At 50.8% G+C, this 62,422-nt stretch overlaps 1 protein-coding gene and 1 long non-coding RNA gene across 7 annotated transcripts; one reads left to right on the top strand and one right to left on the bottom strand.

The window, feature by feature from the left end:
• Positions 1-2,912: 2,912 nt before the first annotated feature.
• LOC117068565 lies at positions 2,913-13,604 on the bottom strand. Its single transcript, XR_004431168.1, has 3 exons — positions 13,466-13,604; positions 8,944-11,031; positions 2,913-8,073 (listed from the first exon to the last, which is right to left on the bottom strand). It is a non-coding gene; the product is annotated as an uncharacterized LOC117068565 (long non-coding RNA).
• On the top strand, positions 13,469-60,750 carry LOC117068563 (tyrosine-protein phosphatase non-receptor type substrate 1). Of its 6 annotated transcripts, none has more exons than XM_033185919.1 (9): positions 13,469-13,863; positions 14,836-14,923; positions 34,660-35,013; positions 41,295-41,612; positions 42,219-42,551; positions 45,198-45,311; positions 48,297-48,321; positions 55,717-55,756; positions 58,303-60,750. In XM_033185919.1, the coding sequence occupies exons 2-9, from the start codon at positions 14,845-14,847 to the stop codon at positions 58,549-58,551; spliced, it is 1,512 nt and encodes a 503-aa protein (XP_033041810.1). In that variant the 5' UTR covers positions 13,469-13,863; positions 14,836-14,844; the 3' UTR covers positions 58,552-60,750. The 6 variants fall into 6 exon arrangements, with proteins under 6 accessions (XP_033041810.1, XP_033041806.1, XP_033041812.1 ...); XM_033185915.1 differs by having other exon boundaries at positions 55,717-55,768; XM_033185918.1 differs by lacking the exon at positions 13,469-13,863 and adding an exon at positions 13,919-14,177 and having other exon boundaries at positions 55,717-55,768.
• Positions 60,751-62,422: the final 1,672 nt, after the last annotated feature.

Raw genomic sequence — 62,422 nt, 5'->3', positions numbered from 1 at the left:
GGACCAGCAGGAAACAACAGGGACTAAATCTTGTTCTGATGAAGTTTGCATTCCAGGTGGGGGAGGGTGCTCATAAATAAATAAAAGAAATACGAGAAAGTGATAAGTGCTATAAAACTTGGAAATGGGATAACGAGGGGCCAGGTGTAAGGAGGAGGGGTCTTTTAGAGAACGAAGGAAGGATACTCTGGGAGGAGGCATTTGAACTAAGACACAGGTGACATCAACAGCCTTGAAGAGCCACAGGTTGGATACATTTGAGGACACGTTGAGGGGCACATTTGAGGAGAGGATGGAGGCCAGTGTGGCTGAAGCAGAGTGGGCAGCAAAGACGGACAACCTCAGGATGGAGAAGAGTGGGGACTGGCCACGTAGAGCAGCGTGGCTGTAGGATTCAGTTTGACTGGAAGCACCATGGCAGTCTCCGGAGGTTCAGAGCAGGGGAGGGACGTGATCTGATTTTGATGGTTCAAAGGCCTCCTGGCTGCCGGTAGGGGATGGATTGCAGGGGCCAGGGTGGTGCAGGGGAGTTGAAAAGAGGCTGGTACAGCCATGGGTGTGAGAGCAGCTGTGGTCTACGAGGGCAGTGCGGGGGAACGTAGGACGAGATGGTGGATCAGGGCTGGGCTGGGTTTTAAAGATACTGTCACAGGACCTGAGGATGATGAACAGGAGAGGGAAAGGGAGGGGACAAGGATGGCACAGGTGATTGAGACTGTGTATGTTGGCAGAGGGTTTATTGAGCATGGGCCCTTGCACACAGTAAGTGCTGGTAAACACTGCCCACTGGGGAAGCATAGTGTTCTATATTAAGCACCACCTTCTAAAGGGACCAGCCCTGTTGATCAACAGAGCAGCATTTCTGGTCTCAGATTCCTGGACTGGGCCAAATGACCTCTGAGGGGATAACAGAGGACTCCACGCAGGAACGGGTCGGGCAGTCACATTGCCCAACATGTGCGATGACAGTATAAACACCAGGGTGACTTGTCCAGGTCACTGGGCTTATTAGGGGCAGAGTGAGACCCGGAAAGCAAGTCTCTTGACCCTGTAAAATGCCCTCTAGGATCCAAAGTCTGAGATTCCCAGGTGTGAGTCCTTCTCTGGACCTCGGGCTTCAGTAGCAGTGTCCAACCTCAGAGACTTTGTGCTTGCTGTTCCCCTTTCTGGAGCCTCCCATGACCTTTGGATGTCATTTGGCCTCTCTGTGCTCTCTCACCCCAGCAGTTCTGCAGAGGTCAGCCTTCAAAACTGACCCACGCCTCCCTGGGCCTGCAGCGTTTCACAGAGCTGGGCAGCAGCTTGGGTTACCCCTAGGGTCAGGTCATCACCATTGCCTTATCTCCTTCCACAGCCAACTTGGAAGGATTCCCCAGCCTTGTGCCAGGAGAGGCTGGCACGGCTGCCAGAGCCCCATTCCGTGGCACCATAAGCCCTCACAGGGACTGCTCTGGCTCCTGGTGGCCAAGCCACACAGGATAGAACCACCTTTCCTGCTGGGACACAGCCCAGGTGGAAATCCCCCCTTTCTTTCTCCTGGATCAATCAGATGTGAGTCAGGGACTCTCTCATTAAAAATTGTCCTTCCTTCCTCCTCCCCTGTTATGAGGCCAGGAGCGGGCATCGACCTACATGGCAGGGGAGGAGAGGTAGAGCCAGTTGGAGCAAATGCCCAATATGCCTCTTGCCTGGTAATGTCACCCAGGAGCCTTGAGCCAGCAGCCGTTCCTTCCTCCATCTCCAAGGGTCTGGCCTTATGCTAGCCCCCGACTCAGGACACAGACTTTACACTTAACCCCAAAGCAGTCCCTGCCTCACTTGGGGCCAAGTTCAGACAAGAGGCAATCAGGGACTTAACTGGCTGCCAGAGAAGGGCAGCCGCCTGGTTATTAAATATTAAGTGGTAAGAGCCTGAGAACATATAATTGCAAATGAGACTCTGAGGCAGATGTTGCCAACAGCTTGGACCGGTGCATGCAGTTGGGACCGACAGGGGATTTCAAGTCACCAAGCCAGGCTGCTGGCAAGGGCCCCACATTTGCTGGGCACCTGCTGGGTACCAGGCCCTGAACTGGATGCTACAGGTAAAAAGATTAATCAGACATGGCTCCAGCTTCAAGAGGTTCCCTGTCTGGTGAAGAAGTAAGCAAGGGCTCACAACCACAGGTAATCTCGGGCATGGTGTGGACCCCAGGGAAATATCTAGAAGGGGTTGGAGAATTGAGGCTTTAGAGTGGAAATGAGCTGACTTTGAACCATACGTTCAGTCAGTTAGTCATTTAACAAACATTGGTTCAACACCTAATGTGTGCAAAATGTTGTAGATTCTGGGAAATAAAGTATTAAATAAACCAAACTCTCTCATGGTGCTTACAATTGAGTGAGAGCTTGTATTCCATGGATGAACAAGGGTTTGCACCAAGAAGAAGAGATAAAAAGGAAAGAGAGCCTGTGCAAACATTCAGAAGCATGAAGTCAAGTAGATTCAAGGTGAAAAGGGGAGTTCACTGTGGCTGGACATGTGTGAAAGGGAGGGAGTGAAGGAGGAAGCGAGGGAGGGAGGGAGGGGATGGCCAGTAGCCAGAGCCTGAAAAGCTGCCACATCAAAGAGTGTAGGTGAGTCCTGGAGGGTTTCAGAGTACAGTGCAATGCCCTCCCTCAGGGACAGTCCATGGCTTCCGGGGTTCCTGAGACAGGACATAGTCGGTTTTTTTTTTTTTTTTTTTGAGACAAAGTCTCGCTCTTGTCCCCCAGGCTGGAGTGCAATGGCGTGATCTTGGCTCACTGCCTCTCTGGTTCAAGCGATTCTCCTGCCTCAGCCTCCCAAGTAGCTGCGATTACAGGATTACGGGTGCCTGCCACCAAACCTGGCTAAATTTTGTATTTTTGGTAGAGACAGAGTTTCACCATGTTGGTCAGGCTGGTCTTGAACTCCTGACCTCAGGTGATCTACCTGCTTCGGCCTCCCAAAGTGTTGGGATTACAGGCATGAGCCACCGTGCCCGACTGGACATAGTCTACTCTTTTAAGCAGTAAGAGGAAGCAATAAGAGGAACAAGACACCCCACTGAATATCCTGGGGCATGCATGTGGCTGCCTAGTTAGCCACCCACCCCCACCCCAGGCTGAGTTACTGAACCTCCACCAAGGGAGGATCTCAGGGGAACCGAGCCCCGCCCCTTTACTCTCCCCACACCTGCAGCCTGTGCCAGCTCCCGAACTGCTGAGAACATATCCCGGGAACACAGGTGCCTTTGTCTTTGCCAGGAACTCAGTCCCTGCAGAAGGTGGTGGTGGGGAGAATAATATGAGACCCCAGACCCTCAGGCAACAAGTCCTTGTCCAGCAAGGGAGCCAGGGAAGATTCCAGTGCAACACTTCCAAGAATGTCCTCACTGGCTGGACCTCAGTCTCCACTGCCCTGCCCGGAGCCAGGGTGGGGTGGACTAGATGAACTTTCAAGGTCATTTCCTGGCCATGATTCTACACAAAGAGAAGGGGGACAAGAAGAACTGCATGTGCATGTGAAGATGCTAAAATCCCAGGAGGATTAGGGTCCTTGAAGAGGTTCTAGGAGTCTAGAGTTGCATTCGGCTGAGATTCTATCTAGTATTCTATAGTTTGAAAATTCCGAGAGTTTAGAATCCTGTGATTCCAAGACTCTTACTTGATTAGGGGAAGGAAGACATTGTAGTCATCACATCCTCTTAATAAAATTCACGCCTCTGGAAAGAACCCCACACCCATAACTCCAAAGCCAAGCAGGCTTGTTTTCCCCCTTTCTGCTTTTAAATTGTCTTTTCGCTCTTTGGTGTCTGCTCATCTGCACACCCCCACTCCACAGTCCCTCCTCCAAGCCTGGCAGCCACACATTTGCCATCTGCATATAACCCAGTGATGAGCACAGCAGAGCAGGAGAGGAGGGTGTGGAACCCATGCTGCCTGCCAGTCAGACGGCCTTAAGTCGACCAGGCTGCAGCGAGTCACCCCAGCTCCCTGAAAGGGCTGAGTAGGGAAGAGAAACACACTCCTGCAGATTCAGACACACACACACCCACAGACACACAAAGGAGGGCCCCAGGCACACAGACAAAGAAACAGAGAGAGATGTGCACACATAGTGCAAACACGCCCACACGTGTGCAGCACTCACACACATGCAAACCAGAGAGAGGCACCCCACAGTGACATACACCTGGGCACACATGCAGAAACACAGAGAAAGACATGCACAGCACACGTGGATATTTGCAGTACAACACATACACACACACTCATATACAGCCACACAGCAAAACACACGATGCATGCATACATACACATATGTACAAACACATGCAAATAAATCCAAACAAATAGATACAGATTCAGAGTTACACAGATCAACACACTCCCCGGGGTACAACAGCACTGAGTTGTTAACACACCTCCAAATGACAGCTGTCAGAATCATCCTTCTCATCCCCATCTCCCACTCCCTCTCATTCATAGGACATTATTTACGACCCACTCTGCACACAACCTGGCACTGGGCCCCTGGGAGATCCCAGGGCTCTGACACAGGGGTGTAAGAGGAGGAGCAGTTCAGTCAGTTTCTGGGAACTCAGAGGCAGCTAGAATACAGATAGGCACTGGGCTCAGGAAACTTCCCAGAGCTGTACAAAATGGATTGCCTGGAAAGGTAGTGAGCTCCCCACCACTGGAGGCAATCTAGTGCAACCAAGGGTTTTGGGCATCAGATGGGAGAGTGGGTGCCAGGGGAACTGAAGGCCTTTAAAATCTATTCCAGCCCTGAGAGTCTCCATTTCTATCAATTCCACTGGGCTTCAAAACAGTGATCTTCAAAAATTTTTGTATCATATTCCCTATTAGTAAAAACGTTTTAAACATGTATTCCTCAATGTATGTACATTTGATACTCTTTACAAATTTTTATATATTTCTTTGTTGTGTACTTCATAGAACATACACAAAAATAGAAAAATTTGAAAGAATGAGATAAAGGCATATAGATCACTAATTTAAAGGACAGGTGAAACTGAAGGGAAAGTGATATAACATTTATTAAGTCCCTCCTGTGTGCCAGACTTTTGTTATATATTATTCCTTTGAATCTTCAAATAGCTCTGTAAAGAAGCTATCATGAATTTTCCATTTTGCAGATGAGAAACTAAATGATAAGACAAATAAAATCATTTCCCCACAGTCTTGCCACCTGTAGCTGCCACGGCTGGAATCTGGACCCAAGTAAGCTGGTTCCGGAGCCCACTGCCCACGCTGACCACTCCCATGTCATACAGGAAGCAGGGAGCTGGGGAAAGACCCATTTGGTTTTGGAAGCAACAGGCTGAGTGGAGGGCCTGCCCAATTTGTCAAAGCCCTGAATGACAGCCTTGAAGCCGAGCAACAGGTATGATTCTCAAACCACAGACACAGCTGGGCCAGACGTGGCCATTTCTTTCCTTTAAATCTTCACTGCTCAAAGGGCAGTCCAGGGACCAGCAGCTTCAACCTCACCGGGAAGTTTACCAGAAATGCAGAATCTTGGCCCCGCTACAAACCTACTAAGTCAGAATCTGCATTTAACAAGAATAAAGTTTGAGAAGCCCCAAATTACTTAAATTCATCTGATCTGTGAATGTATCCCATGGGGGTGACGTGAAGCAAGCCCAACCTTGGTCATTCTTGGGGCTCTCTCCTCTCCAGAGCCTGCTCAGATCCAGGGTCTTAGAGAGTCTCTGGACATTTGAGGTGGCTTCCACAAATCTGTCCACACTGCTTGCCTGCAGCTCCTCAGCTCCTAATCCCACAGTGGCTCCCATCTGGCTCTGAGTAAAAGCTGAAGGCCTCACTTTGGCCTGCATGGTCCAGCAGACTGGGCCCTGCTCCCTCTCTAACCTCATCACCTGCCTCACTCCTGACTAGTTTCCCGTTGCCTGGCTGCCCAGCTGCCCTTGAACTTGTCATCCCAGGGTCTTCACACTGGCCGTTCCTTTCACCTGGTGTTCCTGTGGCTCTCCTTCATACTTTCCTTAGGAAACCACTCCCTGAGTGAGATCTCCACTGCATAGAACAGCATCCCCTCTCCCAACTCACGTGTTTATCTTTCCATCTCCCTCATTAGAATGCGAATGCCTTGAGTGCAGGAACTGTGACTATCTCATTTCCAGCATCCAGCTGAGCCCCTGGCCATAGCAGGTGCTCAATAAATATCTGTTGACTGATGGAGGCTGTGCCCATTGTTCCACGCTGAGGGACCCCCCATCTCAGCCACGCTGTGAGGTTGTAGGGTCTTCCATGAGGGCAGAGGCCTTGAGACACAGGTATGGCTACCTGGAGCCACCATGAGGCCTGCCCTGGAGGCCTTGTCCCCTCCCCAATCCTGCTGGGGTGGGGACAGCACCCCCTGTCAGCCTGACCCCCTCCAGCTTCTCCAATGTGCTTGCCCCCAACCTCTCCCAGTCTTTCCTGGGAATCTCTTTGGTTTTAGACCTCACTAAAGACTAAGTGGCCTTCATTTTTCTGCCTAAATCCCTGCAGCACCTGTTTACTAAGCCCAACTATTTGCCTGAAGCTGAAGAGAAGAAACATAAAGAGGATAAACAGACTAATATTTTCTAACGTGGCCTGTCATGCCTACAGGCCACGAGAGCTCAGGCCACCCATTTCCCTCTCTGCACCTCAGTCTCCTCATCTATTCCCAGAGATTCATAGGGATAGTTACCACCTTTTTTGCTGAAGAGGGAACGAGACACAGTGAGAAAGAAAACTATAATGGTGGAATTTCAAGTATGAACCAGCCCAGGGTTGTAGGCATTGGGGCAGCAGGGTGTGAGTTGGGAGTAATGAGGGAGACTAAGGGATCTGCTATCAAAAGATCTGGGTTTATGGCCTTGCTGTGCCACTAACCCAGTATGTTGGTCAGGTAGAGCCTCTGTTTCCTCATTTGTACAGCTATGAGGCTCCCATCAGGTACAGACCAAAGGGCTCTGGGAGACTTCCCAATCCACTTCCCTCCTTGCTCCAGCAGCAGCGGCAGCATGAAGGCTGGTGTGGCCAACTGCTACCCAGAGGTCATCGTCCCAATCAGAATCTGTAGCAGCAGAGAAAGTGGTATGTGTCGTTTAGGCTTTCCCTGAGAGCCAAACCAGTTCCTACCCAGGGACAGACTCTTCCTCTCTTGGGTACAGAAATGAGGTCAACTAGAGTCTTGGCTTCCCTGCCCAGGAAAGCAGCCGGGAGTTCAACGAGGACACCTGTTCCTTCAGGAAACCCAGGCCACGCCAGGCCCTCAGGGTGGCAGAGCCTGAGCCCCTGGATCCAGCCACCAGTGCCCTCATGGACAGAGCTGCATCCTGCTTCCTGCTCCTTCTTTCACTCTATCAGTAGTTTTGCATGAGGCCCTGCTCTGTGTGGGCTCAGCTCCACGTGCTGGGGAACAAAGGCAAAGAACTCTTATGGAGTTCAAAGATCAGTGGGAGAGAGCCACGCAATCAGCCAAATGTATAACATTGATATGCTGTCAAGAAATGGAAATGCTATCAAAAAATAAAGTGGAGTAGGGAATAGGAAGTGATGGGACAGTTTTAGCTGAGTGGTCAGGACATGCTTCTCAGCAGAGGTGACATTTCAGCAGAGACCCTAAGGAAGAGTCAGGGGCAAACTAGGCAGCTAGCTGGGGAAGAGGGTTCTAGGCACAGGGAACAGCCCGTGCAAAGGTCCTGAGGTAGGCACCTGCTGGGCATGTTCAAGGAATACTGAGATGAATTAACTGGAGTGGAGTGAGCAAGGGAGAGAGTGTGGGGAGACCAGGTCAGTGAAGCAGGGGATCACGGGGCCTTTTGAGCTGCATTGAGAACTTCAGGTTTTACTCCAAGAGAAGGAATGGAAGGCCAATGGGGGGCTTTTATTGAAGAAGCAACAAGGCGTGGAGTCCAGGAAGTAGGGAGCCAGTGAGGAAATGACTGCACTAATCCAGGTGAGAAATGAAGGTGCTGGGACCAGAGTGTGATGCAGGTGGGAAGGAGTGGTTGGATTCTGGGTTTATTTTGAAGGTAGAGCCAAGAGGATTGGCTGGCAGGGAAGAAAGAGAAAGAGATGAGTCAAGGAGGGCACCAAGGTATTTTGCCTAAGAAACTGCATGAACAAAACGAGATGGAGTAGGCAACAAACATCATTCTCAGCTGCCATGCATTGGTACATATTTTCTGTCTCTATCTCTGTCTTTCCATCTCCTCTTTATGCATTAATCCTGCCCTTACATATTTTCAGATGAGAAAACTGAGGCTGAGACCCATTTGAGATCACACAGATAGTGAGGGGCAGAGTCTGGAATTGCATGCATATCTCTTAGCCACCGAGCTATACTGTCCCATCAGAACTGGAGTTAGGGTCATCTGTTCATTCCTTATTTCATCCACCAGATCCTTGTGTGTCTAAGACTTTTCAGCAGGCCTGGTGCTGGGCACCAGAGAAGGACCTGGAAATCATCAAGCCCAGGTATCTCAGTGATGGCTGAGGCAATCAGCTCTCTGCCCCTGCAACACCACCAGTACAGGGATGCCCACCCAGAGGTTTTGGGGAGGGCTCAGCTCAGCACAGCTGGGCTCGGCTCTGGGTGGAGCCAGATCCCCAGAGCCTGAGAACAGTGTTCAGGGTCTGACAGTGTGGTCCCACCCCTGATGGGCTCCTATGAGCTGCCTGCCTGCTGAGTTGCTCAATTGCTGACTTCCCCAGGAAAGCACTAATTACAGCAAAGCTCCCCTGGGCCCTGGCTTGGTGATCTGTCACAGCCCCTAGGCTTCGGAGCACTGGCTATAGTCTCTACAGCAAGCCAAGGGCTGTCCTGCTCTCTGCCTTCACCCTAAGGGGAAGACAGAAACCAGAGGGATGGACAGACTAACCAACAGGGAAACTGGGGCTGGGCTTACAAAGGAGTCTCACCTTGGCTTGAATGGCAGTCTATTCAGTGGTTCTCAAAGTGTGATCCCTGAATCAGCAGCATCAGTATCACTTGGGACCGTGTTAGAAATGCAAATTTTCAGACCTTACCTAAGACCTACTGAATCAGACACTCCATGGCTGGGGCCCTGGAATCAGTGTTTTAACAATCCCTCCAGGGGCTGTTGGTATCAGCTCATGTTGTAGAACCAAAGCTCTGATTCCTGTACAGCTGTGGTTGGAGGGAGGCCTGTGGAGAGGTGATTATGAAGTGGGATGGATTGAAGCACAGGCTCATAGAGACCCACCTTCAAATCCAGGTTGTGCCAATTCCTTGCCCTGAGATTGGATCGTGGGCAGAGCACTTCATTTATTTACTTATTATTTTTACTTTTTTAGATAGGGTCTCACTCTGTTGCCCAGGCTGGAGTACAGTGGAGCAATCATAGGTCACTGCAGCCTAGCATTCCTGGGCTCAAGCAATCCTCCCACCTCTGCCTCCCAAAATGCTGGGATTACAGGTATAAGCCACCATGCCCAGCCCAGTTTTAAAATTTAATACATATTTATTGACAACCTACTGTTTACTGTTGAAGGGCCTGGGGCTGCAGCTCTAGGACAAAACAATGGCACTGGCCAACGCTTAACCTATGTTAACTCATTTAACCCTCACAAGAACCCTTTCAGGCAAGGTCCTATCATTACCCCGAAGGAAGCACAGATCATCAAAACAACTTGCGCTACGGGGCTAGTCTGAGAGACCACTGAAGTGTGTAAGCCACTAGGATAAACTGACCTGGAGCTAGTTAGGGAGACAGAAAAAATGCAATGGAGACACACAATATTAGCAGGTCATGATGCATGCTATGAAGATAAAATAAAGTAGGGAAGAGGGTAGGGCATACTGGGCAGGGGTGGGGGTGACTACTTTAACAGGGTGGTCTGGCAAGACCTCTCAAGGAGGTGGCGTGTGAGCAGAGCTGCCTCATTTGTAAAATGAGGGAATGATTAGCTCACCCTCCCAGGTGTGGTATGAATGTCACAGTCTGTAAAGCATAGTGGATGCCGAACAGATGGGAATTGTTTGGAAAACTGAGTTCAAATCCTGACTGGTCTGGCAACCCAGATAAAGGGGCTGGTGTGAGCCTTGGAGATTACCCTTACTCTGCAAGGGCCAGAGGACACAGCAGGGGCTCAGTAAGGTCACTCCCATCTCCCATCCCCCCACCCCACTTGTTCTTCAGCCTGGTGAGCAGCAACTCTTGGGGCAGTTGGTTCTCTGGTCCAGGCTGCCCAGGAGTCCACGCTGTTTTTATTTTTATTGTTCTGGCTCCACAGCTGAGACCTCTAACTCCAAGTGGCTCTTCTTGCCCAGAAAAATAGGTCGTTGGCAGCTCCAGCCTCCTGGCAGGCCTGCCTGCTGACGCCAGCCCAGGGTTACGGGAAGTGGGGAGCAGAGCGCGGGCAGGGCTGGAACCAGGTGAAGTTGGGCTGTGCAGGTGCCAGCATGCCCCACAGGGTGGCCCTGGTGAAGTCGTGTTCTGTCTCTGGGCATGTTTCCTCACCTCTGGGAACCCCGTGGAGTTGCTAGGGCTTCAGATAACGTCTTTCAAAGGGCCTAGAACACACAAGGGTGTCATCCACCCCCCTGCAACAGCCAAACTCCAGATAGGCCCTGCCATGCTATCATGGCTGCTTTCACTTCTTTGTCACTATTGACCCCATCATATCAGAGTTTGTTATCCCCATTTCACAGATGAAAAGACTGAGGCTCAACATTTTGTTTTGCCCAAGTTGCATAAGTCAAATCGGCAAAATCTTGGCTTCCAAGCCCCTGATCCTCTCCTCCTCGTGCCCATTTGTCTTCTTCCCTTGACAACAGGGAAGGAATGTGATCTGACTTCTGTGCAAGGATTCCTCGGGCTGCTGAGTCAAGGAATCCACAGAAGGCACAAGGTGGAAATAGGGCGCCCAGGTGAGAGCGGTGGGGGCTCAGACGAGGGCGGAAGCAGCGGAGGTGCTGAGAAGTGGTTTGGCTCTGGTTGTGATGAGAAGGCCCAGCAGGCAGGATTTGCTGACAGATTGTGCCCTCTAGGAGTTAGAGGAAGAGTCAAGCAGCAAATGCAGGGATGCAACCACCCCTGGCTTCCCATCTCACCTCCTCGGTGAGACCTTCCTTGATCCCTTTTCAAAATTGCAATCTATCCCTCTCATCAGCGCTCCTGGGCCGCTTCCCTGGCTAACTCCCCCCACCCCGTAGCACCCATCCCATTTGACGAACTTATCAGTTCGTTTCCTCCCACTAGAATGTCAGCTCCTTGAGGGCAGGGATTTTTATCTGTTTTCCAACTGTTGCATTCCCAGTGCCTGGCACCCAGCAGATGCTTAATAAACATTGTTGAGTGCATGAATGAATATGTGTGAAGGCAGTTAGATTTTAAAGTAGGGCAGCCCAGACCTCCTGCTGTGGGGGTGTCTGATTCATGTCAATTATCTGCCATAATCTCTCTGTGTGGCCTCAGACAAGTTGCCCCTCACCTCAGTTTACCCATGGCCCGTGGGTCTCAATGGCTTCTCAGCCTTGAGATTGGCCAAGGATGATTTTTATGTGGACAGAGAACAAGGGTCAGGGCCCCCTCCTGAGGGAGAGGTGAGGGAAGCCCTGCTGAGCGCCTTTGCCAAAGGTGCTATATATAAATAGCAGGTGGTTCAATTATTATCCTTCCCTAATCCTCAGTTTCCTAATCCCCGGGCAGGTTTGTGAGTGTGTGTGTGTCTTGGGGAACTGAACAGCATAGCCTTCTAGAAGTCCAGGGCAGGAGGCTGCCTCTTCTCTGACTTCATCAGCAGCCCCCATCTCCACTCCCACCCCAGATAGAGTCTGGTGACAGATTTTCCCAGGAGCCTCCCTGGTCACCTTCATGGTCTAGACCAGATGTGGCCTGAAGAGATGGAGACCTTCCCTGCCCCTACATCAGATACCAGGATAACCCCAGAACAATTTCTCATTGGTGCCCAATCCTTTCTCATTGGTGCCCAATTCCACGCTCCTCTCTCCAGTCCACCCTACGCTTGGAGAGTGGCCTTTTAGACACATAAATCAGACATGGCCCTCCCGTGCTGAAAACCCTCTAGGGGTCTCCCAACTGCAGAATAAATGCAGGCTCTTTACCCAGGTCTTGGAGACCATCCCACCCTCCCCACTCCTGCATGCTTGCTGTGCTCTCTCTCCTCCAGCCTAGCCGCCAGGGGCCTTCCCCTCCTTGTGCTGGGCCCTCTTCCTGGAACATCTTTCTCCCCAAATCTTCCTCTTGTTGATCCTACTTGTGATTCAGCAACCCATGTTTCAGGGAGGTCCTACTGGCCCCCTTATCAAAATATGCTCATCCCTCTCCTTCTCTAAGTGCAATCTTCCGTTCTTCATTAATTATTTCTACTTGTCCACTTATCTGTCTCCCCTACTAGAATATAAATTCCTCATGGACAGGGACCTCGTGCTCTCCCACACCCAAAGAAATGAAAATTCCCTTGCACTTCAAATGCTGCCCAAAACCCTGTGGGTTCTCAAACACTTCACTTATTTATCAAATGCTTATGCTGCATTTGGTATATGCTAGGCTCTTTTTAACATGTCTTACAAATATTAACTCATCTAATCCTCACAATTGAGACTCACGCTGGCCTCATTTCAGATGAAGCTGAGGCACAGAAGAGGTAAGGTACTTTCCAGTCCACCCAGCTCATAACAGTAGCCAGGGGATTTGAACCCAGGGAGTTCAGCCCATGTTCTCAAGTGTGGCACCCTCCCTGCCCCCCTGCACAACAGCAGGACCAGGCATTTAACCAGGAGGCTTGGGGCAGGAGGGGAGGTGGTAGTGTTACTTTGCATAGGTCTTTAACCTGGGAAACAGGAATTCAAATCTTGTTGCTACCCCAAGCTTTGCTGCGTGGCTTTCAGCAAACCTATTCCCTCTCTGGGCCTCAACTTTCTGTCCATTTACAGGGCTGGGCCTTCTCTCACCTTGTGTCATTCCTATCCTCTTAACTGCCACTGTGTGAAGCAAAATTCTCTCCCATTAGCAGCGGGTCTTGAACTTGTGTTCCTCCCACAGTGCGGAGCCTTCTTCTGCCAGGTGACCAGGACACTGACACTCCCCATCACTGACCTGGCTGCTACAGGAACGGCGTTCCCTTCAGGAAAACCGAGATTCTGTCCTCTCCAACTCCAAGCCTCTGGCCCCGGCTCCCACCCCTCATCTTCTTCCGGGCCTGTCCTTCTGGGCCCCGCTCTCCGCCTCTCCACCCCCTCAATCTGCCCTCCACCACCGAGACACCTGGCCAGGAGGCCCCCACCTCCCTGGGAAGGCCCCGGCCCTTCCCCTCTGGTTCCCCGCCACAGCCCCCTTCTCGCTCCCTCTCCTCCCCGCGCCTCTTTTCCAGGCGGCACCGAAGTCCTTCCTACACACACGCTATTTTTGTACCATCACTCTCTTCTTCCTCTCCCCTTCCCCCTGCGTTCACTTACTTCCTTCTTTTCCTTCACCTCGGCCCGGCTCTGAAAGGATCGGGCCCCTCCGGCCCGCACCCATCCCCAAGAGGGGCCTTCAGCTTTGGGGCTCAGAGGCACGACCTCTTGGGGAGGGTTAAAAGGCAGACAACCCCCGACCCCTGCGCCTCCACTCCCCGACTCCTTCGCCGCCTCCAGCCTCTCGCCAGTGGGAAGCGGGGAGTAGACGCGCGGCCAGAATCCGGAGGCGAGGGGAGGTCGGCCGCAACTTCCCCAGTCCACCTTAAGAGGACGATGTAGCCAGCTCGCGGCGCTGACCTTAGAAAAACAAGTTTGCGCAAAGTGGAGCGGGGACCCGGCCTCTGGGTAGCCCCGGCGGCGCTTCTAGTGCCTTCCAGCCCTAGCGGGCGGCGCAGGTCCGAGCCTGGCAGGGACGGGGAGGGGCAGAGCGGGACGGGTCGGCGCTGGGGACGAGCCGCGCGGGCTTCTAAACTGGCACATTGTCGGAGCCGGAGGCTCGTCTAGTCCCGAGCCCGAGCGGGCTGCGGCGGCTCGCGGGGCCGCCTTCACGGGCAGCAGCCGGGGGCCCGCGCGGGGGTGCCGGGGCCCGGGCGCCGGCGCGGGGGGCGACGCTGCCCTCCCGGGCCGGGCGCGCAACTCGCAGCCCTCGCTCCCTCCCCCGGGGCGCGCTGCTGGCTGGCGCGCAGGCGGGCGCTCGCTCGCCGAGAAGGTGCCGGCGGGGCCGGAGCCCCGAAGCCTCCCCTGGCGGCGGGAAGACGGGAGGAGGGGGGAAGGGAAGGAGGGAGGGGGCCGGGCTGCCGGGAGGGCGGGGGCAGCGGTCGGGACTGCGGGCCGGGAGCGAGCCCAGCCGCCCGCGCCGTGTGGAGCCCGGGCGGGGCAGGTGGGCAGCGGCGGGGGCGGCTCCGCGCCGCCGGGCTCGGCCGTGCTGCCCCTCGCCCCTGCTCGCGCGGTCCTCTCTCCCGCGCTGTCTGTCTCGATCTGCGCGCCGCCTCGCTCGCTCCTCGCTCGCTCTCTCTCCCCCTCTTTCTCCCCCTCTCGCCTCTCTGTGTCTCTGGCTCTCTGCCTGGCTCCCTTGGGTCTGTTTCTCTCTCCTGCCGCCTCTCTCTGGCCGCCCCTGGCTTTATTTCTCGCGCGCTTGGGGTCTCTCCCCGTCTCCGTCTCTCGATTTCTCCTGGGGGGGCGGGGAGGGGGGGTCTCCAAAAACCGCGGCGGCGACGGCGGCTCCTAAGCCGCTCCAGGCGCCCGTTCGGAGTCGGGGGGAGGCCCAGCCGGGAGGGGGGAAGGGGGGGAGCCTTAGTCATTTCCCCGCTCCAGCCTGCTCCCGCCCGAGCGCGCACTCACGGCCGCTCTCCCTCCTCGCTCCGCAGCCGCGGCCCATGGAGCCCGCCGGCCCGGCCCCCGGCCGCCTCGGGCCGCTGCTCTGCCTGCTGCTCACCGCGTCCTGCGCCTGGTCAGGTAAGCACCCCCCGCTCCCCACCGCTGCCCTCCCCAAACTGCGGGCTCAGGCCTCTCAGACTAGCACTGGAACCCATTCGGCTAATGCTGAGCAGTAACAGGGAGAGAGACGCCTGTAACCAGCGTTATAGATGCGGAAACTGAGGCCCAGAGAGGGCCAGCGACATGCCCAAGGTCACACAGCCAAGGGTAGAACCCAAGTCTCTTCTCTGAGAGTTTGTCTCTGTGGACTCTGACTGTGTGCACTGTGCTGGGCACTGAGACAAAAGAGCTGAGTTGCTTCACTCAGCCCCTGCCCAGTCCAATGGGGAAGGCTGACTGACAGTGGCTTTCAGAGTAGGGCGGTCCTCCTTCCCCAGAATCTCTCCCCATGGACATATGGCTTTCCACGTTTGACTTCAGGGTGTGAGGGGAGGAGGTGAGGGCAGAGGTCCCCCCAATGCTGCCTGGAATGGAACAGAGACAAGCTGTTGCAATTAGGGAAGAGTGAGCCCTCCCTCTGGTGCGCCGAGTAAACCAGTGTTAGTGTGTGCCTGGGAGAAAGGGAACCCGGAGGCCACGGTAACCCCACAGCGAGCTGCTGCGAGCAACAGATCCTTATGTAAAAACACGGTGAATTGTCCCTGTGGTTGCCAAAGCCTCTCTCTGGTGGTCTTGCTCCTAGAGGTGCTCCCAGCTCCCACTTCCTCCTGCCTTCCCCGAGCTTCCAGGCAGCTCCCTGCAGTTCAGGTGCTCCGCGGGGATGTTACCTGTGGCTCTGAGCATGTCTTTCTGTTGGCCTACATCAAACACCTGGCTGTCGCCGGCAGGCGGGCTCTGAAGGCTACTGTGTATGTTCACCAAAGGGTGAGGTCACCATTCAGGAGTCCTTCTTAAATGGGTTTTGCAAAACCTTGGGTCTCCTGGGAGGGCACTGGGTGGGGGGCGGGGGGAGCAGAGAAATGGCGTTAAGGGAGTTGGGAGGGAGAGAAGAATGGGGATCTTGTTTTTTGTCCTCTTGAAGCTGTGTTGTAGGCAGAGGGGTCTCTCTGTACCTCCCACCCTTGAGGAGGGAGGTAAAGATGAGCTCAGTGTCCAACACCCCCTTTTGCATTTGCCTAGAGATGGTAACCATCTGATAGCAGGGAGAAAGAGAGAACTAGCAAAGAGTGGGTGGAAGGAGAAGTGGGGGGTGGACAGCTGCTTCTCCCTGCCCTGCAGTTTCCCCTGAAACCCAGGAATTCACATAGGTATCACCCCACCCCTCTCCCCCCCAACCCCACCCCCAGTTGTTTTCAGTTATAGTTGGGTCCTTGCTGGGTGGAAGGGAGCACTGATACAGTTCACGTCTCTCCGGTGAGTGGCATCTCCTATCTGCTCCTTCCTGCCTGAGCCGGCCATTTGTACCCTGCAAAAGTCTGAGTTCTTGCCCTGCCATCCTTCCTGGCCTGGAAATGCACAAGTGTCAATCACAAGTGCTTAATTTTCCTGAAGAAGGGAATTGGGTCCGAGTTAATTTCTAAATGTCTATTCCAGACCCTTCTCCGACCAGGAGCCTGTGGTTCAGTCCCTGGCAAATGAGCAGTGACACTGATTAGCAAGTGTTCAGATGGGCAGCCTGCCTTTCCTGGGGCACTGGCTGGGAACACCAACACCTTTCTTGTGAGCACATCTCCCCCTTTTGCCTATAAAAACAATCTATAAAATGGTAAAGATTGGGCCATAAAACTTCCGTTCCAATCCATTCAGCATCAATAGCCTGAAAAAGTGGGAGCAGCAGAGGGGCCAAGCTTAGCTTTGAAATAAATAAATCTTAGGAGGTAAGAATGAATTTCTTGGTCGAGGGTGGTGGGGAAGGGATGGGGTGCGACCATCATAGCTCAAGCCTCCCAGCATCCTTCAGTCTCTGTTCTTCGGGGTCCTGGTCACACCATGGGCCTGGGCAGGGAAGTCACCTGGTTTGGCTGAAGGATGGGGCCTCAGGCCCCTCCTCCTGTTGCTCCAGACATGGAATTTACAACAAAGAAGTAGACAGGATATGAGGGTAGGAAGGTACAAGGAGGCAGTTGTCCAATTTTCTAAGAAAATGGATTTGTTCGAGTGAGAAACTGAAATGTCAGGTTTAGGAAGGCGGCTTTGGATTGAATGACTACTAGTGTCTCAGGCAGAACTGTCAGCCTGGGAGGTGTCACATGATTGCTGTGTCTTCACATGATTACTGTTTTGGGGGGGTGGGGCCAATCATGTGAATTATCTTGGTTGGGGGAGGCAAGGGAAGAAGTTTCTAAAGATTGCTTTTAGCACAAATGCTGCCAAAGGGAAATTCTAAAAAGATCCCAGTGAAGTCACCAACCTATGTTTTTGGACCCAATGTGAGGCCTGTTTCCTAAAACAACTGCACTGAGGGAGATTCTGAGGCTGGGAGAAGGGCAAAGGACTGGGGCCTGGGGACACCTGGCACCTGATTTTGTGTCAGCAGGGCCTGACGCTGAACCCACAGGATGCCTGCTTGGCCCCAGCGAGGCCTTGAGACCTCTACGTCACTCCCCAGGCCGACCTCAGGTAAACTCCCATTCATTTCTTCTCTCTGGCCTGGAGGAGACCAAGCCAAGTTGCAGTTCAGGATCTGGGGAGAAGCAGAGCCCCCCAGTGAACCTCTGACCCTTTGGTAGAGGGTGACACTCTGGGGACTCCTCTGTACTTTCCTAAATGGTAAAGTTAATCTCACTTCCTCTTTCTTAAGCAGAGACAACAGGGCGGGAGTGCTTTGGCTCGACATGCTCAGGCTGTTGGAAGCTCCTTTAAAGCCATAGTTTTCTCTGAGTACTTTCTGGCCTTTACCAACCCCTCAGGAACTCACCATAATTCATGTCTGTACTTGCAGTCATGCAGCACCTATGAAGTGCTGGTGTGAACCATGTGTTGAGAGAAGGGAGGAGAACCAACGTTCATTAAATAGTTAACGGCATTCCAAGCTAGATGCTGCACCTGCATCATCTCATCCGCAAAACATGAAGTGGCTCTTATCCCCATTTTGCAGATGCGGAAAACTGAGTCCCAAACCGGGGAAGTAACTTAGAAGTGATAGAGAGGAGCCAGGATTTTGGATACTGGCCTTCCTGCTGGACGGCTTCTAAGGAATAAGTTCAGTGACTTAATCAGGATGATTTAGTCCAGGCTGGAGAGGGAGTGAGAGAGGCCCCTCTCTGGGCTTGGGTGGAGGACTGTGGAAGAGTTCTTTCTCTGGGCAGAGGTTTTGATGAAGTCACAAGCATTTCTCTGAAAGCCTGCTGAGGGTGGAAATACTGACAGTCCCTTAGTCCTCACCAGGAACAACACATGAGGGGTGATGTGGCTCCCGTAAGCGCCCCCCATCTGGGCTGCTGAGCTCTGGAGCCCCCAGAGCTGGAATATTCCTCCTTGCATCTTCCTGGTGCCCTTTGCGACAGATGGAGAGGGGGGTGTGCGAGAGGAAGGGAGTCTAAAAGTGTTGTACGGATCCCACACGCGCTCGCTTGCTGCTTCCAATGGCTCCGTGCGACAGGTTATTTTCTTATTTGTAGTCTTGGACTGACGGAAGGTTTCCCCCCTCTCTCTCTCTTTTTAAATGTGCTCAGATTTCTGGCCTGTCAACACAACTCAGATCATGTCACTCCCCAGCTCCAAACTGTTGAGTGGGTCCAAGTTTTCTTTAAAAAAACACAAAGCTGCCGTGAGGCCTGGGCTTCCTCCCTGCCAGGCCTGATTTCCAGCCACATGTTTTCCAACAAGCTGACCTGTTGAGATGCTGCAGGGTAACAAGGCTTCCTCCCTGCAGACCAGAGCTTTGCTGGCTACTCAGCCATGCGAGCACCCCAAAGACCCTGAGAAGCCCTGCATTGTAGAATCCCGAGCTGGGTCACATTTACTCCAGTGTTCCCTGAACATACGAACAAGCGGCATTTGATTTGTAGAACGCCCATTAGCATGCGGCCTCACTCCGTTTGGTAAATGCTTTTGTACGGATCCATGCCCTCAGCTGAACTCTCAGCTCTGGGCCTCGGCCCGTGCTGTTCCTGCCATCAGAAATGCCCTTCCTGTACCTCCTTGTCTTCCTATGTCCAAATCCTACTCATCCTTCAAGGTTCAACTTAATGTGCCTCCTGGGGGGAGGTCAGAGGAGCCTCTCCTCGCAGACACACAACCTAGCGTAGTGCTAAGACAGTGCTAAGACCCCTGGGTGTTGATCTGAACCCTGCTACTGACTTGGACAATTTGCAGAAATCTGTGTTTTATTTTGCTCATCTGTAAAAGAGGAATGGTATTAGCCACTCTATTGCAAGGATTAAGTTATTAATGCATGTATAATGCTGGAAGCCATGCCTTGTATGTAGTAAGCACTCAGTACATATTAACCAGTGTTGTAATTAGCATGGCTTTATTCTGTTTTGATTCCTCATTTATAACATTGGGATGGATTTTCATAAAGCATCTAGCACAGTTGCTTACACATAGGGGGTACTTAAAAAACAGCAAAGGCTGTTCTGTGAACAAATGTCCTTCAGCTTGTTATCTTCCTTGTAGCTTTTTTTTTTTTTTTTTTTGGATGGAGTTTTGCTCTTGTTGTCCAGGCTGGAGTGCAATGGTGCGATCTCGGCTCAACCACAACTTCCGCCTCCCGAGTTCAAGCGATTCTCCTGCTTCAGGCTCCCGAGTAGCTGGGATTACAGGGATGCACCACCACGCCTGGCTAATTTTGTATTTTTAGTAGAGATGAGGTTTCTCCATGTTGGTCAGGCTGGTCTCGAACTCCCGACTCCAGGTGATCTGCCTCCCAAAGTGCTGGGATTGCAGGCGTGAGCCACCGTGCCGCCCAGCTTTTATGCTGTTGGGGGATGGACAAGTTGAGTAGAAACCCAGGCTAGAGTGATTTAATTGCCTGTTACTAGGGACTGAGCGCTGTGGGCACAGCCTGCCTCTAGGTGTCTCTGTCTGGATCCACAGGTCTGCAGTTGTGGATTCCCGGACCTGCAAAGCCATAGGGGGCCTGAGAGAGCCCTCTGTGCTTTCATCCAGTGCCTTATTGTGCGGCCAAAAGAACAGAGAGAAAAAAACTGGCTGAGCCCACGCAGGAGATCCATGGCAAGGCCCGGCTGGAATGCCAAGCCTCCTGTGGTCCAGGCCAAGGCTTTTAAAAACTGGGCTGTGCTGGTACTTTCCACTGTTTCAGCCAGAAATCTGACAGGATCCCGAATTCTGTGGGAAAACACTAAAGTAATACTTATAGGAACCATCTGGGTTCTCTGCTTCCTGGGCTCAGCACTTGGTGTGTGCGACCCTGGTGGTGCTCACAGCCACCTGGTGATACGCATCGGTATCTTCGGACCCATTCGATCAGCGAGGAAACTGAGGCTCTGAACGGTGAAGCAGCTTGCCCAAGGCCACACAGTAAGCGCTGGATTTGGATAACCACTGTCAGATTAATCACAGAGCCTATGTGGTTAACTGTTGTGCCATTCCTTAGCCATCACTGAGGCTTGCTTGACAGGTAGGGAAACTGAGGCCCAGGTGTGATGGCACCCTGCTCCCTTAGTGATGCTCTCGTTTTGTTTTTGTTTTGTTTTTTTGGTTTGTTTGTTTTTTTGTTTTTTGTTTTTTGTTTTTTTCTGAGATGGAGTCTCACTTCGTCGCCCAGGCTGGAGTGCAGTGGTGCGATCTAGGCTCACTACAGCCTCTGCCTCCTGGGTCCAAGCAATTCTCCTATCTCTGCCTCCCCAGGAGCTGGGACTACAGATGCACACCACCACACCCGGCTAATTTTTGTATTTTTAGTAGAGACTGGGTTTCACCATATTGGTCAGACTGGTCTCGAACTCCTGACCTCAAGTGATCCGCCCGCCTCGGCCTCCCAAAGTGCTGAGATTACAGGCATGAGCCACCGCACCCGGCCTCCTCTCATATTTCTATCAGTGCACCTTCCTATGAGGTGGGGGCAGTGTGTGTCCCCAAGGTGCGTCCCTGTCCCCGTACTAGAGAAGGAAGCAACTATTTTCACAGCTGAATCTGCTTTCCTGTAAACTTCGGGTGTTCCTGGGGTGGTTATTCTGATGAAGCCCTCCATGAGATAGATTTTCCCTGCCAGGTGTCTTGCCAGGCCCTCGGTCCAGAGAGATGCAAAACAGCTGAGGTGGAAGTTGGAAACGCTGCAGAATTGGTTCTTTGTGTCTGTAAGATTTCCTGGCACATTCATTCGGGGGCGCAGGGTGTTAGATGGCTGCAGATTAGCGCCAAGAGCCCAAGGAGATCAGGTGCTCGGATCAGGAGGGAGATTGGAAGCCGGGAATGAGCGATGGGCCTCCTAGCCAGGAGGGACGGCTGGAGCAGGTGGGCGGTGATACCAGCGCCGTTTCTACAGTTCCATTCTTCAGGCCGACCATCGGTGTTCTCCAGAAATGGAAGCCTGTGGTGGAAGAAATACTCGGTACACGATGTGCTCGGCACAGGCTGAGCCTTGAACATGTGTTAGCTCTTCCTTATCTTTTTATTTTGGAAAATTTCAAACATATGCAGAATGAGAAGGAATGATGTAATGAGCCTCAGCTCTGACACTGACCAACTCTCTACCATGCTTGTCCCCTGCCCCTGCTTTTGCTGGGGAGAGGAGAACCGGGGAATATCATAAAGCGAGTGCTAGACATGAGGTGTCATCTCACCCACCCGTATTCTCTCCACATCCCTTCCCGTGAACTGTTGTCTGACCCTCACCACAAGCCTAACAGTATGGTCCTTCATCCCCACTTTACAGATAAGGAAACTGAGGCTTCCCAAGGCCAAGTGGGGCTCATCCTGAGGCCACACAGCCAGTGAGAGGTAAAGCCAGGCTCCACTCCTCACTTGACCCTTAACCACTTTGCAGTCATTATTAGGGTCATTTTAATTGTACATATTCATTCAACAAATATTTTTGAGCATCTACTATGTGCCAGAGAGGGCTCTAGGTGCTTGGAGGATACAAATGTGAACAAGACAGACAAAAACACCTGCTCTCATGCAGCAGACATTCTAGTGAGGAAGAAAAAAATACCCCCAGGTAAACACATGATGCCACGTAGCTGGGGAGAAAAGCAGGAGGAAGGAAAGGAGAAGGTTACGACAGAGAGAGGGCTGCTCTGAAGAGCACAGGCCTCGAGAAAATGGAGAAGTAAGGCCGGGCACGGTGGCTCACACCTGTAATCCCAGCACTTTGGGAGGCTGAGCTGGGCAGATCACCCGAGGTTAGGAGTTTGAGACCAGCCAGGCCAACATGGCGAAACCCCATCTCCACTAAAAATACAAAAATTAGCCGGGCATGATGGCGTGTGCCTGTAATCCCAGCTACTCTGGAGGCTACAGCAGGTGAATTGCTTGGCCCCAGGAGGCAGAGGTTGCAGTGAGCCGAGATTGCACTCCAGCCTGGGTGACAGAGCAAGACTCTGTCCCCCCCAAAAAAGAAAAGAAAATGGAGGAGTAGCCAGCAGCCACGGGGATAGCAGGAAAAGAGCCCTCCATGTGGGAGGAATGGCAGGTGCAAAGGCCCTGAGGCAGGAATGAGCTTGTATGTTCCAGGAATTGCAAAGAGGCCAGTGGGGCTGGAGTGAAAGGAGAAGAGGTGGGGGAGTGAGCAGGGGTCAGGGCCAGACCAGCAGGATGTGGCTCATTGAGCACCTGACATGGAGCATGTCTGGCTTGTGACAGGATCATTATGCATTCTCTCATTTAATTCTCACCACAGTTCTGTAAGATAGGAAATACCATTAACCCATTGGACAGATGAAGAAACTGAGACTCAGAGAGGTAAAGTGACTTGCCCAAGCTTTTATGTGCAGAGCTAGGATTTAGGCCCCTGAATGCTGCAGCATCCCCATTGGCTGCTTTCCACGGCCACCCTTGCACCCTTCAGGCCCTTCACCCATAGCAGCTGGAGTGAATCAAGTCATCTTTGGTTCTGCTGAAATGTTTTTCGGTGGTTCCCACCACCCTCAGTAGAAAATCAAAGTCCTTACTGCATGGCATTTCTGGACCATGTCTGTCTCTTCATCCTCACCTCTGACCACTCTCCTTTCTCTCTGGGCTTCAGCCTTGGCAGCCTCCTTTCTGGCCCTTCACCAGGTTCTTTCTCACCCCAGGACCTTTGCACCGGTTGTCTCTTCTATGGGAACATCTTCCCTGGTCTTTGCTTCCTTTGGGTCTCAGGTGCCACCTCCTTTCCTTGGATGCTTTCCCAACCATCCCATTCCAAAAGAGGTTCTCGCTTGTGATTTTCTATCACTGGGCCAAATCTGCCTGTTGCCTAGTGCTCCTAGCTATTTCTATATTAATTCGTTACATTATTTCAGCCCTGTCTCCCCCACTAGGATATAAGTTGCATGAGAGATGGGCTGTGTCTCTTACTCACCGTCGGGCCTCCCAGGACCTCAGCACCGGGCCTGACACAGAGTAGGTGGGTTAAAAGATACTGATTGAATGAAAGAACAAGGTGGGTACTAAAAGCCCCCTTTTAAAGAGCAGGCTTGGAGTTATGAGGTTGTACAAGCAAAGCTTATTTCCTAACTACCACACAGTCCCACCTCTGTGGCCAGGGCCAGGATCATACCACAATTCCCTGCCCATCAAGCTGTCATAAAGAACCCTAAGATATCAGGAAGCACAAAGATATCAATGCCAGGAGGGATAGGAGGAGGCAGGCAAGAAACCCCAGAATTCGTACTTAAAATTCTGGCTACACAAACTGCTTGCCCCACTTTAGACACCATGGTGAATGATCAGGTGCTGCAAACCATGAAACGTGACGTAATTAGTGCTGCACTCTAGGCTGGGGGTTGGCTTGGAGGCCCCACCTTGAGGTTAGCCGCCTCCAGAGGGTCACTGCATGAGGCAGTCTGGTGCGGGGTAGGGGTTAGGACAGAGGGAGGTGGAATCAGACTGCTTGGCAGCCCTGTGACCTTGGCCAAATGGTTGTACCTCCCAAAGCTTCACATCTGGTCCTCTGTGAAATGGGGGTGGTAACAGCCCTGTCTTACTGGGTTCCTGCAGAGGTTCCATGAGGCCTGTCTTGCTCTGGGCAGCATCGGCGCTTATTAGCTATTGTTACTGCTGTTATGTGATTGTCATCATTTTATGGTTTGGGAGTTTTGAAAGCTGGTGGAGTCCCCGCTCCATCTTTTGCCAGCAGGGAGACCTGAAACCCACTCCCCACTCTTCTGCCCCCTCAGCCTCAGTTTCTCCTTCTGTGACCAGGGGGCTCGGCTCGGCCCCTCTCTTGCTGGTCTCTTCCAGCCCTGATGCTCTAGCCTGCATGTCCTCCTGGCCCTTTGTACTGATGACTCCACAGACTCCTCTGGCAGGAGAGGCCATGGAGGGGCTTCTGCTTTGGGGCGCATTCCTGAATTGGAGTCCAGCATGTGCCGCTTACTGGCTGTGTACTCTGGGGCAGGTGTCTTCCCAGCTCTGAACCTCCGTTTCCCCATCTGCAAAATGGAACTGCTAACGTTATTTCCTCCCAAATGGGTGACTATTGAGGGTTAAGGAATCAAGAGCCATGGAAAGTGCTTTTGCAAGCTGCAAAATGCTCTATAAAAGGAATCAGTGAATAGTGTCAGCTTGGGGAAAAATCCCGTCAGTCCAGAGACTGACTGCTGCCGGCAGTGTGCTGAAACCCTGGCAAATGTCGTTTAATAAATGCGTGTCGCTTTTAAGGGGCCCTTTATCTCAGCTGGGAAAATGTGTGCGCATCCTTGGCAACCTGAGAATCCAGAAGCCCGAACTGGAGGGAACCTGTCACAGGGAGAAGCGATGGCATGGGGTGGCTCCAGGCTCCAGGGTTGGAATCCCACCTCTGCCACTTACCTGCCTCTCCAGGCTCTGCTTCCTCATCTGTAGGAGGGATAGTGACAATAGCACCTGCCACTCTGGGCTGGAATGTCCTGAGGGCTAAATGAAGGCGTCTGGTTATCTGGCCTAGCCCATGTATTGCTCCCATGAAAGCGCAGCTGTGCAGCAGCAGGGCCTGTCTCAGGGCAATGGTGAGGGCCTGGAGGTTGGGAGAACCTCCCAAGCTCTCAGCCTCTCCAGGTCTCGGTTTTTTCCTCTGCAAAATGGGGAGAAGGAAAGAAGGTCCTTAGGTTGTCAAGGCACCAAGCCTAGTAGATGTCAATGTCCTCTACCTGCTCTTCCAGCCTCTGCTGGTCCCCCAAAAGCCTGTTAAGTCTAAAGGATATTTACACAGATTTGCAGTTCTTTTCCTGCCACTTTGCAAACAGGGTCACACTGCAAGCATTGCTTCATCACCTCCAGGTTCCATCTGAACCCGGCAAATGCTCCATAGGGCTCCCAGCACTGCCTGTCCCCCCTGACTCCTTGCCAGCAGTGTGCTCAGCCTGCTCACCTCATGCATGCGTTGAGGCAGAGCTGCTTTTCCCTCGGAGAGGATCCTGAGCCTCTCAGGCTTAAGGACGTGGTCATCTGTCACCCCCTTCATCTTTAGACACCCATCTGCATGGTGACAGCTGCTCTGCATTGAGTACTTACTCTGTGCCAGGCACGCTAGCCCGTTTCATTCTCAGAACAACCCTAGTATCATCATCATCATCATCATCATCATCATCATCATGAGACCCATTCTGCAGATAAAGAGCCAGAGGTCCAGAGGGGGTGAGACATTTCCTAGAGTCTCATGGGTAGCAGAGTTGGAATCCAAATCAAAACATACTTTCAACCAGTGCCAGGCACTGCTCCAACCCTAGAGAAGAAAACTCAATTCCTGCTCTCAAAGGACTTATAAGAGTCTATGATAGGGAAATGAGCACTTTTAAAAAAATTAACAAGGAAATGCGTAGTTTTTTGAGTGGGGATGATATACAGAACAATTAAGCAGAGCCGGGGACATTGAAGTGGATAATATTTTAGACAGAATGGCCAAGGAAGGCCTCTCAGATAGGCCTGAGGGAGGGGAGGGAGCCAGACACGTAGATATCTAGGGATGAAAGTGCCAGGCAGAAGCAATGGTGAGTGCAAAGGCCATGTGGTAAGTGGAGAATCCGGCACAATTGGGAAGAACAAGGCTGTACGCCCCTGGGTCCACTGTAAAAATTCTGGATTTCACTCTGAGTGCAGTGGGGACTGTGGGAGGGTTTTGCACGAAGGAGGAATGTCACTTGACTTAGGTTTTAGAGGCTCCTCTGGCTGCTGGGGGAACGTGGCTGGTAGAGAGGTGAGGCAGAGGCAGGGAGGTCAGCGTGGAGGTTCAGTCAGGGTGGTAAGAAGAGGTCAGGGTCTGGCCATGTATTAGAAGTTGAGCCAGCAGGATCTACTAACAGATGGGTTGTGGGACGTGGATGAAAGGGAGTCAAGGAAATGTCTCATTTTCAGTCCAGCACTTCTAACTACAGAGCATCTGACCTGGGGAGGGAGGGAGCTGCATTTCCTGTTTACAGGTGAGGAAACAGAGGCTTAGAGAAAAGCGACTTTGCCAATCACCCTGCTAGAGACAAGACATAAAGGTCATCCGGCCCCAGAGCCTGAGCTCCGGACAGTCTTACCACCTTAGTTTATCTACTGCATGGAAGGGGCCACCAGAGTCTGCCCCTTCCTTGCAGGGATATGGCACAGCACTGAGTTCTCAGAGCTACCCAGGGCAAGGGTGAAGGAGTGGGGACCCTGAGCCCCTGGGCCAGCCCTCAGCTCATTTACCAGGCCACATGCATCCCCATTTTTGGTGGCTTCAATGCAGGTAGCAGTTTCTACCACAGCACCTGCTTTGTCCCTGCCCAACGGGTGTATCCAGTGGTGCCAGCAGAATGCTTCCAGTGCTGGCCTGTTCTTTAGATGGGCAACCGAAACCATCCTTCAGGGCGCTAGGTCAGGCCAGTCCCAGGTCCTCCCCATCTCAGCTTCCTTATAGCCAGTGAGCATGTTCCATGGACTCTACCCTGAGTCCTGTCACCTCTGCATCTTTGCTCATGTGGTTACCTCCTCTTGGAATGCCTTCCTTCACCCCAGCCTCTGTCAGCGTTTAAGACTAGCTCAGGGGCCACCAGCTTCAGGAAGTCTTCCTGGGTTTCACTCTTCCAGAACCCCATCCCCAGACCTCCTCTTGCAACACTGATCACCATGTTTGTGGTCATTGCTCATGTCCAGGATGGCCCCACATGCTAAGATATTCTCAAGGGCAAGGGCCTGTCTTATTTAGCTCTGTTTTCTATGGTATCTAGGACAGGGTCTGGCAGCAGAGTGAGGTTTGAGAGGGCATGAATGAATCATTCTGACTCCAGAGGAAATCACTGTGTAGTCATGGCTGTTGGATGCCCAAGGTCTCTTCTTGGGAACTGCGGCATCCATGCAGCCATCCACTGGTGCAGCCCCGACCATGAATGCAGCCCCAGCTACCTTTTGCCTCCCTGCATGGGGTCATGGACTCCAGCAGATGGTTCTGGGCTGGCCTGTTCACTGCTGTGCCCTGTGGCCAGCACATAGTAAGTAGGTGCTCTAGAAAGGTTAGCACCTCCTATCAAGGGCAGGACCCTAGACAGATACCACACAGGGTGTTGACCACCAGGAGCCCATGGCAGACTTGAGGGAAGTGTGTCTTCTCACATCCTCCATCACCCTTGTGCTTGTGGAAACTTACACAGCAACCTCATCTATGCCAGGCACATTCCCAGCTGGACACATTCCCAAACACGGGCGCACGGACACCTGGGGTGCACACAAATAGTGGCATGTGCATACCTCCCTGCTTGTCAGTGCGCATACCCTCACAATCACATTTACGCATTCACCACTCTGTCACACACGTGCCACCCCCACACGCACACCCTCTACACACACATACACACCACACTCACGTGCATGCCGCTCCTGTATCACCCTCCCACACACTCACACCCTCCCACACATGCCCAGGCCACCATGATTCAGACACTCTCCTGCACACAATTCACATGCCCACACCCATGATCCCTAGCCCCCCATTCAGACACTCCTGTGCTGCACTCTGATATATTCCGGCACGCAGGCACCGTCTCTTTCACACTCCTCCTTGTGCCCACCCATGTGTACATGTGTGTGCAGATGCTTATGCTCTGTACACTCATACATGTATGTACACATGTGTTCTCATGTGCATACTCTTATGCACACTCAGCACATTCATATTCACATGTTCTATTGCACAGCCCTGTACTACATCCTGTGTACATCCACTTTAATGCACACTTAATGTTCACATGTTCTCTGCATAGCCCTTTATTACATCCTGTATGCATCCACTTTAATGCACATTTATGTTCACATGTGCTATTGCAAGGTCCTGTACTACATCCTGTGAGCACCCTCTTTAATGCACACTCTTGCACTGCATACTCCTGCACACAGCATTAAGTCACACCCAGAAGATAGAGGCAGCTCCTGATGAGGAGCTGCTATAAGTGTGGGGCAGAAAATCGCAGCCTTCTGAGGATGGTGAATAACAATAATGGTGAGGGAAGAAGGGAGCCGGGTATCACTGCAGCCACTCTAGAATGCTGAGCCCTGTGCACTGCCAGAGCTCCAGCCGTAGCCTCCCAGGCCCTGGCCATCCTTGAGTACAAACAAAGAATCTACAAAGAATCCAAACAGGTGGCCTCCAGCCTGTCCCTGTGACTCCTGCTGTGGTGGCCCCCTGCTTCCAGGGGATGGGCAAGCTACCATGCAATGGCAGTGAGCACCTGGGCAAGGCTGGCTCTTGGGAAATGTGCTTGTTAGCTTCATTCTCCCTGCCCCATGAGACAGGCTTCTGGAAGACTCACACCCCAGGGCAAGGCAGCCCTCCCCACCCCCGCCTCAAGCTTCAGTTCTAAGTTGATATTTTTTCTATTAGGAAAACCATCTATGTGGGCCGGGTGCAGTGGCTCATGCCTGTAATCTCAGCACTTTGGGAGGCTGAGGTGGGCAGATCGCCTGAGGTCAGGAGTTTGAGACCAGCCTGGCCAACATGGTGAAACCCCATCTCTACTAAAAATACAAAAATTAGCTGGGCGAGGTGGCAGGTGCCTGTAACCCCAGCTACTCGGGAGGCTGAGGCAGGAGAATCACTTGAACCCGGGAGGTGGAGGTTGCAGTGAGCCGATATCGCACCATTGCACTCCAGACTGGGTGACAAGTGTGAGACTTTGTCTCAAAAAAAAAAAAAAAAGAAAAGAAAAAAAAGAAAAGTGACTATGCGTAGTTTTTTTACTCTTTATGAAAATTATTTTCATCTTTTAATCTGAAAAGCCACACACATGAACATTGTTTTTTAAGAAATCAAATATATTTTCTAAGTCGCAGTGGTCAGTTCTCAGCCCTCATCTGACTGCATCTCTCAGTGGCATTTGATGCAGGTGGTCGCACCATCCTTGACCAGTTCAAAGAAGAGAAAGGAGATGTGGCGGGAGAAGCAGGTCACAGCAAGGGGCCGGGAGATGGGATCTAAGATGCCAGCAGGAGCCTCTTGCCCAAGGGGGTTAGGTATATTCCAGATGTAATCATTTGAGTGATTTCTTTGAAATCCATCTTTGCCTCGAGGGTGGAAGCTCCATGAGTCCAGGGACACAGCCATTTCACAGCCCTTAGCTCAGGGCCTGGCACACGGAAGGATCCAGATTGCAGCACTGACCGCCCTTGCTGTGGGCACTGAGTTCCTCTTACAACAAGCATGGTGACCACCCACTGTGCTGACTTCTCCCCTTAGAAAACATGTTCATGTGTTTTGTTTCATTACTTTAACTTTTTTCCAAAACCAATAAATGTTCACTGTAAAAAAATACAATATATGATTTATTATAAAGCAATAAGAAAACATGCCAACCCCATCCTACCTCAGTCCCATTTCCCAGGTGTAACACACCACAACAGTGCCATGTTTAACCTATCGTCCTTGCAAACCTTTTTCTCTAGGCATGCGATTGACCAATCAACAAATATTTATTGAGCATCTACACTGTGCCAACCACAGTAGCAGGAGCTGGGGAAACAGCAGTGAACAAAACAGACTAAATCCCTTGAGGAGAGGTTCATTCAAACAGTACACATATGGTAACATACATCATTACATGTACAGGTTTTTTAAAAAACAAAATGAGATGCTATAAATATTCTTTTGTGTTCATCCAATTTAGAGAAGCTGAAAAATGCCCAAAGTAGGAGGGGAAAAAAAGAGAAAAACCTCATGAAGTTTAGATTCATGATCCAAAGAGAGTTACATTTTATAGCTTCATTTAATACCCTCCAGTTGTTTATATATAGTTTTGTTTTACAAAGTCATGATCATACAGAGAGTATAGATTTTCTTCATCTTTTTTTTCTTACGAAAGAAGTGCAAACAGAAAACGTAAACAAGAGCAAAATTCCATGTAAATCTACCACTCAAAATAATCATGGCTACTCTTTAATATCATTTTTTTGCCCAAAACTGGGAGTTTGGGATCACACCGGATCTACCACTTGGTAACAGACTCTGATCTTGTAACACATTTCCATTGTAATTCTGTACCATCATTTTCATGGCTATAGACTTGGCCTATATCTGTGAAAGTGGATTCACTGTAATGGGATCAGCCAATCTCCTTTCCTGGGATATTAGGATATTTTCAATTTTTTATTTTCATGCAAACACTTAAGTGAATGCAAAGCAGAATGTCTGCACATATTCTTGGTTACCTAAAGGTATGATGTTAGATTGTTTTTCTTCACTCGTATTTTCACTACATCAAAAATGTTGATTGCAGTTATCTTTGATGGTGTGATGTGAGATTATTACTTTGTTTTCATACTTATTTTCTCTAAATGCCTTGCAATGAACAGGTTTTATTTGCATAAACACAATATTATTTAAAATGATGCCATGAAAATTTCTATATGACCGCCGTTTTCATGGTAATGGCTTGTTACGGCTGCCTGTAATTCCACATAGGGGATAGGCCGTAATTCACTTAACCATCCCCTATCGTTGACTGTCTGGGCTTTTTCCAACATCTTTAAGATCGTTATACAGGAAACCTACTCCATATCTGGGGTCACGTCCTCAGGGAGCAGCCCAGCAAAGGCTGGTGAACAGATTTCACACCTTTGGTTCATCCTGCCAAGCTGCTTTCCCGAAAGGATGTTCCAATTTCCACTCCCACCGGCAGTGCGTGGGAATGCCTGCCCAGCCGCCCTCCTCTCCCTGAGACGGTTCAGGCCCCCGGACGGTTGCGTCCTCTGCCAGGCGGGCAAGAGAGAGCAGGAAATAATTTGGCCAGCAAGTGACCCCAGACCCAGAACCAGGAGTAATTTTTAACAAGCCTGATTCTCAGAACAGAACCTGCAGAGAAAAAGAAAGCAAGCAAGGAAAAAAAAAAATAAAAAACCTCTCTACTGGAAAAAAACACACACATACACAGATTAAAATAATATTTGGCACTTACGTCGCACTTTTAAAATTCTTCAAACGCTTTATAAACACTAGCTAATTAATTAAGCCGCCTAAATCTGGCTGCAGTTGGTGGAGAGAGCTTGAGAGGAGCTAAAAAAAAAAAATGGGGGAGCCAACCCTACACAACTCCAGATTTTATTGTCGCCTGCCTGGGGTGTGATTACAGGCCTCCGGCTGCACCACAAGAATAGCCCTGCTCCAACATGCTGCACGCCTGACTCCGCAGCCTCTCCTGCGCCTCCTGCTCCCTCACCAACTGCTGACTCACAGCCCCGTGTGGTGTTATTGATAAGGATAATAATAACTGCAAGCCAGGCTCAGTCCCGGGCTCCAGGCCTGCACCCTCTCCTAGATATGCCAGTATCAACTCCATTTAACACATGAAGAGAGAGGAGATTTGCCCAGGGTCATGGAGCCAACGAAATCCTTCCTTCATTCGTTACGGCATTCATTCTGCATATTTTTATCGATGACACTGTTTTAGGCAGGAGGTTGGAAACAGTCCCTTGTGGATCCTACATCCTACTATTGGGAATGTGACAATCCAGAGAAAATCAAATATATGAATAATACAGCTATGTGATGATAACGAGAATGAGAATTAAAACTTACCCAGCACCTATGCAGCAGTCTTACCACCGTGTTGGGGTCCTCATGACTGTGCTGGGGTGGATGCCAGAACCCCACTTTATGGATGATGGAATGGGGGTCCAGGGAAGGTGGGTACAGAGGTGGCTAAGGCGGGAGCCATGCTGTCGCCCAGGCCTACTGGCCCCAGCAGATGTGCTTCCTCAAGGCAGCCTTTCCAGTTGGTCCAGTCTCGAGGCTGAAATACAGACCTACTGGGAAAGTTCCTAGCTCAGTGCTGCTGGCAGCTGCTGGTGCTGCCTCTGATGTCCCCGCCTGGACGGGCCTCCCACACATCTGGCCACCAGCCTCACCCCTCTCAGGCTGTCTGATGCTGGCTAGGCCTCTGTCCACTGTGAGTTCTGTTTTTTTTGTCCTGTGCCATGAAGATCTTGCCATGTTCAACTTCAAATGGAAATGAAATGAGAAGCTGGACTTCCTGACAATAAAAGCAGTTGAGGTCTTAAGTGATTGGTCAGGAAAATAAAGTTGAAATGGTCATATTTACACCCAGAGCAGGTGAAGTGGTCTTAGGTACTCTGAGACTCCACTCACCTGCCATGAGAACTGGGCCCCAAAGGTGATCCCTTGCAGTCAAGACTGAGTGAGGCTGGGAATGGGAGAAAGAGGCAGGACAATGGGCAGATAGCCCTGGGCTTGCTGCAGTGAGGGCAGATAGGGGTCTGTGAGCCTCTTTCCCTGGCTGCTCTGCCCCTGCCAGTGGGGTGGTGCCAGGCCATGGGTTGCTGGGCAAATTCACAGGGTCTCTCTCTTGCCCAGCCAGAGCCAGAGGGGCTGCTCTGGACATCTGCCACAGCCTTGTCTGATGTACAAGGCAAAGGTGGCCCAGGTCAGGGCAGGACAAGGTCAGTGGAGAGTCCAACTGGGGCCCCAAGTCACCTGTCACCTGCATACCAGGTAGCTGCCACTCCTCTATCTACCTCATTCTCTCCTTCTCCCCCATTCTAGCTCTTAGGCATGTGTTTCTCTGAGGTCTTTATGATCATGATCTGTCTTTTTTTTTTTTGAGACGGAGTCTCGCTCTGTTACCCAGACTGGAGTGCAATGGCGCGGTCTCAGCTCGCTGCCAGCTCCGCCTCCCGGGTTCATGCCATTCTTCTGCCTTAGCCTCCCGAGTAGCTGGGACTACAGGCGCCCGCCACCATGCCTGGCTAATTTATTTTGTGTTTTTAGTAGAGACGGGGTTTCACCATGTTAGCCAGGATAGTCTCGATCTCTTGGCCTCGTGATCTGCCCGCCTCAGCCTCCCAAAGTGCTGGGATTACAGGCGTGAGCCACCGCGTCCGACCTTTCTTTTTTTTTTTTCTTGTACCTCACCTTGTTCAGAATCAAGGCCCTGGCTGTGCCTTGCTCTGAACTGTTCTCACTCAGTCCCTAAGCATCTTCAACGCATCTCATGACAACCTGATCCTGCCTTCCTCTTCCTATCTGGGCTCCCTCCCCTGCACCCCATTCTCTCCACTCAGGGTCCCTGTCTTGTGTGCCCCAGTGTCTCTGATTGGAGCTCAGGCTCCTGCAGCTGACCTCTACAACTCCTTCCAGCTACACATTTGGGAGCCCTTCAGGCCTGGACTGGGTCCAGCTCCAGTGTGTCCCCATCACATTAAGGCCTGAGTCACAGGGCATCAGCAGGTGTTGGTGAGGGTGAAGTTTGAGCTACAGCCGCCGCCTTGTTTATTCAGTGTATAGTAACAACATCTTCCTCAGTGCCCGGCTCCCAGCTAAGTGACTTCTATGTGTGATCTTGTTTTCTTTTCAGAACAAAGCAGAGGCCTCGGGGGTGTTCTACCCATCCTGTAGATAAGAAAGCTGAGACTCAAAAGCGATGGATAAACTATGGTCCCACAAGAACAAAGGGCGAGCCAGGTTTTAAACTAGGTCTGATGACTCTAAAAACCAGATGCTGCATTTGGACACTGTCCCCAGCCTTGGCTTGTTTTATCCTCCCAGAGATCCATCGAGGTTGGGTCATAGTAACTATTTTACAGATGACGAAACCAAGGCCGAGAGCAGTAAGGGCAAACTAAGGGCAGCTCTTGCATTTGTGTGGCACTTTGCTAGCCAGGCTCAGTCCTGGGCTCCAGGCGGGGAGTCAAACACACTGGCATGAGTCTACACTGGATATTCTTAGTCACCTGAGTGGTGGCCCAAGGACACAGCTGTAGGCCACTGATCCAGAACTCAAACCACATTCTCCTACTGCCCAAACCGCTGAGTACAGCCTCCCTTCTTGGGGCCTGCATCCTGGACCAGGTCGGAAACAGAATCTAACGCCTTGTAGAGCCCCACACATGCCAGGCCCCCTTCTCTGAGACTTTGCCCAGCCTGTTGCCTCTGTCTGGAACACCAGGCTCCCTTCTAGCTCATTCAGATTGGAATTAGAGAGCCCAGCTCAGATGTGACTCTTCCAGAGAGGTTCCAAGCATTCAAACCCACTCTCTGCCATGTCACTTAGCTTTCTGTGCCTCAGTGTCCCCACTTAGAATATAGGCTCATGTTGCAGGTTTGTTGTGAGAGTTAAATGAGATAATACACACAGTATACTGACCTCACAGCCTGCTCCTGGTGTGCACTCTGTCAATGAAAGTCATTGATAAACACTTGAGGCAACACAGAGGATCATGTAAGGATGAAAACATGACTCCTTTGTGCTCCTTTCCAGGAGTGTTGGGTGAGGAGGAGCTGCAGGTGATTCAGCCTAAGAAGTCCGTGTCAGTCGCAGCTGGAGATTCGGCCACTCTGAACTGCACTGTGACCTCCCTGATCCCTGTGGGGCCCATCCAGTGGTTCAGAGGAGCTGGACCAGGCCGGGAATTAATCTACCATCAGAAAGAAGGCCACTTCCCCCGGGTAACACCTGTTTCAGACTTCACAAAGAGAAACAACATGGACTTTTCCATCCGCATCAGTAACATCACCCCAGCAGATGCCGGCACCTACTACTGTGTGAAGTTCCGGAAAGGGAGCCCCGACGTGGAGGTGAAGTCTGGAGCAGGCACTGAGCTGTCTGTGCGTGGTGAGTACAGCGCGGGCCTCCTTCGTCCCCTGGTGTGTGACAACAACTCAATAATAACACCCTCCATTCTTTGAGCAACAATCAAGTGTGGTGGTGGGTGCTCCTTTTCATGAATTAATGTCTCCCCCTTTTACAGATAAGGGAAGTTGAGGCCTGGAGATGTCATGTTATTTGCTCAAGGCTCCACGGCTGGTAAAGGGTGGGAACATCTGCATCCTTCATCTGCCTGGCTCTGTAGCCCTGGCCTCTTCCAGTCGGGCCCAGCCCTTTGGTTCCACAGATGAGGGAACTGACAGATAGAGTGACTTGCCCAGGCACAGGGCCAGAGCTCACCTGCTGCCTCCAGAGAGCACTCCCCCTCAGTGTGGCCGAGTCTCCTCTATGCAACAGGCACTCCCTGAGAACCTACTGTGTGCCAGGCTCCACCAAGCTTGTGTTCTCATCCCTTCCAATAAGAATCCACCCAGGGCAGGGAGCAGCGAGGGTGTGCTTTCCTTTATTTCATCACCAAACATCAATTGAGAAGATTCCTAAAAGGCACAGATTTACTGTTTAATCTGATGGCCCTGGTGAGAGGAGAAGCCAGAGGTTTGGGCATTTTCTGTGGGTCTTTTAGAAAAACCCTTGTATGGTTTAGGGACTGATTCATGCAGTCACTGAAGGCTCTGAACAAAGCTGGGTCATTATAGAATGTCCCTCACCCCAGGGAGGAGGTCTCCCTTCTAGGTGACTTTGGGTTCCTCAGTTAAGGCAGCAAAGATGCTCATTTTGTATTTACTGCCAGAGCCCCAGAATCCTTGTTCTAACTCCTGGGACATTAGTGCAGGAAGGACCCTCAGACCATGCAGCCCAACCCCCAGTTACAGGTGGAAACTTTAAGTCAGGAGATGACAGGGCCCTTGCCCACAGTCACAGGACCAGTTGGTGACAGGTTCTGGACCAGAGCCCACATCTGATTCCAGGAAGGCTCATTCCTGCCCCAGTGTTTGACATTGTTTCCATAGAAGAGCCTGGTGCATCACAGGTGCTGACTGAAAGCTCCTTGAACAGAAGCGCTAAGCAGGGAGCCAGCACTTCTCCTTTTCATCAGTTTCCTAAAGGTTCAGAATACTCACATTCAGACCATTAGACCCATTGGTGATTGGAAAACCTCTCCCAAATGTAAGCCTTAGCATTTGATACTGAGATTTCATATCAGGATGGAGACCTGCTGCATTGTGTAAGAGCTACAGAATACTCCAGCTTATGGAAATGTCAGATTTATTTTACAGTCTTCCATTGATGGATACGTAAGTTGTCCCCAACCTTGAGCTATTAAAACAGTCCTGCAGTGGATGACCTTATACATGTGTGACCTTACTCAGGCGGGAGACGCCCACTGGAAGTGCCATTGCTAGATCAGAGGGGGTGTGTGTTTTAATGTTTGTGGATATGGCCTAATTTCCCTCCTAGACATTGTAACAATCAAGTCTCCCCACAACTGCTGGACATAGGCAGGGAGGGTGGCTTTATCCTGATTGTGTAGATATTATAGGAAGAGACATTGAAGTTCCCAGATGATGCATCCCGTGCCTAGACAGTCACAGCAAGTAAGTGGCCTAGGTGTGACCCAAATCTGCTGACTCCTAGTAGAGTGCTCACTCCTCTTTGCCATGCTGTCAGCCTAAATGATGCCCTGGATGAGAAAGGAGGGAGGTGGGAGGAGGCCAGGGAGCAGCAGCTGGGCCAGATCCTCATCCTGGCACTTTCTCCTTTTATAACAAGTACTATGAAGGAAGAGCCATTTCTTGCCCCTTTTACAGATAAGGACTCTGAGGCTCAGAGAGGAGACCTGTGTGGTGAGCAAGTAGGGGAGCCAAGGTTTGGTCCCCACCAGCCTGACTCACAGCCCCTGTCTCCGTAACACTCAGCTATGCTTGTCAAAGTGTAGAGAAATGCTCCACCCTTCTCATTCCAAACTCTTGCAGTTCTAGAGCAATAAGCATAGGCTGAGGCAGGAGAATTGCTCGAACCCAGGAGGTGGAGATTGCAGTGAGCTGAGATTGTGCCACTGCACTCCAGCCTGGATGACAGAGCAAGACTCTGTCTCAAAAAAAGAAAGAAAAAACAAAACAACAAAACCCTATGGGAGTAGGAGGGACTGGCCCCCATCAGAAAGGTCCTGCAGATGTCTCATGATATGGGAACCTGTTCCTAAAGAACAGGTCTCTGCACATCACTGAGCAGCATCCATGGAGCAGAGTTGGGCCTCCTGCAGCCCAGCAGACCACATGCTTACATACTCATGGTGCTGAGGACTAAGGATAAGGAAATGAGTCATTTCCTGATGGGTGCTTGGGGCTCATTGGAGCAAGAGTTTATATTCTCCCCTCAGGCTGTCAGGAGCCCACTGACTTCAGTTTATGGCTATAGGGTAACCAGATCTGGGTGCCATGGCAGGAGGCTTCTCCCTAGAATTGCATGAAGTCAAGGATCTCAAAGGGAAAAAGGGAAGGTGGTGGTTAGTGTCAGGGTTCATGAAGTTCAGGCACTTGCTCAACTGATAGACACGAGAGCTTGGGGAACGCTGGAAATGCCCATTGGGTACTTGGGGGATGAGGAGACAGTGCCTTTGCTTTTCTCAGCCTCGGTTTCCTCATCTGTAGAATCAGACTGGAGTGCAGTGGCACAATCTCGGCTCGCTGTAATCTCCACCTTCTGGGTTCAAGCAATTCTCCTGCCTCAGCCTATGCTTATTGCTCTAGAACTGCAAGAGTTTGGAATGAGAAGGGTGGAGCATTTCTCCACACTTTGACAAGCATAGCTGAGTGTTACGGAGACAGGGGCTGTGAGTCAGGCTGGTGGGGACCAAACCTTGGCTCCCCCACTTGCTCACCACACAGGTCTCTTCTCTGAGCCTCAGAGTCCCTATCTGTAAAAGGGGCAAGAAATGGCTCTTCCTTCATAGTACTTGTTATAAAAGGAGAAAGTGCCAGGATGAGGATGTGGCCCCGCTGCTGCTCCTTGGTGATAATCAGGGACTCCTTTGGGAGAATAGAAAGGATTTGAGTTCCTGTGTATAAATCACCCAGTGCAGAGTAGACACCCCCAAATCAAGGTGTTATTTTATTTTTTTTGAGATGAAGTTTCACTCTTGTTGCCCACGCTGGAGTGCAATGGCGCCATCTTGGCTCACTGCAACCTCCACCTCCTGGGTTCAAGTGATTCTGCTTCAGCCTCCCGAGTAGCACCCACCACCACAACCAGCATTTTTTTTTTTTTTTGTATTTTTAGTAGAGATAGTGTTTCATCATGTTGGCCAGGCTGGTCCTGAACTCCTGACCTCAGGTGATCCACCCACCTCAGCCTCCAAAAGTGCTGGGATTACAGGTGTGAGCCACCGTGCCCTGCCATCAAGGTGTTATTTTAAGATGTGTTACCTTGGGCAACCCAGTTCCCCTTGCTGAGCCTCAGTTTCCCCATGTGTAGAATGTCGATAATGGTACCAACCTTTCCAGGATGTTATGAGGATGCGGTGAGCCTGAGGAGACGATAGACCTTAGTAAGCAATGGGGTTTTCCCAAGATCATGTGATCTTGGGTGAATCCTGGCTTCCCTTGAGTCCTCAGCTTCCCTGTCTGTGAAATGGTGATGATGATTGCCAACCCTCAGGGGTTCTGTGAGGATTGGAGAGGATGTACACAGAGCCTTAAATGGTGGCGGTATTCAGGTTGTCCCTGAACTCCTGCAGAACTGTGGTTAGGAGAGCGTGGCCAGAGTCCAACTGCCTGGGCCACATCCCAGCTCTGCTACCTCCTGGCTCTGAGGACCTGGGAGAAGGCACTCCACCACCATGGGCCTCAATGTCCTCACTTGTAGGTGATAACACCAGCCTCATAGACCAGGAGTTGGGGCCGAATGAGTTAAATCCTGTAGAGTGCTTAGGGCAGCACCTGGCCTGCAGTCAATGTTCAACAGATGTGAGCTCTGTGATGCCAAAGCCATGCAACCTCAGATGGGTCAGTGCTCCTCCAGCCCTCAAGTAGAAATGGTGCTTAGGGTGTGCTCAGGTAGCTTTCAATCTTGGCTGCTCTTTAGGATCATCTGGGAAACTTTGAAATCAATCCCAGGCTCTACCACAGACATGCCTCCTCAATTGGCCTGACATGGGCCCAGGCATCTAAAGTTTTTAATTAATCCAGAAGATTCTAGTACAGAGCCAGGACTAAGAATCCCTGGGATAGACACCCGGAGGTCACAGAGGACAAGTTGGAAAAGACGGTCCTCTGTGGTGCCAGATGGGAGAACAGCTTTTCAGGCTATGGATGCTTCTGAACAACATGTACCCGGGACAGCTCTTTGGAGGCCCCAGTGGCCTGGCCAGACCCCCTCTTATAATACAGGCCTACAGGGGCCAAGGTAGGGGCCCCAGACAAAGCCCTGCTCAGATCCAGCCTCAGGACGGGGGAACCTTCTATCTTGAAAATGTGTGTGTCTAAACAACCGCCGGAATCCCAGCAAATCCTTCCAGTTCGGCCCCAGAACCCACCCTGCCTCGACACACCAAGCTGTCACGGAGGAATCTATTCCCTCCTCCTTTAAAATGCTTCCGGCTTCCGTAAATGGCTCCTCTGGAGGGAGGCGCCTGTGATCTTGTTTGTGTTTTGAAAGCCAATTCGCCAAACTTGTTTCCTGAGGGGATTGTTTAGAAAAGGGGAGAGAATCCTCACTTGGTGGTTTCTGCTCCTTTTATCATTTGGGTTTGTCATGAGCTGCAGGGAGCAGGGTTTGAGCCTTTTCTTGGTGTTTCTGCTCTGCTTTGTTCTGCTGCCTAAAGGATAAATGTGTAGATTCAGAAGCAGTAATGACCAGACCTCCTGATAACAGGCCCAGGGGTCATTTATTAAGCACCTGCTACATACCAGGTTCTGTGCTTGCATTCAACCTCCCTCATCTTACCAGGGTGGGGTTTGTATCCACTTTTGGTCCTGGGCCTCTCTGAGCTTCGTCCTAAAAGGGGCTCACACGAGGATCCCCTCACAGAGATGGAACGAGGATTAAAGAGCTGAAGGGCATGGAGGGAGCAGCCAGTGTCCAGCTCCAGAGAAGCCCTGGATAAATGGGAACTGATTGCAGCCCCTCAGCCCTCTGGGGACATCCAGGCTGCTGGCCTCGATGACTTGACTTCTTCAAGTGACACCCTCCTTACTGTGCCCTCAAAATGTTTGACGGGTGTTAGGGAGCAAGTTAATATTTACAAATGCAAGTATGGGTGATATGTGCTTCCTGGTGATTGCGATAGGAGGTACAGGGTAATAATTAGCAATTTGGAGACACGTTTAGGGCCCATCTGCAGGGAGAAACAGCCCACGTTCTGATTCAGCCATTTGTGTGCTTTCAGGACCCAGGAAGTGCTTCTGCCTGCTTGGGCACCCTGTGTCTGTGTAATTATTGATAATTAAGAAATTAACCCCTTTGGCTTTCTCCACACTTGGTGATCTTTAATATCTATCCAAAGCTGACCCCAAAGAAGACCCTAGATTCAGAAAAGTATTCCTTCCTTTCAAATTTAGCGCTTGGCACAGATTAGCCCCTGCTGGAATATTTGTGGAGAAAATGAAAAATATGAAGTAAATTCATAAATACCTGAAGAGAGAGCTTTGGATATGAATAAAGTCTGGGTTAAAGTTAGATCTGTTTTTGCTTATTTTTGTGAAACATCTTCTGTTTATCCAAAGCAAAACTGCTTCTGTTGCCTCATTTAATCCTCGCTGCATCCCAGGAAGGAGAAATGCTGCTGTCCCATTTTACAGACAAGGAGCTGAGTGTGCTAGGCCGCCCCTCTCATGGGCTGAGCAGCCTGGTTCCAGCTGTCAGGGTGGTGCCACTTTGCTACTTACTCCCTGTACTGACCTCTATAAATGCTCTCTCTGGGGTTGGCACTGTTTCCAGGGGGGCAGGGTAGCAAGAGTTAATACCAAGGATGAGATGGATCGTTAATTTTGATCCCGTGCCCAAATTGGTGGAAATCACCCTGTGTGGAGTGGAGAAGTTTGAACTCAGGCCTGGACTTCCCTCTGGGCCCTGCCCCTACACTGTCTGACCTCATATGGGTCCTCACCTCTCCCAACCTGTGCATCCTGCTCTGTAAAATGAGAATAAGGACACCGCCCTCATTAATCCTTCCACATTATTGGAAGGGTAAAAAATAATGTCTCGGAAGGTTCTTAACGTGTCACACGCTTATCGTTAGTGATGGTCATCTCAGTCATGTCTCCTGTTTATCGATGCTCCTTTTGTAGCCAAACCCTCTGCCCCTGTGGTATCGGGCCCCACAGCGAGGGCCACAGCTGAGCACACAGTGAGCTTCACCTGCGAGTCCCACGGCTTCTCTCCCAAAGACATCACCCTGAAATGGTTCAAAAATGGGAATGAGCTCTCAGACTTCCAGACCAACGTGGACCCCGCAGGAGAGAGCGTGTCCTACAGCATCCGCAGCACAGCCAGGGTGGTGCTGACCCGCGGGGATGTTCACTCTCAAGTCATCTGCGAGGTAGCCCACGTCACCTTGCAGGGGGACCCTCTTCGTGGGACTGCCAACTTGTCTGAGGCCATCCGAGGTAGAAGACCCTCAAACCCAGCCCAAGCCCACACCTGGCTGCCAAGCCCGTTCCCCACCACCCTCCACCCATCCAACTCTACTTTTGCTCCAGGGCTTGAAATGCCTAGAACCTAAATTCCTAACTGCCCACCTCCCATGCCCCTAGATGTGCCGGTCACTTACTAACATTTTAATGGCAGTGGCTAGGTGACCACCCACCAGGTGCCAAGGACTGCGCTAGCAGTTTCATTTATTCCACCAATAACTTTTAATGAGCTACAATTAATGAGCACCTGCTATGAGCCAAGCCTCTACGTGCTTGGTGGTTTTCTTTATTTTGCTACGGTTGTAACATTCCAACTGCATGCCAGGGGTGGTGCTTATAGATTTCACCCATTCTTAGCCTAGTAGGAGCTACCAGTCCTTGAGCACCTACTGTGTGCCAGGCATTGTACTTAGTAATTTCATTCATATGCAAAGAGCACCCTCAATGTCTGAGCACGTGCTGCCTGCCTAGCACTGTCCTGGTGATGCCCTCACGGTGGTGGTGGGAGCTACGTTATGGAGCCCTCCCTGTGATCTGTCTGTGCCACAAGGTCACAGCTTCTGCCCTGTGCTGTTTCAGTTCCACCCTTCTTGGAGGTTGCTCAACAGCCCATGAGGGCAGAGAACCAGGTGAACGTCACCTGCCAGGTGACGAAGTTCTACCCCCAGAGACTACAGCTGACCTGGTTGGAGAACGGAAACGTGTCCCGGACAGAAATGGCCTCAAGCCCTCCAGAGAACAAGGATGGCACCTATAACTGGACGAGCTGGCTCCTGGTGAATGTATCTGCCCATAGGGATGATGTGAAGCTCACCTGCCAGGTGGAGCATGATGGGCAGCCAGCGGTGAACAAAAGCTTTTCCCTGAAGGTCTCAGCCCACCGGAAGGAGCAGGGCTCAAATACCGCCGCTGGTGAGGCCTCTATTTCAGCTGACCCAGCTCTTTTAAACTTTTAGTTTTGTGGGTTTTTTAAATGTTAAAAGTAGTAATTCCTGCTTATTATAGAATAATCTAGAAGTCTATAAATATAAAGTAGGATTTTAATGTCAGCTCCATTTCCCCAAATCCCATACTCCAAGAGTCACCACTGGTAAGGGTTTATGCACATTTTGATAGATCTTTTGACATAGATTTATATCACAGGAGGAAAGAGGGAGAGAGAGGGCCCATCTGTTCATGGCATCCTGCATCTTGCCTTCTTCACCTGATAGTTGTCACGCTCCCCATTCCTCACTGGCCCAGCCCCACTTCCCTATTCTTTCTAGCCTCTGCCTCATCTGCCTGGCTGCCACTGGGAGCCTGCCCCACTGGAAGCTGGGGTGGAGTCATTCAGGGTGTTTGCAGCTTGTCTCACGTACAGTCAGTGCTTCAGTGAACATCCTTGTACATGTTCCATCCCACATGTGACTATTTCTGTGTGATTGCCCAAGGAACACTTTAGGCCACAGGGCATACTCATGTAAGGAGGAGATAATGCTGTCACTCCCCTGAGAGAGTGTGAGGGTGTCAAGGTATCATTTTCTCAGCCCCTGCAACGTGGTGTTGGTGTACATCTCTTCTGTTTTCAAATGGTGGCACCTTGTTGGCATTTCAATGCAGCCATGGAATATTTCATCACCTGTTATCAATGTGGCTGATGCCCTGTACATAGTAGAACCCTTGAATGGATTAGTAATAGAAGCCATTTCTGTCCTTCATGCACCCTTTAGGGAAGCTCTAAAAGAGAGCCTTGGGGCTGTGTCAAAGTGACCCTTTGGTTTCACCAATGCCGGGTTTTCACAGGACGTGTAGGACATCAGCCAATGCCGGGTTTTCATAGGACGTGTAGGGCATCAGCCAATGCCGGGTTTTCATAGGACGTGTAGGGCATCGGCCAATGCCGGGTTTTCATAGGATGACATCAGCCAATGCCGGGTTTTCATAGGACGTGTAGGGCATCAGCCAATGCTGGGTTTTCATAGGACGTGTAGGGCATCGGCCAATGCCGGGTTTTCATAGGATGACATCAGCCAATGCCGGGTTTTCATAGGATGTGTAGGACATCAGCCAATGCCGGGTTTTCATAGGACGTGTAGGGCATCAGCCAATGCCGGGTTTTCATAGGATGACATCAGCCAATGCCGGGTTTTCATAGGACGTGTAGGGCATCGGCCAATGCCGGGTTTTCGTAGGACATGTAGGGCATCGGCCAATGCCGGGTTTTCATGGGACGTGTAGGGCATCAGCCAATGGTTTTCGTAGGACATGTAGGGCATCAGCCAGTGCTGGGTTTTCATGGGACGTGTAGGGCATCGGCTAATGCCAGGTTTTCATAGGACGTATAGGGCATCGGCCAATGCCGGGTTTTCGTAGGACATGTAGGGCATCAGCCAATGCCAGGTTTTCATAGGACGTGTAGGGCATCGGCTAATGCTGGGTTTTCATAGGACGTGTAGGGCATCAGCCAATGCTGGGTTTTCATGGGACATGTAGGGCATCGGCCAGTGCCAGGTTTTCCTAGGATGTATAGGATATCGGGAGACAAGATGTGTGGCTTTCCATGACAGCTGTGTCACAGACTTGCTGTGTGACCTTGGATGAGTCAGTGCCTCTCTGGGCCTCCACTTGCTCGTAGCTGTGTTGAAGGGGATGAGCTTCATGACCCCTCAGCTCTGAGTCTCAGGTGGTAGGGGCCATGATTATCTTGCTCTGCATTGTAGCTTCAGGGCCTGGCCACAGTAGGCACTCAATAAATGCTTTTTGAGTGAAACAGGATGAAAGAGTTAGTTGGTTAGCTGGTTGGTGGGTTGGTTGGGTGGTTGGTTGGTTGGTTGGTTATATAATCCTTACTTAGCCAATGAGGTAGAGATGACCGTTGGCCCCAATAACAGAAGCAGCAGCCAGGGTTTGGAGGGCAGTTTAACTGACTTGCCCAGGGTCACACAGCTACTTAGTGGCATTGATTTGAAAGCACTTTTCTGTGGCTTAGAGCCCTGCTCCTGACGAACCACTGTGTTCTAGTCTATGACCCCCTTACCTGTGCCCTGGGCAGCCAAGCCTCCATTGTCATTTCAAGAGTCCTGCTTCAGAGCCCCTGTGCTAACTCCTGAGCCCAATGTGATGGCCCAGGTGCCGGGCACAGATCAGTGGTGAGCCCCTGAGCTATGCAGACCCTGGTAGCCACACTGCCCCTTCTTCCAGCTGCTGATTCAGTTTCCAGTGGATCTGGGGTACCCTCGTGACCGCTCTGTGGTTCACTCCAGATGAGAAGGAATGTTTCTGTTCCTCAGGAGTGAGATTTCTGCCTGTATCCTGCAGCAGGGGTTCCTGTGTAGCTGTCAGCGGCAAATATATTCCCCCCTGGCACCTCAGTATGGTTTTTGTGCTGTTCATGGATGAGCCTCGTGGGCAAGTGTGTACAGACCCGTGAGTGTGCCCATGTGACTCGAGACATCTGCGAAGGCCCAGCCAGATGTTCTCAGCTAATGATACCTGCTTAGTGGTGAAATGCTGTGGTGGGTTTGGTTTTCTCTGTTTTTAATCTGCATACGTGAAGCCTCTATTCCATGTGGTCCCTAGAGAATACTGGAACTAATGAACGGAACATCTATATTGTGGTGGGCGTGGTGTGCACCTTGCTGGTGGCCCTACTGATGGCAGCCCTCTACCTCGTCCGAATCAGACAGAAGAAAGGTGGGTGCATTCCGCTCTTCCTCCCTAAGGGTTTGTCCCTGGACTGTCCTCAGAGGGAGACGCCATTAGGTGTTTTGGGTTAAGGACATCATCTTCTGCCAGTAGCAAGAAGTCCAGAGGTAGTGGTGCTGGGGCTGGGGCAGTGGCCTCACCACGTTAGAGTCTGGCTTCTTCCTCATGGTTACAAGATGCTCATCACTGCCCCAGGCCCCATGTCCTCAAGGGGCCACTACTGAGCAAGGGAGCTGCCAACCTGGGAAGAGGGGAGGCAGGGACTCTTCTTACCTGTCTCAGGGAGGACATTGTCTTTCCCAGGAGCCTCCCGGCCGACTTCTGCTTTCCTGGTACAAATCTAGGTTACATGACCAGCCCCTGGACAGGAGGCCAGAGAGAATGGAGATAACAGCGCCACCATTTGATTGGGAGGACTTAACAAGTGATTGCATGGAAACTGTTAGGGAAGTAACCGGCACACAAGTGCTCAATAAATGTTAGCCCTGAGTATTACCCATATTGTATGTGAGCCCGGAACTATGAGCCACCTCCCTAGAAAGCCCCCTCACAGGGCAAGGTGCATAGTCTTTGACTGCACAGCAGGAGGGCACAGGGTCAAACCCAGGGCACAGCTTCCCCTTGTTCGTGTGCATGTGTTATGTGTGTCTTGTGTCTGTGTGTGTGTGTTGGTTGTTGGGAGGGTTGGTTGTTGCTGTGGCAGGGCCTCTGACTATGAAGTCAGACAAACCAGGGTTCCAGACCCTGGTTGTATCCTCTAAGCAATTTGGCCGCTAGAAGCCTCAGTTTCCCCATCTGTAAAATGGGTTTAGCAATGCCTGTCTTGGAGAAGTTACAAGATCCAAATAAGCCCATGTGAAATAACGGGTCTGACACATTCTAGGATCGCCATAAATACATGTTCTTTTTCCCACTCTTGTAGAAGACAATTTTAAGCTGGTATTTCTGCAACCTTTTTTTATTACAAGAGATAGAAATACATTTCACATCTCAACCCAACATATACACACACCCTTTATATATAAAATTAAAACCGATACTTTTTTTTTTGTCATATTCTTATTTCTGTTTAAAATGCTGGTTGTGACCCACCACCTCCAAAGGGACAAGTGCTGTCCCGAGCTGCCTTTCTGTGGCCTGGCACAGCTGAGCTTGGATGGGCACACTGTACACTAATCACACATCCCTTCGGGAGCTCTTTCACCTCTACCTCCCAGGTTTCCCTCCCTCCTGGGCTGGCTCTGAGATACTGGCCAAGCCTCATGCTCCTGTCTGGGAGGGTTGGAGTCAGGCCCTGCTTCTCCAGAATCTGCAAGATGTCCCACCAAGACGCCTACCCAATGGGTTCCCTAGAGTTCCTGGAGAGCCCCACACAGGGAGGACTCCTCCTTGGGTGGGGAAGCAGGTCCCTTCCCCACCAAAGGTAACAACCCATCCCATGGGATGAAGCATTCGTAGCAGCCGATAGTGAAATCCTGGCTATCCTTTCTGAGTCTCAGCCCCAGGCAGCTTGCCAGGCTCCTGACACGTGTGAGCTCATTACTGTGGGCTTAGGTGTTGCAGAGGAGGAATGGAGTTTGCAGAGCTGCAGCTCTGGTAAAGGGCACCCAGCCCAAGTGTTGGGTCTGTGTGCAGAGCGTAGCTCTCAAACACAGGCTCCAGTGACAGGGACGGCTAGTATCCCCCAGCAATTCCAATGTGCCAGGCACTGCTCACAGGGCTTTCCCTGTAGTAACACAGTCAGTCTTCACCACAGACCTCATGGGTAACATTACTAACCCCACTTTACAGATGAGGAGACTGAGGCGTGGGAAAGTTATAAAACTTGTTCAGGGCCTCACAGCCAGGAGGTGGTGGGGCCAGAATTTAAACCCAAGGACCATGTCTAGGACCACCCTGCACGCTACCTCCCTCCGCCATAACTAGACCCCCCATCTCCCTCATTAGGCCCTGGAGGGGTCTGCCCAGCCTCTCAATGCCCACAGTGAAATGTCCTGATTTCAACTCAACCACTTCCCAGCTGTGTGACCCCGAGGAGTCACCTAGTCTCTGGTGTAAAAGGGGGGTGACTGGTGTCCTGTCACTGGATTCCCAGAGATGACTTGTGTCCAGCACTTTGCAACCTGTCAGCCTCCACTCAGACGTTCGGTGCTGAGCAGAGCTTCCAACTGAGGTACTCCTCACCTGAAGATCCAGGACCTGCCCAGGCACCAAGCGTTAACCCAGCAGCAAGAATTCTTGCACTGTGGCAGCCTCCAGGCTATTAAAGTACGGTGCAGAGTGCATTTGGGTGTGCATGTTGCTTTTAATTACAATTTTACAGCAAAATGGGAGTCAAATGGCTGCTGAACCCTGGAGGCTTCTCTGTGGGTTACGCCATATCACAGGTTTAAAACCTCTAAACCAGATGGACACTTTCTTTCCTTCCAAGATCCTTTTTTTGGAAAGTGGTGGCATGTAAATAAATGGATGCTCAGCCCAACCCTGCAAGTTATAGAAGCTCAGAGAGAGGAAGTGACTCACCCAGGGTCACACAGTGAGTGAATGGTAGCAGACCCGGGGTTCACACTTGATCCCCAATTTGCAGCCCTGCTAGAATCTGTTTTCAAGCCACGAAGGGCATTGAATGGGACTAGGCTTACTGGAGGGTCTCCACTGAGGTTTGTGGTTGAACGGAGGTGAGACCCAGACAGAGGTAGGGCGGTTGTTCCCTCCCAAGCTGAAGACTGCTTTTGGACCCCTGGCAGCTTCCGCAAGTGGAAAAGCAGGACCATCTAGCTTACTCCCTCACAGGCTTCCTTGGTGGAAGAGGATGCCCACTGGGTGGGCACGGGGGTCTCCTGTGGTTCCAAGGATGTGATTACAGTATTTCCTCTCCATGTCCCTGGAGGCAAACCTTTCGCCAGAAAATAGTTACATAAGAAAAGTGTGCTTCTAGTTAAACAACGGGCTTTTGTTTCTTTTGTCTTTCAGCCCAGGGCTCCACTTCCTCTACAAGGTAAGTGCATCGTTGGTCCAGATCCTCTTGCAGTTATTATTTGGTTGTTTCACAGCCCCCCAGACTATAAAGCATAATCCATGTCCACTGACCTCACCGATGTGTTGGTCAACATGTCTCTTTCTCTCCTCTGTAATCTCTTTGCACTGGGTCATGCTGTTTTTAATTATTGTCCCAAATGAGGGTTTTTTTTTTTTTTGGTGCACAGAGGCGCTGATTTCTTGCCTGCTCTCCCCAGACAATGAGACCCTTGTCTAATTCCACGTGGACTGGGGCAGAGACCTCCCGGGCTTTCTGTCCTCACAGACATCCTGCACACGCCACCGGATGCATCCTCCCAGATCCAAGTTGTATACTTTACTCTTTCCTTTGTTTAGTAAATATTTATTGAGTACCTTGGCGTGCTCAGGCCCTGGAATGCTGGGATGAGTCGGATAGAATCTGTGCCCTCTGCAAACTCACAGCCTGGTCAGAGGCTCAGGCGGTGACGTTACGTCACCGATGGCACTTTAGTTTGTTGATTCACATTTTTAGTGACTTGAGTCCCTACTGTGTGCCAGCCCTGCTCAGGACCAGCTGGTGATACAGCAGTAAACAAGAATCAGCCCAGGCTTTCATGGGGCTCAGACGCCGGCGAGAGAAACAGGCATAAACGCAGAAATAAAGTGATTCATGGTGTCATATCAGGTGGCGACAACTCCTACCCTGCAAGGGGATGGAGGTGAATGGTGGGGGGCTGTCTTAGGCAGAGGAAGGGACTGCCTCTGAAAAGGGGATGCAAGCAGGTGCCTGAAACTAGTGAGCTACGATGGAGAGGAGCATGCTGGGCCAGAGAGGAGGCCTGTATGCTAGGCCAGAAGGAAGGAGAGGAGGAAGATGAGGTCAGGAAGACGCAGGTCCTCGGCATCTTGTTGTCCTTCGCAGATGCCCCTGTAGCAGGAGCTGTTATGAACCATTTTGTGAAAAGCCTTTATCGGCTTTTTGGAAGGCCTCTGATCTTCATCCCCAGCAGAGCAGAGGCAGCACACCGTAATCTGCCATGTGAACCTATCTGCATAGAACCATGTAGACATCCGTGCTAAGGGTGATAAATAAAGCTATAAATAGCTTTGTGTTGGTTCAGACCAGGTTTTGCCAGCAACTGCATAGTGCCAGTCTTTCGATTGTTTAGAGCTTTCTGGGTTCCAGAATTACAGAATAGGAAATGATGATCTGGAGTGGGGCCTGTGGCTGTTAGAAGGACTCGGGATTTTATCCCCAGTGGGATGAAGAACCACAGGATGGACTTGATCTGACTTTTGTTTTAAAAGTGTCACCTGGCTACATGTGGAGCCCATGCTACAGGAGGTAAGGGTGTGTAGGTGACCGTAGCGATCCTGGTCCAGGCAGGAAAAGATGGTGAACTGGACCAAAGTGGTGGGATAGGCTGAGAAATGCTCAGATTCTAGATATATTTTGAAGGTAGACCCAGGAGGACTTGCTGATAGATTGACTGTAGGGTTAAGGACCACCTCAAGGTTAGGGGCAATAGAGTGCTGTATCCTGAGTTGAGGGGTGCAGGTGATGGGTGGAGTGATGGGGCAAATACCAGGCAAAGCAGTTGCATATAGCAGGAGCACCTCTTCTGCCAGAGAAGGCTCTGGGAAGCATCGAGTGCCCCGCTCCTGCCCAGCAGTGTGAGTCCAAGGTACTCTTGGACTAAAGCCTTGCCTCTTGCTCTGATCTCCACAGGGGCCCTCCTGGTCTGAGCCCTGCCCAACCTTCTGGCCTTCTCCTCCCCCGAACAAGCAGAGCCACCTCTCCAGCAAAACTAGGCTCTCCACTGCCTTCCGGGCACATGTGTTTTCCTATTGTCATGCTTATGCCTGTCACACTCCCACACCTAGGACACTCTTCCAAGGGCAAGACTCATTTCTATCATTTGCCAAAAAAAACCTTCAGTGGCTCTCCCTGTCCCTCCAGATAAAGTCCAGATGCCTCCCTGAGGCTCCTGGGCCTCTTGTGGTCCAGTTGCCTTGAACAGTTTCACTTCCTTCTACCCCCTGTCCTCACATTTCACGGCTCAACCACACTGTGCTCCTCCCCTCCCCCACAGGCTGGGCCCTCACTCTCCTCCTCCCCCTTGCACACTGCCCTGTCTGCTGAGGTGTGCTCCCTGCCCCTGCTCACGCACTACCCAGGGTCCCCCAGCTCCAGGGGTGGCAGGCACAGTGGGCTCTGTGAATGGCACCTCCTGGAGTTATGCAATATGGTAGCTAGAGTGGAACCCCTCCTGTCACCTGGTCACCTCCTGCTCCTCCTGAGGTCAGCAAGGGCATGACATCCTCCAGAGTTGGGGGGGCTTCCTGTGAACCTTCCTGGTGCCCCAGCATGGACACCCCGGTGTGTTCAAGGTGTCTCTGCACCTGTCCCATTTCATAACCCACTCCTTGAAGCCAGGGCTCATGTCCCTGAGGTTCACTGCAAATAACTGCTAAACTTGGCACCGTGCCTGGAATGGGATAGGTGCTTAGTAAAGGTTTATTGAATGAACAAAGGAACAAATGAATGAATGAATGAATGAGTGAATGAATGGATGAGTGAGTGAATGAATGAATGGATGAATGAGTGAGTGGATGAATAAATGAGTGAATGAATGCCATCCTAAACCACTGTAGCACTTCCCACTCTGCCTTCTCTGAATCCCTAAAATACTGCTTCCCAGTGACTACACAGCCCCAACTAGAAGGATCTCTCTTTTTTGTTTTTGTTGTTGTTATTATTTTATTTTATTTATTTATTTTTTTTGAGACAGAGTTTTGCTCTTGTTGCCCAGGCTGGAGTGCAATGGTACAATCTCGGCTCACTGCAACCTCTGCTTCCTGGGTTCAGATGATTCTCCTGCCTCAGCCTCCTGAGTAGCTGGGATTATAGGCATGCACCACCACACCCAGCTGATTTTGTATTTTTAATAGAGACGGGATTTCTCCTTGTTGGTCAGGCTGATCTTGAACTCCCGACCTCAGGTGATCCACCCACCTCAGCCTTCCAAAGTGCTGGGATTACAGGCGTGAGCCCCTGCGCCCCGCCCTGTTGTCATGATTTTTTACTTGTCTTACCTGCCCGATTAGACAATGAGTTTCTGGAAGAATAGGACATTGTCAATAATAATGGCATCATTAGCAGCTACCATTTATTGAGCACTTATTGTGCTCCTGGCACTGTCTATGCCTTTATGTATATTAGCCCAATTGTGACTTTAATTCTTGCAGAAACCCTATGATTTATCACTATCCCAATTTTATAGAACAGTGTTTTTCAAACTTGAGTGTGTTGCGGAATCCCCAAAAGACTTGTTAAAACACAGCTTACTGGGCCCCACCTTCAAAGTCCCTGATGGAAAATCTCTATTTCCACAAGTTCTCAGGTGGTACTGATGCTGTTCTTCCCAAGCCACACTTTGAGAACCCCTGTTCTATCAGGTTCTTATTGTTCCCTATTGTATGGTTGAGGAAACTGAGGCCCAGAGAAGTCATGACATTCCCGAGGTCCTGCGGCTAGGAAGCACCAGAATGATGACTTCAGCCTTGACATCTCTTGCACGAAAGCTGGTGCCTTCATGACTGTTCCCATGCTTCTTGCTGTCTATTTCTTCTTCCCCAGAGAAACCAACCGTTTTCTGCCTGTTTTTTATTTTTCCAGCATGAGCCTACCAAGGGAGCCATGAGATCACTTGCTCCCTTTCATCTCTCTAAACCAAAGCAATAGCTAGTGAGTGCTAATGGTGGTTTCCCATGCCGCAGCCGGCTTCGGCTTTGGCTTGCTGCGATCAGACACTTTCCAGAGGACGTTGGTGTGAGTAACAGCCGAGCACCTCAGGGAGGCTGCAAGCGGGGAGGCTGCCACTTTGAGCTCAAAGGGTTCTTCAGGTTGCAGGGCTGGTGGAGGGATTGGCTCTCTCTAACTCCCTGGGTTAGGAATGTACAGACAGAACATTGTCTGTAATCTTCCCCAGCTCAGACGAGAGAAAAACGTGTCTCTCTGCTCCCTTAATTGGGCACTAGGGTTCATTCGATCAGCCATTTATTCACTTGTCAGACATTCACTGCATTTATTCTTGGAATATTTAGGGCTTCCCTGAGTCTTTCATTTATTCATCTGGACTGAGCCTAACTCAGTGCCAAGCCTTGAGCTGGGAGTTGCAAAGGGAAGGAGAAAAGGCCCACCCCTGGTTTCATAGCACTTAAGAGCCAGTGAGAAAGATTCATTCATTCATTCATTCACTCACTCATTCATTCATTCAACAAATACATATGGACTGCTGATGATGTGCCAGCCCAGTTCTTAGTGCTGGGGCTTCAGCAGTGAATGAGACTGGCCCAGTTCTTGGTGCTGGGGCTTCAGCAGTGAATGAGACTGGCCCAGTTCCTCCCTGTGTGAAACTGATGGTCCGCTGAGGAGACAGGTTACCAGACAAGCTGGAAAGTTAAAGGATGTGGTGCAGCTGCTGACTAAATACAATGAAGCCAGGTAAGGGATAGAGCAGATCAAGGAGGTAGGGTCTTGGGCGAGCAGGGAGGGCTTATCTGCAAGGTGACATTTAGAAGGATGAGGAGGCTCCAGCCATGGGAATATCTGGGACAAGACTACACCAATCAGAGGGAACAGCCAGTGCCAAGACCCTGAGACAGCAGCAGTCAGATTCATGCACAGAGCGCAGAGGAGGCCAGAGGAGCTGGAGCGGAGCAGAGGCAGGAGAGGGATGGAGCCTAGAGCAGTCGGCCAGGCTGAGCCTTGGAGCTGGTGTCACTTGACCACCTTGGAGTGGTTTTAGAGGGCTTGAGCATTCTGAGCAGAAAAGTAACATGACATCACTTATGCATTTGAGATAGGGAGAATGGAGGGCAGGGAAGCAGGAATAGAGGTGGGGAGATCAAGGAGGAGGTTCTTCAGGAATCAGGGGAGTTAGGATGGTGGAGAGGATGGGGTGGCTGGCTTTGATGGATATTTTGGAGGTGGAGCCGACCAGCCCTAGGTTGGATTAGATGAGAGCTGTAAAGGAAGAGAGAGAAGAATCAGGGCTGACTCCTACTTCTCCACCCTGAGCACAGGATGAGCAATGGTAGAGCTATTCACTGAAATTGGAAAATCCAGGGGAGAGACAAATATGGGGAAATGGGTAATTGGTTGTAGTCTGAAATTGCTTTGAAAGAGAAGAACACCGTGTTTTGAGAATGGAGTTTGGGGGTTCAGTTAAGATTTCTCCAAGACAAGACTGTTTAAAATAGCATCTGAAGGAAGAAAAGGATTGAAGCAGATGAAGAGGCAGCAGCACAAAGCATGCAAAGGCCCTGGGGCAGCCTGACTGGCATTCATTCCAAGTCACTGTTTTTGAGCACATGTGGTGAGGAAGCATGGCAGGCAGGCAGACAGCAATAGAAACCAGATATGCAGATAGACAGGAGATCTGAGATTGTCACAATAGAAACCAGATATGCAGATAGACAGGAGATCTGAGATTGTCACAATAGAAACCAGATATGCAGATAGACAGGAGATCTGAGATTGTCACAATAGAAACCAGATATGCAGATAGACAGGAGATCTGAGATTGTCACAATAGAAACCAGATATGCAGATAGACAGGAGATCTGAGATTGTCACAATAGAAACCAGATATGCAGATAGACAGGAGATCTGAGATTGTCACAATAGAAACCAGATATGCAGATAGACAGGAGATCTGAGATTGTCACAATAGAAACCAGATATGCAGATAGACAGGAGATCTGAGATTGTCACAATAGAAACCAGATATGCAGATAGACAGGAGATCTGAGATTGTCACAATAGAAACCAGATATGCAGATAGACAGGAGATCTGAGATTGTCACAATAGAAACCAGATATGCAGATAGACAGGAGATCTGAGATTGTCACGGAGGGGCAGCCCAGCTAGCCCAGCACTGTCAGCAGAGCCATCACAAGGTGACACCATAGTTGAGTCTTGAAGGAGACACGAAAGTTAGCCAAGAAGAAAAATGATCAAGGGGGTCCTTCATGCTGCTATTGAAGCATGAGGTACATAACATCAAATGCACCCCCCCGCCGAAATATTTGGTGGGTAGATGAGTGGGTACATGAGGACAGGGCAGTGAATTAGCCTGGAGGCAGCACGCCAGGCCACGTGGGACTCTGAGCAGGGTGATGAGTTGGACTTGAACCAACCAGTCAGTGGGGAGCTCCAGGAAGGCTGGAGGCCAGTAGGGTGGGGACAGATCTGTGTGATCTTCCCCAGCGGACGTGGCCCTGCTCCTGGAGGGTTGTTTCTGTGGCCACGTGGGGCTTGTCATGTCTCAGAACTGCTTTCGGAGCCAAGCACTCATGCCAAATCCATTAATAACCCTGCTGCCAAGCCCCACTGCTCATTTCTGACATTATCCATGCTAACATCCCCGGGGTTGCCGGCTTGAGAATTTACACAACTTCTGCCAAGCCAGTGGCTCTGGTATGCTCATCACCTTGACCGTGACCCTTCAGTGAGTCAAGCCGTGGCCTCCAATTATAGAAGCAAGTGCACGAACAACTTCTTTGATTAACTTGGACATCTTGGTCTTTTTCTTTTCTTTCTTTAATGATGATACATAGATGTTTATAATACAGAACATTGGAGAATATGGGAAACTAAAAAGGAGAAAAAAAATACCATGCAAAGACCACTGCAGTTTGCATTTTGCTATGTTTCCTTCCAGTGTTATCCACACATTTTTCATAATTGAGATAATTCCACAGAGAATTTTCCTTTTTCACTTATCATTTTAATGTAAGCATTTGTAACTTAAAAAAAAAACCTCCTCATAAACCTTTTAAATCTTTATCTGTGGATTTATCCTAATTTCCCTAACCAGTCCCAATTGGCAGAACCCTAAGATATAAACCTCCTCCCCCATCCCGCCCTTGACAAATGCCTTTGTGTTGAAAGCTTTTTCTATATTTTGAATTCCCCCCAAAAAAAAGTGCAATTATGAGTCAAAAGGATGAGGACATCTTCCAAGCTCTTGCTTTTGCCAGCTGCTTCCCAAAAGGATTGTACTGGTTTGCCTCTCCCACCAGCGACGTATGCAAGCTCCAGTTCATTTCACCAGAGCTTCCCCAGCACCAAGTATTATAATTTTTAAAGATCCTTGCCAATAGAGTAGGTTAAAAAAAAATGATAGTGCATTGTTTACAATTCCTTTTTAGTGAGATTGACCCCTTTGTCCAAACATTTGATGTGCAGTTGTATTTCTGTTATGAGTCCTTCATCCACGTCTTCAACCCATATAGAAAGTGGAGCCTAAATGTTATTCTTATCAATTTGCATGAGCACTTTAGATAGTGAGGGTATTTTTATCTGTGTGTCTCTTTCCTTTTTAGGTTGCATGAGCCCGAGAAGAATGCCAGAGAAATAACCCAGGTACAATCCTTGGTGAGATGCCCTTCCTGGGAAACTCCGTGGCCTGGTTGCTTCACATCAACCGGAATTGCAGATCTGGTTCTAAATTAAGACTCCCTGTGGGGTGGAGGGTGGAGGATCTTACATTCCTAGCTTTCCCCATGTCCTATGCATATTCCTTCTCTCTGCTGCAGCCAACAGTGGCTGTTGCAGCCTCCTGACTCAGTGCTACCCATTGCACAACTCCCCAGGGGCACCATTCACAATCCGTCCTATGAAAATGGTGCCCTGGAGTCAGGCTGCAGCTCCCTTAGTGTGGATTGTGCCTTCCCACCTCTGTGCATTTGCCCAGGCCCGTCCCTCTACCAGGAGCGCCACTCCCAGCTCACTGCCCACTCCTCCTCACAGCCAGGCTTTTCTATGCTGTAACTGCACAGCCCAGCCTGCCAGGGCCTCTCCCACCTTTGCTGATGGAAAGACCCCATGTCATTAATTACCTCATGCAAGGGCACACTCGTTCAAGCTGGAGGTTTCTGGTCAACATTGCTGAGATGATTTTGCAGGCAACATGGTTTCTGAGAAACCTAGCCCTGCTTATCACCGGCTGCCGCTGTCAGACCTTGAAGGCAGAGGGCTCCTCAGCATCTTGTAACAAGACAGGTCCTGCTCTGAACCCGGAACGAGAGTGCGCCAGCTGTCCTTGACATTTCCAAGGCAGTTGTCATCTTTTTAGATGTGATCTGTTGTCGGGCTGGTGAAAGGCACAGCATTTGTAGACCAAAATGCCTTGGCCCTGCCCTTGTGACCCATGGGGTCCCCCGGCAGCCCTGGACATGAGCTCGGGTAGTAATTAGGAAAAACAAAACCGTTTCCAGTCATGAGAGAGGGAGACCTTCTCCCCTGTCATTCTACTTCTGGACTTCCTCCTGGAATCTTCTGGGGGAAAAAAATGATGGTGGAAAAACGGGTCATGGACACCTGCACTAAATTCCCATCAGCAGAGACTTACCGGGCACCCACTATGTGCCGCGCACTGGACAGCCAGACAGTCACGGCCCAGCTGGCAGAGTGCCTGCGATTCCAGTGCCAGGTGCTAGCCCTGGCCAGGGAGGGAGTCGCATGCTATCAATGTGGATTTCCCAGACAGAAGTAAATGAGAGCACGCAGGGCTCAGGACAGGAGCTGTGTGCTAAGAGCACAGCCGCAGAGTCCAACACACTTTGGTTCTTTGCCAGCTGGACAACTGTGTCCACTTTATTTAACCTCCCTTGGTCTCAGTGTCTTCAGCTGTAAAGTGGAATAGATAATCCTTCCCAAGTAGGTTGTGGTAAGAGTGGATGGGTGATCTGTGTGGTTGTGTGCTGCTTGTAAGCCCTGAGAACTGAAATCGGCCATTACCGTGCACCAACTAGGAGGTGTGCCGGTTGGTGGTACCTTTATTCTGTTCTGTCACGTAGGGGCCAGTCACAGAGGGAGCAAAGTTTATCATTCATGATGGGCGATTTTGAGGCGGCAGTGGCAGGTTGATAGGATTAGCACATGGGAGGTATCCAAGTTTGCTAAGTGGTTAATGATTGCGAACATTTATTGAAGACAGATGCTCAGTGTGTACCAGGCTCTTTTCTAAACGCTTTACCTGGATAATCTCATTCCATTCTCACAGCAGCCCTGGCAGTAGACCCTGTTATCACCTCTTTACAGGTGGAGAAACTGAGACCCAGAGAGGTTAAGTGAATTGCTCAAAATCCCTGAGCTAGAACCAGGATTCAAACCCAGGCTTTCTGATTCCAGAACGTTTCCCGCTTTGCTAACTGGCGATCTCATTCTTATACTGCCCCTGTTCTCTGTCTCCCTGTCTCCAGCTTTGTCCTGAGTGAAGTTGAAATTATTGCCATCCTATTCATTCAGTATGAATCAGACTTCTGTGCCAGCCTTGGTTTCTGAATCATAACAAATACCCAGTGAATATTTGTGGAATAAATGCATACATTAATGAATGTCCCCACACACATCACCATCAGCACCTACTCAGGCCCCCAAACAGACACGGTCCTGGGTGGTGGGTCCTGTGATGGAAAACAAACTATGGGCTGAGGAAGCACAAAGAAGGAACCTGGACCCTGCCAGGAGAGGGGAGGGCCAGGAAGGGTCTTAGGATGAGCCATGCTTCATCTGAAATTTACAGGGTGGATTGGGATTTGTTACAAGGAGAAGCAGGACAGACACCCTCGGCAGAGGGAGGAACATGAGAAATGGGCGAAGACTGCAGGTGGTTCAGGCTGGGAGGAGGCAGGAGCGGGAGGAGGTGACACTGAGGCGGGGTTGCGAGGGGACCACACTGTGTGGGTCAGAAAGACCCTTCAGGCAGGGTGAGGAGGAGGGCAGATGGGAAGGGGCAAGGCTGGAGGCAAGTAACGTTGGCAAGAGATGAGGGGAACATGACTTATGGCTGAGCCAGTGTGGGCCGAGAGGACACAGAAGCATCCAGAGTTGGTATTTAGTTTGAGTGGGCCAAGGCCTCTAGAATGACCTTCTCATGACTTTCTCTTTGGGTATTTTAAATCCAGGATACAAATGATATCACATATGCAGACCTGAACCTGCCCAAGGGGAAGAAGCCTGCTCCCCGGGCCGCGGAGCCCAACAACCACACAGAGTATGCCAGCATTCAGACCAGCCCGCAGCCCGCATCGGAGGACACCCTCACCTACGCTGACCTGGACATGGTCCACCTCAACCGAACCCCCAAGCAGCCGGCCCCCAAGCCCGAGCCATCCTTCTCAGAGTATGCCAGCGTCCAGGTCCCAAGGAAGTGAATGGGACCGTGGTTTGCTCTAGCACCCATCTCCACGTGCTTTCTTGTCCCACAGGGAGCCGCTGTGATGAGCACAGCCAACCCAGTTCCCAGAGGGCTGGGGCGGTGCAGGCTCTGGGATCCAGGGGCCAGGGTGGCTCTTCTCTCCCCACCCCTCCTTGGCTCTCCAGCACTTCCTGGGCAGCCACGGCCCCCTCCCCCCACATTGCCACACACCTGGAGGCTGATGGTGCCAAACCAGCCAGGAACCGACCTGGGAAGTGGCCAGAACTGCCTGGGGTCCAAGAACTCTTGTGCCTCCGTCCATCACCACGTGGGTCTCGAAGACCCTTGACTGCCTCCCCCATGCTCCGAAGCCTGAGCTTCCAGGGTGGCCCCCTGACCACCACCACCACCACCACCACCCAACTGGGGCTTAAGGGGGGAAGATTTCCCCTTTAGATCAAACTGCCCCTTCCATGGAAGAGCTGGAAAAAAAAACTCTGGAACCCATATCCAGACTTGATGAGGTTGCTGCCAACAGTCCTGGCCTTCCCCATCCCTAGGCTAAAGAGCCATGAGTCCTGGAGGAGGAGAGGACCCCTCCCAAAGGACTGGAGACAAAACCCTCCACTTCCTTGGGTCTCTCCAAGACTCCCTGGGGCCCAACTGCGTTGCTCCACCCAGACCCATCTCTCCCTTCTAGACCTGAGCTTGCCCCTCCAGCTAGCACTAAGCAACATCTCGCTGTGGACGCCTGTAAATTACTGAGAAATGTAAAACGTGCAATCTTGAAACTGAGGTGTTAGAAAACTTGATCTGTGGTGTTTTGTTTTGTTTTGTTTTTTTCTTAAAACAACAGCAACGTGATCTTGGCTGTCTGTCATGTGTTGAAGTCCATGGTTGGGTCTCGTGAAGTCTGAGGTTTAACAGTTTGTTGTCCTGGAGGGATTTTCTTACAGCGAAGACTGAGTTCCTCCAAGTCCCAGAACCCCAAGAACGGGCAAGAAGGATCAGGTCAGCTGCTCCCTGGAGACACTTAGCCTTCTGACTGGGACTGACTTGGCCAAGTTCTCAGCTGAGCCACGCGGCTGGTAGTGCAGCCTTCTGTGACCCCGCCGTGGTAAGTCCAGCCTGCTGAGGGCTGCCTCTTGACAGTGCAGTCTTGTGGAGACCTAACGCCTCAGTCTGCTCATCCGTAAAGTGGGGATAGTGAAGATGACACCCCTCCCCACCACCTCTCATAAGCACTTTAGGAACACATAGTAAAGGGTAGGGATAGTGGCCCTGGCCGTCTATCCTACCCCTTTAGTGTCCGCCCCCATCCTGGTTTTCCGAGCTGATCCTTGAAGAAGAAATCTTCCATTTCTGCGCTCAAATCCTACTGGGATCAAACTGGAATAAATTGAAGACAGCCAGGGGGGTGGTACAGCTGTGAAGCTCAGGCTGATTCCCACTCTGTCCCAGAAGGTTGGCCAGAGGGGTGACCCAGTATTCAGTCTTCACTATAACTCTTAAGAGTTGAGATGTTAATGTTCATGACTCCTGGCCTTGGGATGCCCAAGGGATTTCTGGCTCAGGCTGTAAAAGTGAGAAGCTGAGCCATCCTGCCCATTCCTGGAGGTCCTACAGGTAGAACTGCAGGAGCTCAGCACAGACCCAGCTCTCTGGGGCCTGGTCACTTGGTGATTTCAATGATGACATCCAGGAATTAGCTGAGCCAACAGACCATGTGGACAGCTTTGGCCAGAGCTCCCATGTGGCATCTGGGAGCCACAGTGGCCCAGCCACCTGGCTCGGGCTAGTTCCAAATTCCAAAAGATTGGCTTGTAAACCTTCGTTTCCCTCTCTTCTACCCAGAGATAGCACATACGTGTGCACACGCATGCACACACACATTCAGTATTTTAAAAGAATGTTTTCTTGGTGCCATTTTCATTTTATTTTATTTTAATTCTTGGAGGGGGAAATAAGGGAATAAGGCCAAGGAAGATGTATAGCTTTAGCTTTAGCCTGGCAACCTGGAGATTCCACATACCTTGTGTATTGAACCCCAGGAAAAGGAAGAGGTCAAACCAGCCCTGCGGAAGGAGCATGGTTTCAGGAGTTTATTTTAAGACTGCTGGGAAGGAAACAGGCCCCATTTTGTATATAGTTGCAACTTAAACTTTTTGGCTTGCAAAATATTTTTGTAATAAAGATTTCTGGGTAATAATGAGTCCTTCCGGTGTTCAGTATTCTTGTCTTTGTGAGTGTGTCCTGGGGCCACCTCGGGGGCTGCCCGCCCTCCTCCCAAGGCCTGGAAGAGGATTGAATGGACCCCAGGGTTTGGAAACAACCTACAGTATTTGAGCTCCTCACTTAGGTTTTAGAGACATACGATTTTGGTTTCCCCTGGCTCAGAAAGAGCCAGTGTAAGGTTGAGATAAAATTCCATACAGACAACTGAGTTTGGATCTCAGCTCTGCTGCTTTGTAGCTGTGGGAATTCAAACAGCACCTCTTTGAGACTTGGGCCCCACGTCTGCACAGTGGGGCAGGAATAGTCCCTGCCAGGGTGACTGTGCAGATTCAAGGAGGTTGGGAGCACTGAGCCCATGCTTGGCACTGGGCAGGCCATCACTGAGGCTTGTGTCTTTCCTTCCTGCCCTGACCCTGCATAGCTGAGTCTCGTGGCCTCTTACCACTGATGGGATCTTGGACACCTGGCTCCGCCTCCTGGGGCCTCACTTTCCTTCCCCACCAAATGCAGAAATCTAATGCTTGTCCTGTAATATCCTTGCCAGATGACTGATGTCAAGTGCTGATTTATAGTGGGTGCTCAATAAATGTTAGTTTCCTTTCTCTCCCTCCATTAGATCATTAATGATATTAGTGCAAATTATGTAATAAAGTTAAGGCATAAATATGTTAATATTTAGTGGTTACTATGTGTCAACACTTTGATGAATTCTTAAACCTTGTGACTCAAGGGCAATCATGTTACTGACTCTATTTTATAGATGACACAGAGAGGGGGTTGAACTTATGCAAGGTCACAGAGCTAATGAGCGATGTTACTGAGCCTCCAATTCCAACTGGATGACTGCAGTGCCTGATGCTTAGCCACTGGGTTAATAATCAGTACATCATGTATTGAGCACTGACTGCAAAATTAACCACTATGATAGCTAATAACAACTATGACAAGTGTGGTGCCAAGTGCTTCACAGTTATAACCCATTTCATTCTCCCAACTACCACATGAGGGAGAAACTCTTGTTCTCTGTGCTTTACAGATGAGGAGACTGAGACACGGAGAAGTCATTTCTCCAATGTCCCATGGCAGAGCTGTTTGAAGCCAGGGAATCTGACTCTTCTTCCCCACACTGTACTTACTGCCTCATTTAATTCTCATGACTATCAGATCGCTCTGGTTATGCCCATTTTGCAAAGAACAAAAGATAAGGTTCTGGAAGTGCATGTGACATGACCAGTCTCACGCAATGAGTCTTTAGTCAAGTTGAGACTTGAACTCAGATCCACAAGCCCACTGGGGATCATCCCTACACCCTTGGCCTGGTCCATGTGATCAGAGACCACCTGAAACAAGGAGCTGCCTGCGGGGCTCAGAGAGGTCACCCTTCTCTCAGACCAGGGCCTTGGCTGTAACAGATAGCTTAGCAGTTTCCTGGCCTGTGGCCTGAGTTCAGCTTTCCACCTCCCTCCGGGAGCAACCCATGAAATATGTGCACTGCTTGCAGGAATGGGTGTTCAAGGCATGAATCCAGGCCGAGTGGGTGGGGAAATGCCTTCCATTCTCTGGGAAGGTGGGGGATGATGGACTGCGTGTCCAGGCAAGGAGACTTGGGGGCTGTATTTTATGCAGCACCTGGGCCTTGCTTCTCCACAGCC

Source organism: Trachypithecus francoisi, unplaced genomic scaffold (genome assembly GCF_009764315.1).
Source record: "Trachypithecus francoisi isolate TF-2019V2 unplaced genomic scaffold, Tfra_2.0 Lachesis_group21, whole genome shotgun sequence".
In the NCBI taxonomy this organism is placed as follows: domain Eukaryota; kingdom Metazoa; phylum Chordata; class Mammalia; order Primates; family Cercopithecidae; genus Trachypithecus; species Trachypithecus francoisi.
The sequence above is the reverse complement of the archived record's forward strand: the minus strand, read 5'-3'. Positions and strand labels throughout refer to the sequence as shown.

Coding starts and splice junctions, on each gene's coding strand:
- LOC117068563 (XM_033185915.1), top strand. CDS start 14,845: ATGGAGCCCGCCGGCCCGGCCCCCGGCCGCCTCGGGCCGCTGCTCTGC. Junction 35,014..41,294: donor CACTGAGCTGTCTGTGCGTG/GTGAGTACAGCG, acceptor CTCCTTTTGTAG/CCAAACCCTCTGCCCCTGTG. Junction 48,322..55,716: donor GGCTCCACTTCCTCTACAAG/GTAAGTGCATCG, acceptor TTTCCTTTTTAG/GTTGCATGAGCCCGAGAAGA.